General features: G+C 38.4%; 2 protein-coding genes and 2 long non-coding RNA genes across 4 annotated transcripts; all 4 read left to right on the top strand.

Moving 5' to 3' along the window:
- Positions 1-30,833: 30,833 nt before the first annotated feature.
- Positions 30,834-31,533, top strand: LOC141594247 (uncharacterized). The gene is made up of 3 exons (XR_012522077.1): positions 30,834-30,925; positions 31,067-31,128; positions 31,472-31,533. It is a non-coding gene; the product is annotated as an uncharacterized LOC141594247 (long non-coding RNA).
- Positions 31,534-37,226: 5,693 nt separating this feature from the next.
- Positions 37,227-38,986, top strand: LOC141594924 (uncharacterized). Its single transcript, XM_074414904.1, has 2 exons — positions 37,227-37,961; positions 38,093-38,986. The coding sequence occupies exons 1-2, from the start codon at positions 37,227-37,229 to the stop codon at positions 38,984-38,986; spliced, it is 1,629 nt and encodes a 542-aa protein (XP_074271005.1).
- Positions 38,987-39,007: 21 nt separating this feature from the next.
- Positions 39,008-41,227, top strand: LOC141594922 (ATP-dependent DNA helicase PIF1-like). Its single transcript, XM_074414902.1, has one exon. It carries the CDS (start codon positions 39,008-39,010, stop codon positions 41,225-41,227), a length of 2,220 nt encoding a protein of 739 aa, XP_074271003.1.
- A 19,882-nt stretch (positions 41,228-61,109) lies between these two features.
- LOC141594246 (uncharacterized) lies at positions 61,110-61,661 on the top strand. Its single transcript, XR_012522076.1, has 3 exons — positions 61,110-61,265; positions 61,358-61,478; positions 61,575-61,661. It is a non-coding gene; the product is annotated as an uncharacterized LOC141594246 (long non-coding RNA).
- The last annotated feature ends 10,428 nt before the right edge of the window (positions 61,662-72,089 follow it).

Below are 72,089 nucleotides of genomic sequence, written 5' to 3'. Positions count from 1 at the left end.
TTGATTATGAAAACACATTAGATTAAGCATGAATCAATCCCATGTTGGTTTCTCCTAATTACCCATTAATCCTAGCTAAAGAAACTACTCACTCATTATCATGGGAAACATGTCATTAATGGTGTCAATCATCACAACAAGTATAAACATGATAATAGAATGAAGAAATAAACAATAAAGAGAAAAAGGGTAAAAGAATTATACCAACTTGAGATGATCCAAATAATAAAGCAAAGAATAATAGAAGAAACTTGATTGATTGATGGAAGGTTGTCAATCTCCCAATAATAACCCAATAATCTTCAATTACCCAATAATAAACTTGAATGATAAACTTGAATAATAATTAAGGAGAGATTAATGTGTAATTTGTGGAAAGATTAAAGAGTAATCTATTCTAATCTACTCCTAATCTAATCTAAAGAAGGATTTTCTACCCAAAAACAACATGCTTGATTAATTACAAAGATGGGGTATTTATAGTGGAAATTAGGTGGGATGCATTAGGTTAACTAAGGGCTAAACTAGTAATTACACTTTTTAAGTTGAGCAAGGAGACTCCGGTATTTTCTGAGAGAAGGGCTTCTCTTTTCGTAGCTTGAAGAAGACAATCCGTGCTGTGAAGAAATCCGTGCGTATTGGGGTCGGGACGGCCGGAATCTGGCAATGGAATCCGAGCGGATTCAAGAGAATCCGGGCGGATTCGGGTGGAGGAATCCGAGCGGATTCAAGAGAATCCGGGCGGATTGGGGAAGGGGAATCCGGGCGGATTGTAGGGAATCCGGGCGGATTCTCCTCCAGAGAATTTTCTTGTTTTTCCCAGCCAGAAGACGGGCGGATTGGGGACAATCCGAGCGGATTGTAGGGGACGGGCGTCTTCTTCTCGGGACGCGCGGATTCCCGAACAGCTTCTTTGTTTGACCTCGGATTGTAAAACGGACGTTATTTTCTCATCCGGACTCTTATTGGAGTGATTCAAAAGCCTAGATCGCTTGATTTTTCGACGCCGTTCCATCTAACATATTTTCAGAGCCAAAGGATCAACTCTTGGTTTGGTTTTCGAGCGATTTCTTCTTGTAATGCCTTCCCTCTCGTCATTCTTACTTTTAACCCTTTGATTCTTCTATATACACTTTATTCCTACATCTTTGGTCATCATTCTTGCCTCCTCTTCATACTAGTCCATCTAATATCATCAATAAGCTTCCAAATATGCACAAAAGACGGGAATTTCCGCCTTATTATCTCCTTTTCTACAAAACATATGAAATGCGATAGAAAAGCAAATAGGAAGGTTTTGACGGATAAAATGACCATGAAATGCTATAATAGTATGCAAAATAGGCTCAATTAGGGGACTAAATGTGCGCTAATTATGGTCACATCACTCTTTCATCTCCCAAAACTGTCAAAACCATCACCCACAAAATGGCTCCCAAAAAATCAACTAGAAGAGAACTTCAAAACCTTAGAAATTCATTCAACCCCAAATATATTGCCCAACAAAAAATGGCCACACAATCCGCTGCAAGTATTGAAAAATCTGACAAACCCACCCCGTCTCCTTCCAAGCCGCCAACAGTCAAACCAAATGTTGCACGAAAGAAATCCATGGCTGTCAAAGGAAGAGGCCGTGGTAGAGAAGGCCGTGGTGGATTGAAACGAAGCCCACCAATCTCTTTGATGTTGGACTCAAATGTCGATGTTGATTCTGAGGAAGACGAGCCCACGCTCAAACAAATAGCAAGCAACATCCAAAAAGACAAAGAAATTGATGATGATGTGATTGTTGCTACTGTTGTTGAAGAAGAAAAGGAAAATGAGGTTGTTGATGATGTTGTTGAGGAGGAGAAAGAGAAGGAATCAGAAAAAGTGAGTGAAAAAGATGAGGAAAAAGAGAGTGAAAAAGATGAGGAAAAAGAAAGTGAGTTAGAAAAAGAAAAGGAAGCAGTGAATGAGAATGATGCCGAAAAATTTGATTCCCCAAATCCAAATTCAGAAAAAGAAGTCCCTCATGAGGAAGAGGTCATTCCCAACATTGACACCACAGATGAACCCACCAATGAAAACATTGTTGCTGATGAATTCGACCCCCTTTCAACCGAAAAACCCAAAACAAAATCCCACATCAAAATCACCGAACTGTTTGGTGATGATGATGATGATATTATCATTGAAACTCCCACCAAATCAAAGGGAAAATCCAAGGCTGGTCTCAAAAGAAAGAAGGAATCAAAGCCGCAAACGGCTAAAAAGCCGAGGTACCCACGGAAGAAGGAGGTGGTCCTTCCAAAGGAAGATGATGATGTTATTGAGGATAAAATTCCTCTCAATACATGTACGAAGTTGATGGTCACCATACACGATGAGGCATTCAAAAACGAGGTTCTTGCTCATCTCAACTCTCTCGACCTTCCGGATGACACTCTCAAGCTATGTCACGGCATGCTTGCATGTTGCTTCCACAGTGGGAGACGTTACAAGAAAACATGGTATGATTCTTCCCCGGCTTTTGCATTCTTCAAAACTGCTATTTTTGGTCAGGGCTGGTTCAATCTCCTCGACAAATACTCTCCGGTTTACTTGTCGGAGTTAGTTCAGTTCTATGCAACAGTCAAGGTTGATGTTGCATCAGGAACTCTCTCGGCCTTTATCAATCGAAAACCCTTTGTCTTGACCATTGACCAACTTGCCTCTTACTTTGAGGTTGAAGCCGTGGGCCTTACCACCTTCCCTAAGACCACCTGGGGTGATATTGATGAAGCTATGGCTAGTGAGGTTATGAGAACCCTTCGACCCGACAATGAAAATGGCACCACCAACATATATGCCCATGAACTTCAAGCCCCCCACCGTTTCACCTTTAACCTTGTTCACCGAGCCATCTTACCAAGCAATAACAGTAGGGGACGATGTTCTCTCCTCGAGATGCTCCTCATTCACCACATTCACAAACGCCGTCCCATCAACCTTCCCCACCTAATATTCCACCGTATCAATGAGATTGCCCCCGAACTCCAAAAGGGGAAATTTGATAAGAAAACCGTGATTCCATACGGTATGTGGTTGTCCATTGTCTTCATGAAACGAAAGATTGTCATGAAAGGTAGCCCCGGTATCGAAAAACTCAGTGATGACATGACCATGGGTTTGCTTTCTCAAATGACATTGGCTATCAACAATGGGAAGTTGACCCGCAAGTTCTTGGGTAGAGGTAAGACTGGTGCAACAGTTGGCTCAACTGTTGAAATGGGTGTTGTTCTCGGTAAGTTGGACAAGCTCATGAACATGGTGTCCAAATTGGTTATGGACAATGAGACCCTTAAGGAAGATGTGGCTGAGCTCAAAACCTTGAATGAAGATCTCATTGAGCGTGTACAAGCTCTTGGTGGTCATGTGTCAGATGATGAATAAGGCATCCGTACCTACCCTTGCCCTCCTATCCTTTTGGCTCTTTGTTTTTAATTCTTATGCAAACTATGGGCTGTTTCTTTTCTCTTATTTTGAACATTTGTCTTTGGTTTAATTATGTACTACTTGAACATATTTATGTCCTTCTCTTGATGATGTCAAGAGGGGGAAGTAGTTAAATTATGTGTTTATGTGTTAACTAACAACTCTTCGGCTAACGTTCACCGTGAATTTGTCTTAGCTATGATGATTAGATGTTCTACTTAGGCCAAGCATGTTGACCCCCACTCACCTTGATCATGTTTAATTGATATCCTTACTATTCGGTTCAAAGACCGACTCACCATGGGCTTAGGGGGAACTTCACACATATTTAAAACTTGCCATCATCAAAGGGGGAATTTGTTAGAACACACTTGGTTGATGATGCCAAGTTTCATTATGATTTAATTGTTTGCCTCTTAGTAAATGTTTAGCAAATTGAAGCATCCCATGATTGTTCAAAGAAAGTCAAGATGATCAAGATGAAGGACAAGTCAAGCATGCCCATTGTCTAGAACAAATGTTGTAAACGAGGTAGTTCAACATATTTCTTTTACGCATAAGTTATGGCAAAACCGTGCAACAGTTCCTGAGACTGTTACACCATGGTTTCTGGTACTAACGAATGGAGAATTTTCGGGAAAATTTACAAGTGTTTGAAATTATTTAAAAAGCTTTTATATGTTCAAGAGGAACATTATTTCAAAACTGAAGAACAAAAAGAACAAAAGAATATGCTTGCACAATAATTTAAAAGATGCCAATCCCATTTGTGCAAGTTGCCTTTCATGCTAAAAATGGGTCTTATGCTTTTTCCATTTGTGGCAAAATTGTGAGTTCCCATATTTTATGGGAAACACTCCTTCTCTTTGGAAAAACGCAGCCCCTTGAGCCTCTCAAACCTGATTGTTCTTTTATATTTTTTAAATGAAAATGCATGCTACAAACTTGTGGATATTAGATTAAAGTAGTGTTTAAGATCCTTCTCTTACACACTACCTTTCTCTATAAATAGCCACTTCATTTTTCATTTATTGCAAGACTTTGAAAGAGCATTCATTGTAAACACTTTGCAAATCTTTTCAAAGATTAAAAGCTTTGTTCTTCAATCATTTGCAAAACCGTTTTACTTTTTCAAAAGTCTTCAATTGTTTTTCAAAGTCAAAATCTCCAAGTATCAGTTCGCTTAATCAAGTTGCATAAACGAATATGTTCAATGATTCTCGTGTTTAGGTCTTAATTGTAATCTCCATGTTCTTAAGTGAACCACCGAGATTCGACTCAAAACCGTTGAGATAGAACCTTTAGTCTTGAAGCGGAGTAGCTTTGAGCAAGAGAAAGTCTTGAAGCGGAGTAGCTTTAAGCATTGCAACCGGAGTAGGTTGGCGAGTTGTTTCATTGTAATGGTTTAGTTAAGTTTGAGTAAATTTCTAAACAAGCAATAAAATAACGGTTGGACGTAGGCTCCGGAGTAGGAGCTGAACCAATTTTTAAACATCGTCTTGTTTGTTTATTTACTTTCACGTTCTCTTATCATTCTTCTTTTACACGTTAATCTCGCTCTCAGTGCTGTGCAACAGTCTCTCATACTGTTGCATAGACCTGCTGTACCGTTTGTGAACTTACAATCCATTAAGTTTCTCAAACTCGTATTAATAGATCTTACTTGTGTTAGTCATTAACCAAGTAAGGGAGAAAATTTTTAAAGGGTACACCTAATTCACCCCCTCCCCCTCTTAGGTGTTTATCGTTCTTAACTCTTCACTTTCCTAGACGGATTTTGAGTTTGACCCCAAAACAGGAGACGAGCCAAAACCGGGTTGTAGAACATCTCAGGAACTCAGTCGCATCTTTTAAGAGGCATATCTCTTAGCTCAGGATGAATATCAGGGCACATGATAGCTCATTTGAAAGCTAAGAGAGTTAAATTTCACCTCCAAAAGGAATCAACCTTATACGTTGAGTAAATCTTGAGTTATTGAACGTTTAGTGCACGTAGGTCATGGGCTGTCCAGTAATGCGCAGTCTGTTTGCATCCGCCATATCTCAAGCTATAGAGCCGATATAGTTGTGATTCAAATTCCATTGTTTAGCTAAGATCCCAATCTTTCCATTGACATAAGAATCAAAGGTTTTGCATGAGCATAACTTGAGATATAAGACAAAGAAAGTAGGCCTGTTGTAAGGACACTTCAAAAAGGCGATGAAATGCATTCAACTGTGATCCATCCCTTGGAATTTTTATTTTGGCTTAAAAATGAATCACAATGCAACAACTTTTGTTGCAGTAACGAGTAGTTACTATATGTGTATCATATATATGATTACTCGTTATCATATATATACCATTGGCAGAACTCGTAACGAGTAGTTACTATATATGAATCATATATATGATTACTCGTTATAATATACATACCACTGGCAGAACTCGTAACGAGTAGTTACTATATGTGTATCATATATATGATTACTCGTTATCATATACATACCACTGACATAACTCGAAATGAGTAGTTACTATATGTGTTGAGTTGGGTCATACAAGTTGAGTAGGTCATGTGTCGAGTCGGGTCATACGGCCGGTTCAGAATATGGTTTAGATCGAGTACGGATCTCGAGGTAAGTCATACGTGTTAAAAAAAGTTTATAGCATATTTTACCAATTTCAATTGAAAAACCCACTTTTTAAAATTAAATCATATCTAATATTAATAGTATAACTATATTAAGTGATTTATAAAAATAAAAAAAAAATTATTTTATTATCAAATGATTTAAAAGATATATAAAAGTAAAATTTTAATAATAGATTCTTGATTTATATTTGACCCATCGGGTCGAAAGGGTCGGGTCAGAATATGGTTTAGGTCGAGTACGATCTAGGGGCAGGTCATATGTGTAAAAAATGTTTATGACGTCTTTTATTTTACCATTTTCAACCGAAAAAAATACTTTTTAGAATTAAACCATATCTAATATAAATAATATAACTAACTAACTATATTCATTACCTATAATACTTATCTTAAGAGATTTATAAAAAAATTATTATCAAATAATTTAAAAGACATATAAATTAATATTTTAATAATATTCTTATTTTATCTTTGCCCCATGGATCGAAAGAGTCGTGTCATAGTTTAATGCTAAAATAACGGATTATTTTGAGTTCGAGTCGGGTCGAGATTTTATCCTCCTCGTATGATGTTTTGGATACTAATTTGTGTTCATACTATTCATAATTGATAAACTCTAAACATTTTGACACGTAAGTAGCAGAAGCAATCAATAATGATATTACTTGTAGTAGTGCATGAGATTTTTCGTGTTCATTAACTAATTTATGCAACTTATAAAGTCATAATCGTACATTAACGAGAAAATAATAGAATCATATGAATTTACTTATTTATCAAAATAAAGATCACTATATTCCGAATTTCATTACCAACGTAATATTATTCGAGTACATTTCCATTTAGAAGTACTTCAATCTTATTATTTTGATACATAACATACGAAATTTGTAAGTAGAATACATAAAATTATCCCTCAAATTCTTCCGTTGACACAAACTCAGATGATTTGACGAAGAAGATACCCATCCTTAGTTCCGTTCTCGGCGTTCTGCTTGCTCAACAAGTGTCCGTATCCTTTCATATTCTAGTTGATTATCTAGCATATGCTTACAATATGTAATGGTTTTTTTTTTGCCCTCTTGGAGGGCCGAGAAAATGTTGCTTGATTTTTGAATACGAGCCAACGGAATTACAATTGCAATGTTTGCATGTCCAGCGCTTCCCATCTCCTCTAATTACTTCGTTATAGAGTGGTTGTGTAGTAGCCATTTTTATACGAATAATAAATTTAAATTTTTTATAAGATGATATATGAAGATTTTATAGTAAATTAGACTAATGCTAGGCGTCGTTAAATAAAAATATGTTAAATATACCTTGTGAATTTATAGGATAAAAATCCATTTATTTTTCGAAACTATATGAATTCTATACATAAATTTTTTGTCATATCCATAATTTTTTGTTATAAAAACTCAAAAGTCAAATGTTTAACACCTCTCCCCCAATAAAACAAAAAATGAAAAAAACTTGTCTTCCCGATACAAGACTTCTTTAACCCCTCCTCTTCCCAATACAACACTTGAAAACATAAAAAAAAAATAGAAAATAGAAAATAAAATACTTCATCTTCTTCCTCCGGTAAAACAAATACCAACACATTATCAATTTTTTTTTTCTATCCCTCCTTCCATGGATCTTCCTAATACAGACTTAGAAACTTAAAAAAAAAATTAAAAAAAATGAAAATACTTCATCTTCTTCCAGTCAGTAAAAGAAATACCAAAACATTATCAATGTTTTTTTCTTCTATCGGTCTATCCCTTCTTCCATGGATAGAGCATAATCTTGCATGGTTCGCACCGAACTCCCCTTCTCCGACGATCTGAACTGCAGCAGTGAGCAGTGTACGTTTTTCAAACTGCCGACCGGACACGAATTCCGTGTCGATATCCGTGTCGGATCGGCAGGATCCGGGTACGGCCGGTAAACCGGCGAGTCCGAGCATCATAGCTTGTGGCATCAAAGGCTAGGTCACATATCCAAAGAAAGGTTAACGAGGTTGGTAAAAGATGAAATTCTACCTCAATTGGATTTTAGTGACTTAGATGTGTGTGTTGACTGCATTAAAGGTAAGCAGACTAAACATACAGTAAAGAAATCAGCTACAAGAAGCTCTCAGCTTTTAGAAATTATACACACCGATATTTGTGGACCTTTTGACACTCCATCTTGGAGTGGTGAAAAGTACTTTATCACTTTTATAGATGATTTCTCGCGGTATGGTTTCACTTATTTGTTGCATGAAAAGGCTCATTCTGTGAGATAATGAGGTGGAAAGGCAGCTGGAAAAGAAAGTGAAAATTGCGAGATCGGATAGGGGTGGTGAGTTTTATGGAAGGTTTACTTAAAATGGACAATGTCCTGGTCCATTTGCCAAGTTACTTGAAAGTAGGGATATTTGTGCACAATATACAATGCCCGGTACACCTCAGCAGAACGGTGTTGCTGAAAGGCGGAATCGTACTTTAATGGAAATGGTTAGGAGCATGCTAAGTAATTGTTCTTTACCTCTTTCACTATGGATTTATGCATTAAAGACAGCAACCTATGTTTTAAACCGCATTCCTAGTAAAGAAGTTCCTAAGACTCCTTACGAACTATGGACGGGAAGGAAACCGAGTTTATGACATGTTCGAGTTTGGGGTTGCCCAGCTGAAGTAAGGTTGTATAACCCAAATGAAAAGAAGCTAGATCCTAGGACAGTCAATGGTTAATTCATTGGCTATCCTGAAAAGTCAAAGGGGTATAGATTTTACTATCCTAATCACAGTACGAGAATAGTAGAGACTGAAAATGCTAGATTCATTGAGAACGGTCAAACTAGTGGGGGCATTGAACCACGAAAAGTGGACATTAAAGAAATTCAGGTTGAAGTTTCTTCTCCTGAAGTTGCACGTGAAATTGTTGTACCAATCGTGTCGTCATAGTCAAATGACATAATGGGACAACAACGAAACGAAGTGCAAGACCCACAAAATGACAATAACAATGATGATCAAGTCACAATTAAAGGGGAGAATAATATGTCACATGAACAGTCAAGGAAACCTGTAAGGCGAAGGAGGGTAGTCAATGTTCCAGAGGAACAATTAAGGCGATCTATAAGAGAAAGAAGATCAGCCATCCCAGATGACTACGAGACATATAACGTTGAATGTGACTTGAGCATTAGTGAGGATCCCGTCTCATTCCGTAAGGCCATAGAAAGTGATAATTCTGAAAAGTGGTTAATTGCCATGAAAGAGGAGATGAAATCTATGGATGACAACAAAGTATGGGACTTAGTAGTGTTACCTGAGGGTTCTAAGGCCGTTGGGTCGAAATGGGTCTATAATAAGACCAAAAGGGACTCTAAAGGTAACATTGAAAGATATAAGGCTCGACTTGTTGCCAAAGGTTTCACTCAGAAAGATGGCATTGACTATAAAGAAACTTTCTCTCCGGTGTCAAAGAAAGATTCTTTAAGAATTGTCTTGGCTTTGGTAGCTCATTATGATCTAGAGCTTCACCAAATGGATGTAAAGACCGCTTTTCTAAATGGTGAGCTTGAGGAAGAAGTATATATGGACCAACCTGAGGTATTTGCGTCCCCAGGTAATGAAGATAAGGTGTGTAGGCTGAGAAAGTCGATATATGGGCTAAAACAAGCTTCCAGACAATGGTATTTAAAGTTTAATGATACCATCACGTCATATGGGTTTGTAGAGATTACCGTCGATAGGTGTATCTACATTAAAATCAGTGGGAGTAGATTTGTTATTTTAGTCTTATATGTTGATGATATTTTACTTGCTGCGAATGATCTAGGCATGTTGCATGATATAAAGAAATATCTATCTAAGAACTTTGAAATGAAAGATATGGGTGAGGCATCCTATGTGATTGGAATTGAAATTTTCCGTGATAGATCACAAGGATTGTAAGGGTTGTCTCAGAAAGCTTACATTGACAAAGTTTTAGAGAGATATAAAATGAATGAATGCTCTGCAGGAATAGTTCCTATACAGAAAGGGGACAAATTTAGTAAAATGCAATGTCCCCGTAATGAGCTGGAACGAAAAGAAATGGAGAGAATTCCCTATGCATCTGTGGTTGGGAGTTTGAACTATGTTCAGACATGTACTCGACCATATATATTATCGTGACTTACATCGCTATTCCTCTTGCCGTTTATTGTCGAATCGACGTCCTCTTTTATAATAAAAAAGACTCTCTAAAACGTGATTTTATAAATGTTAATGGAAAAATCATGGCTCGGTATGCGAACTCCTATGGGAACTATAACTTAGAAGAGAGTATTCTTTTTCAAAAACAAGTGGATGAATATGAAAATGTAGAAATTGATCGAGTTAAAATGAATCTATCTAGATATTGGGTGAGTTTACCTGCATATTCGACCCTTGTTTTAGGAGTAGATTTGTCGGAATATGAAACGGGTCAGAAAATTGTTAGTAACATTGTAGAGTTTGAACCCCAACCCGGATTGATGTTTGGTGATTCACTCGTGTTGGATTATTTGTTTATCAACTTGCGTGTGTCGTGGTTTTCTCCATCACCACTAAGACCGCTCAAAGAAAGTGACATTTGGCGACCATCACCAAATCTTAAAGCAATACCCACAGAAACAATGGAAGAAATGGATACCGAGGGAGATGATGAGTTGCTTTTCCTTGTTCACTTGTACCGTATTTTTGTGTTGCCATTTATGTACTATTCTTTTGATCTTTTGTATCTATTTGAGCTAATAAATGTTTTTTTTTTCAGTATTCTTCCGATGATGATGAGTCAAACATTCCTTGGTATGTTTTTTTATATATTTATGATTGATGATTGATCCGTTTCCCACCACGAGTCAGTTGGTGGAGGGTGTTCACTCAACAATTGATGAATCATCAATCATATAAATTTATGATTGATGATTTGACTGGGTATGTTACGGTTTTTGATTTTCTATGTTGTTAAATACTAAATTTGGTATCTTTTTTCTTTTCTACTTAAAATCCATTTTAGGAGGGGTCTTCATCCTCATAAGAGCAAGCCTTCGCCTTGTCCAGCTCTGGAAATATTCTTCGTCTTCATTGGTAGAGATGAGTCAAATGAAATTCAAGTTTTTGGCTCAATTGATGTTTTATCTGGTGATAATAAAATATGCATTTTCAAAACGGATGAAAAAGATCCATTACATCTATCAAAAGATCTGAATTTCATCCCTATATCAGATGACTCTCGAGTTTATGTTTTATCTGGTGATACCGCTTTCAAGGTCTTCTATTGTCGTGCCATCGTACTCCTCCCTTGTCATCAATGTCGACCTATCATCGGGAATCTCAAGCCAAAGTTTGTCAGAAATTGTGGAGATGGAGATTGGCGAGGGTCGCAAGGTTATCGAGACGGATGATTATAATTTATATCCTTCGTATCGAGGTAGATTGGTGTGAGATTAAGTAGGCGGGAGTGTTTAGATGTTTGTTATAAAACTTGATTAGATTAGCTTATTGTGTTTTATTATGGGGGATAGTGTAATGAATATCAATTTATTTTATGTTTGAAATCAAAGAGATGGTTTCCTCCTGAAATCTTTTGCAAGTCCATGTTTGTTTAATGTCCCCTGTTTGTGTATTTGTCAAAAGGCATTAGCAGCTATTAATAAGGGAAAAGCAACAAAACGTCAGAAGACTAATAGTAATCGTAAGGGTAAGTGGTGTACTAATTTGGGTTTTGTTGATTAGACTCATGGGATTGCCTTTATGACTAAACAACTCCTTGAAACTGATAGGGATTTCAAAAGCACTAGGTGGTCACATAAGGATTCTTTGACTAAAATCGGGTATTTTTGAGCAACTCCAATTATTGTGTAATCGTATTGGTTTGTCTCGAATTTTCTCTGTAAGTTTGGTAAAATTATATTGAAATTGTGTTAATTACAATAGCTATAATACAATGTTTATATAGGAAATATATAACCATAAGATCCTAACTAAGATGAATTAGTTGTCTAAAGTTAGCCTAAGAATAAGGTAAGTAGAATAAAATCTTGACTAAATATTAACAGAATAATTGATGACAATTATTCTCCAATATCCCCCCGCAAGACGGACGGCCGGGACGAGAGACCGATCTTGGACATGAGCATATCAAAGCGGGGTCGAGGCAAAGCTTTGGTAAGAGCGTCAGCTAATTGATCATCATTGGCAACTGGAACGACACGCATAACACCTGATTGTACCCGTTCTCGAATAAAATGATAATCAAGGGCGACATGCTTCATTCGAGAGTGAAAAACCAGATTGCCACTAAGGTTTGTTGCACCGAGATTGTCACAGTAGATCACAGGAGTCGATGGGAGCACAATGTGAAGTTCCATAAGTAGGTGTCCAAGCCAGGTGAGCTCATCAATGGCATTGGCAACGGATCGATATTCGGCTTCCGTAGAGGAGCGAGACACAGTGCGTTGTTTCTTGGAGATCCACGAGATAGGCGTGTGGCCAAGATAAACGATGTAAGCAGCTGTGGAGGTAGCATCGTTGGGATTAGCACCCCAGGCAGAATCAGAGAAAGCATGTAAACTCAGAGTAGTGTCGCGTCTGATGATAATGCCGTGGGCAGGGGTGCCAGCGAGGTAGCGAAGAAGTCTTTTCAATGCAGTCCAGTGAGGTACAGTTGGTTGATGCATAAATTGGGATAGTTTACTCACAGCGAAACTGATGTCGGGTCGAGTGAGAGACAAGTACTGGAGACTACCCACAAGAGCACGAAATTCAGTGGGATTATCAAATAGGGGACCATCTCCAACACTTAATTTCACCGTGGAGGGGTTTGGGCAGCAGGAGTGCGTGGATAGGGAGGTACACGGATATCCGGGTATAGGGACTTGAATATGGGGCAGTAAGACAAGGTGTGGCCTTGAACATGACACCATTGACACTTACCACGAAACGGGTTTTTGGGGTTTTGGTTGGAGGTAGACGAGGTTTGGTTGAGGGCAGTGGTTTGGTTGGGGACAGAGGTACGAGGGGCAGAGGTGTGATAGGCAGCGGAATTGCGGGTGTAAGTTGGGTGGGCCATGGGAGTAAAGGTGGAGGTTTGAGCGGTTTCGGTTTGTTGGAGCACTAGTTCTTGACGGATTAAAGTTTCATGAAAGTCGGGAAAGGTAATTGGTGTGTCTCGGCATTGACGGCGTCAATGACCGATTGGTAGGTGGATGGTAATCCGTCAATTATGTGGTCAGTGATATCCTCTTGGGAGAGAACTTCACCGAGGAGGGCAAGGTCGTCAACAATGGTTTTGATTTTGTTCATGTATTCAGTGATGGAGATGGTGCCTTTGGTGGTGAGTTTAAGTTTGTGACGGAGTTGTTTTATGTGGCCTCGAGATGGACGCGCATAAGATGATGCGAGAGCATCCCAGGCTTATTGGGTGGTGTGGTCACGGTTGAGGAGAGGACTGACGGAGGCTGTGAGGGTGCTTGCCACGGCACCAAAAAGGAGCCTGTCTTGCCGGAACCATGTACTATAAGCCGGATTAGGAGCCGAGGGTTTGTCTTTCTCAGTGAGAATTTTGGGAGGGGGTGCACTGCCATCAATGAAGGATGATAGTCCATATCCTTGAAGGAGAGTCTCAAGTTGGAGACTCCATTGACAAAAATTGGAACCATCAAATTTGGCGACGGAGTGCACATTGAGGAGCACAAGCGGTTTGCTTGGCTCGGCTTCATTGGGAATCGTGGAGCCTGACATTGAGGCGATTGAAATTGGGAAGAAATTAGGGTTGGATCGGAGACCTTTCTCCTGATACCATGTAAGTTTGGTAAAATTATATTGAAATTGTGTTAATTACAATAGCTATAATACAATGTTTATATAGGAAATACATAACCATAAGATTCTAACTAAGAGGAATTAGTTGCCTAAAGTTAGCCTAAGAATAAGGTAAGTAGAATAAAATCTTGACTAAATATTAACAGAATAATTGATGACAATTATTCTCCAATATTCTCTGCTAAGGAATTTTCTTACAACTTTTGTGTTAGATACCAATGCTACCCCTCCCACTGTCGAATTTCAAATGCTCGGGACTTCATATCAATTGACCCTACTGTTGTTGATGGAGGCCACTGCAAACCTAGTCAAAAGAGCATAGACACACCTGTACGTAGCCATGTGTTAATAGCACAGAGACTGTTTCCAGAGTCGGTATATTTGGTAATCCAAATTATAAGTTCTAATTGCATAAACCTCTTTACATGCTCAAACAAGCTGCAATCCCCTCAAGAACACTGGTGACTTCATTTTTTTAGGTATTGTCGTTATGTATCCTATATTTTCTATTTCTGATTAAGCCGAATATCGCTAGTCTTTGGCTTTAGCAACTGATGTAAACTAAAATGTACCTACTTCTAGAATTCTAAGCAGAATTTGTTTGCTGCAATTCACGACGCGTTTTTCAATTTATGTCACTTGGAAACAACCTTTCAGAAGTAAGGTTGTGTACATCTTGATATCGACCTTCTTACCTCACCAGTCACAATTGATTGGACTTATTGGGGCGTAGTGGGGGTAATGTTGTTATTGATGTTATATTAGCTTCTAGTGGTATATCTAGAGAGTATACATGCCCTTAGATTGCCGGGTTTATCTCCAGTTTTTTCCCTACACAAATAGTAAGAGTCACAAAAGAGATCTACTAAAAAGCATTCTAATGAATGAAGGTGTAAAAGGAGTCACAAGGGAAGTTTTAATGATCACGGGTTTCAAAACCTAAGTTAGGACATTTAAAACTTTTCTCGCACCAACCAAGAAGTTGGCTTTGCCAACACAACATTAGGGGTGCCCTCTTCGTCGAGTGCTCTTCCCGGTTTACTAGGCTGTTAACCTACCAAGCACTTGCCTGTGCTCAAGCGAGCGCCTATTCTGGCTTACTTCCCAACACCGTCATTGGATTGGGCTCTCCAGATCCCTTTTGTTCAGACCCTCCTTTCAAGGGCCTCTTTCCATGCCTCATCGAGGTTGACACTCGTGCGTCTGGATGAGCACTCGTTACCACAACTTAGACCAACACACTCCCTTCATATTCACGCTCACAGTTAGTCGAGTTCATCCATGTCCTTAACATCTGACTATACAAGCTTACATTCTCTAAACAACTGTAATATTCTCTGGAATTTTAGTGTGAAACTTTGGTGGTCAATCCTACGCACTTTCAATGAGACCAAGAAAGACATTTGGCTGAACACACGAACACAGCCGCAAAGCCCCTTCTTGATACCTTGTCCAGTGATCTTTCATATAGTTTTGTGAAGCATTAGCACCAATTAGCATGAAACCTGACCCATGCTCAAATCCTACATTCCTACGCAGTGGCGGAGCCAGGAATTGACCTCAGCGGGGGCCAAAAATCTCAGCAGGGCGAACGTGTAATGGTTTAAGGCAAACTCGAAAAAAATTGAAAAATTTTAATTAAAAACTTTGAAATGTCCGATAGCCAGCGGGGGCGAGCGCCCCTACTAGCCCCTCCCTAGCTCCACCACTGTTCCTACGTCCCTTAACAAGCTACATACAAGTATACAACTGATCTCAAAATGCATTCGCATTAATTTTTGCCGTAAGTTATAGCCAATACCTCATAAAAATTCCACAAACTAACGCTTCTCTCAGAAAGTTCATAAATTTGGAACACATTAGACTTAGCTACAGCATGAAAACCATAAAAATCCTTGGCATATGCAATGAAATGGCTCACACTAAAGAGGCTGCGCTTCTTTCTAATGTGAAGTACCTAGTCTTGAATGCAGTTCTCGACGTAATTGATGTCCATTTAACGTAATTTTACGTTAAATTTGGAAGTAACATTGATGTCCATGGTGGTGTAGTGTGTGTTTATTATTTTGGAAGTAATTGATGTCCATTTAACGTAATTTTACCCCGACCCACTTGAAAGGAATACATGGTGGTGTAGTGTGTGTTTATTATTGTCTCTGTTATGCGCGGAAGCGTGTTGAGACGATATAATAACAATAGCAAATAAAGAACACAAGAATTTACGTGGTTCACTATCAATATGATAGCTACGTCCACAAGGGCCAGGGAAATATTTCACTATGTATGGAGAGAATTACAGATTACAAAAGACGAGCTCTCAAACTTGCCTCACCAAGTTTTCTACCTTTCTCTCTTAATTAACCTAGAATATAGTCGGGTCTTTATATAGTATTATTCCACCCAAAACTATATACCTAAACTAATTAGGAAACTAATTAAACAAACTTAGGAAACTAAACTAAGGAATCACAAAAGTGACGTCCAAAGTAAACATAAAATAAGAAATTGGTGGGCCTGCAAACTTCCTAATACCAATCAAAAAACACGTAGAGCATAGAATGGAAAAGTTAACGCCATATACCAGACATACGTGCGACCCGCGAATTAGGACTTTGCTCCCCCTTATTTTCTTCCTTAGTCTATTTTTGCTCCGTCTTCTAATTTCACTCTCACATACCCAAAACCGAATACGACTCGGACGAGTCATATTCTAACAATCTCCACCTTGACTCGGACAGTCGGATCTACGAACAACTTCCAGTCAACCGAGCCCTCCACCATAGTCACACTATGGTTGTCGATACCAGTCTCAAACCATGAGACACCGTGCTAGCTCCACCTTAGCCAAGATGAGCTACACTATAGCCAGAACCTGACCCACGCCGGAGTCTAATGCCTACGCCGAGGCATGGACGCCCCCGTCGGGGCTCCTTACCTGTGCTCGCGCCGGAGCACTCACACCCTCGCCAGGGTGATCCTGCGCCCTCACCGGGACGCGCTAGCTAACTGGTGACTCCCTATAAAATCACCTCTCGACCCAACATCTTCTGGCTTAGACTTGTTGCTTGAGACAAAATAGCTACCTTTTAGTATATAAGGCTCGAAATTTCCAAACCTTATCATACCACTCCGCAACTGAAATACTCTTTGTTGTTCTTCTTGACGATCTGTTTTATCAACCCGACCTTTAGGAGTATCCCCTAACTCCACCTTCCCGTTGACACAATCATCCTCAACGAAAGATAAACTCTTCAATACGGTTGTTGAACTTCTTCTTGTTGATCCTGATCCATCGACCACTAGAGCCTCGGCAAGCTCCACCTCACCTTCGACATCATCAACTATCAAACCAGAAGCAAGATTCAACCCCTCTAGACCAACATGCCTAGTATGACTCACCTCTACATTGCCACAATGTTTAGAAGGTGACATCCCCCTAGTCAATGCCTTACCTTGTAAAAGATACAAGTTACCTGCACTTGACTTCACACCACGAAGCAACTCCCATGGACCCTTGCACACACTCAATACTCCACCTTTTCCTTGAAATTGAAAACCCCTCCTGTCTAACATTCCAAGAGAAATAAGATTACTCTTAAGTTGTGGAACATGCCTTACACCCTTGAGATATCTAACCTTTCCATCATGCATTAAAAACTTCACAGAGCCTACTCCAACAGCCTCACAAACCGCTCCATCACCCATGATAACAAAGCTCTATGATGACTATATGTCGAAACATCCCCGTTTAGAACACATGTGAGATGTGCATCCACTATCAAGAACCCATCTATCACATAGATGCTTCTTTTCTTGGACCACCAATGCTAGATCATCCTCGAGTCGTAATCACTTTTTGATTGTTGTGCGGTACCGCAAAAGAAGCAAAATTTCCCTTCTTTGGCTTAGGACATTCTAACTTCCAATGACCCTTTTCCCCACAGTTATGGCAATAATCACTAGAACTTGGTCCCTTTGACTTAGGCCTATAAGACTTCTTCTTTTTCCCTCCATCAACCGTTTCCTTTTCAAAACTTTAGCAACCAATCCCAAAGCCTGATTATCTACCACAACATTAGTTGCCTTCTGGCGTAACTCCCTAGTGTGAAGCGACGACTTCACCTCCTCTAGGGTCAAAGTCTCCTTACCCACCACAAGTGACTCTACAAAGTTCTCATATGATAACGGTAAAGAAACTAACAAAATAAGTGCGGATCCTCATCTTCTATCTTAACATCTAAATTACGTAGATCTAGTAAAATAGAGTTAAGCTTATCTAGATGATCCCGAAGTGACATACCTTCTTGCATTCTGAGGCCAAACAAACGTTGTTTCAATAACAATTTATTGGTGAGTGTTTTAGTCATATAAAGACTCTCCAATTTTGCCCACAAGCCACCGCAGTTTCCTCACCCGCAACTTCGTAATAACATCGTCGCCGGACATAACAAGATTGTAGCATGAGCCCTTTCCTCCATTGTTACCAACTCAGGATCCTCGATCCACCGTGGACTCGACGACTCAAGACTGCCACCGCCCTGCGGTAGTCTTTGTCACCTTTGTGGAGAAACCCGGCGTCAACGGTCTCCAGATACACTGCTGCTTAAGCAAAGCTCTCATCTTTATCTGCCATAGTCCAAAATTATTCCTTCCCGTAAATCTGTCGATCTTTGTGGCTAACTGTTGTGCCATCATCTCTCCCAGATCAAATAACCTAGCTCTGATACCAATTGTTATGCGCGGAAGCGTGTTGAGACGATATAATAACAATAGCAAATAAAGAACACAAGAATTTACGTGGTTCACTATCAATATGATAGCTACGTCCACAAGGGCCAGGGAAATATTTCACTATGTATGGAGAGAATTACAGATTACAAAAGACGAGCTCTCAAACTTGCCTCACCAAGTTTTCTACCTTTCTCTCTTAATTAACCTAGAATATAGTCGGGTCTTTATATAGTATTATTCCACCCAAAACTATATACCTAAACTAATTAGGAAACTAATTAAACAAACTTAGGAAACTAAACTAAGGAATCACAAAAGTGACGTCCAAAGTAAACATAAAATAAGAAATTGGTGGGCCTGCAAACTTCCTAATACCAATCAAAAAACACGTAGAGCATAGAATGGAAAAGTTAACGCCATATACCAGACATACGTGCGACCCGCGAATTAGGACTTTGCTCCCCCTTATTTTCTTCCTTAGTCTATTTTTGCTCCGTCTTCTAATTTCACTCTCACATACCCAAAACCGAATACGACTCGGACGAGTCATATTCTAACAGTCTCTCCAAGATCATCACGGATTTTGAAGCCCATCCTATCATTCTGAAGCTCTAATTGGTACATCATCATCAATGTTGAACCTTCCTATTCCCTATTTTCACTTTCTTGTTCCTTGCCACCAGTTTTGTTTTGCTTACCTTTGTTTGATTTTATTTTCTTGGTTTTTTTTTTTTTTTGGGTTTTGAACAATTTATAACGTTCGAAATAAACTTTTGATTAAGTGAGAGTTTTGTGTTATTTTGTTGGGTAGGATAACGGAGACTTACTGTTAAAGAATCGTAAAGCAGCGCACGTAGGATGCGATTGAATTTTCGGATGTTATTTCTCATGATGAATTAATTATGTTCTTTGTTTGCTGATGTCAAGCTTATTTGTTATTGTGAAAGTATTCAATTTCATTGATTTTGATGATTGGAATTTGTTCTAGATGGCACAATCAATTTTTTTAGGTATTGTGAGGTATGAAAACTGTTTTTAGATCGTAAATTTTTGTGGCGAGTATTCAAGCATCTTGATTTTGACAATTTGAGTTTATTCTAGATGGTAGAATAAGTTAGTCATAAGATCACCTAGTGTGTAAATTATTTGAATTTAAAGGTTTAATTAGGCTCTGTTTGGTAAAAATAACTGAAAAGTTAGCTGAAATCTTAAAAGGTAGCTGAAAACTGAAAAGCTATTTGAAACCTGATAAGGTAACTGATAAGGTAACTGAAAATTAGAAATTGATAAGTTAACTGATTATATAAAAAAATGTTTGGCAAACTAAGGTAACTGATTTTGATGAAATGACACAAAAGGATATGATAATTATTTAATAGTATAGATTTAAAGGGTAAAAACGAAAAATCAAACCAAATCAGGTACCTGAAATCTCAAATGTTACTCTAGGTAGCATTTCATTTCAGGTAGCTTATTTGGTTAAATAAGCTACTTGCCAAACGCTTACAAAAAAATAAGGTACCTGAAATCTTGGTCAAATAAGCTACTTTGACCAAATCAGGTACCTGAAATGCCTTGGTGTTTACACTTAAAAATCATTTTGGTGAAGTTTGTTCTTCTTAAAACCCTGACAGCGACTCCCGGAGTATCATTTTGCATATTTTTCTTAAATCTGAAATGTACTCGTATTGTTGAGGTGCTGATGCTGAAGTACATTTAGTTTTGAAGCAAAATGATCATTTATGGCCTTGAAATTGTCTGTGTATTTTTGTTGGAGGTGTTTGCACAATGACTTGGATACTAATTATACTGATTTGTGGCTAGATTAATTGGTTTAGTGTCCTCAATTGGCAGGTAAAAAAAGATTTCTTCTTTTCTTCGGCGTCCTACTATCAGATGTTGGTAAACAGGTAAATAACTTCATTTCACCTTTTACTATCGCAATGGGAACGGGATACACGCCCTGTGTTGATGTCAATACGCAATATCCTACTTTAATTACAGCCACATAAACCTGAGCGAACTAAAACATACTCCTTCCGTCCCGGTCATTTGTTATCCTTTGGTTTTGGCATAAAGACCAAGGAAAGAGGAGATGGTCAATTACTAAATGATCAAATTACTGATCAAGTTCATTCTTAAAATAGAAAGGACAACAAATAACTGAGACACACTAAAATGGCAAATGACAACAAATGACCAGAGGGAGTAGGAAGTAGACACGAAGAACTAACGTTGCGAACTTGCTCTACAATCGCTTGATATGGCCTCTCGTTGTTTCTGGTACCTATCCACGTACTCAATTGTAGTATGCCATGTAAAATTATAGTATCCAGAAAATTCAGCAAGATATAGAGATAGAAAAGCTATGTTACTCCGACACTTCATTTAAATGTCGTATCGCGTGTCCGACACGTGTCAGTGTCCGATACGACACGACACTTCAATTTAAACCACAAAACAGAAAAATTCACCCTAAATAGCCGTGTCCGACACGCCAACACGTGTCTGACACGGACACTTGTCGGCGTGTCTGGGTAACACAAAAAAGTTGCTTGAATATAGAAACTTGGTCACAGTTATCGTCTTTCTTAAACCAAATTGATATTGATAGATGGTAATTTACTCTTTTTTAGGGGTATAATATTTTTTCCCTTTTGATAAATTGAAATTTTCTTGTCTCTTTATGCTGGGCTATTTCAGAACATCATACTTTCCATTGTAGGGTCTAAGGCCATGTTTGGTCATCCTGGACAGTAATCTCTCGGAGATTTTGGCTGATAAAAAACGGATTTTGGCTAAACAGCCTTGGCATTTTGAGAAGCATGCTCGCATATTAAGTGACATACATGGTGATGAAAATCTCTCAGAGGTACCGCTATATTTTGCTCCTTACTGGGTCAGCGTTTATGGATTGCCGATTAAAGGGCGAGTGAATGAAGATAACGTAAAAAATCTGGTAAATATGACCGGAACTTTTATAGGAGCAGACTCGATTCATCAGAAAATGCTAATATTCATAGATTTTTGGGAATTCGGGTTCTCCTTGATGTTCGTAAACCTCTTGTGGATTCGATTAATATAAAAGTTGAGAATCAAAAGGAAATTCGGAATATAGTAAGATATGAGTTTTTACCCTGTTTTTGCTATGTGTTCTCTTTTGTCTGGGTGAAAAGGACTGCAGAGAACGAAGCGTTAAGTTGGGGGAAGAGCTTAGATTTGGTGAGTGGATAAGAGTATCACCTTGGAAATCATTCAAAAAAGAATCAGAAGGATATTCTGAGTGCACAAGTGGTTGCTCTACGGCTTTATTTAATCCTGATCAAAAGGAGGATGAAGATGAAGTGGCTCGTATAGTAGAATGTTTCCGAAAAATATCTTTTGGTGCAACAGAATATAAAGGGGGTACCCTTGACATGCAATAGTAATGATAAAGTGAAGGATAATGTACTATATGAGGCTACAAATAGAAGTTAATCCTCCTACTCATCAAAAGCGTCCGTAATGAATGGGGTTTCTGCACCAAACAAGCAAGCTACCGTGGCAGGTACGCAGAAATACGTTGAGAGTGTAGTGGTAAAGTTGATGCCTATGGGGGAGGGTATTAGAATCGAGAAGGGAGAATTGTATAAGAGTAATTGTTGTATTATTGATGATAATCGTTCGTGTCTTCACAATTACAATTGTATCGTATTTATAGTACTCGTACGATCTCCTAATATAGGAAACCATAATAATATCTTATTTTATTCAGATTACGGTATATTACGATACGATACCGTAATCTCCTCTAACATCCCCTCAAACTCATGGTAATTTGAAAAATTTCCATGAGTTTGCACACAAATAAGAAAAAATATATGAAGAAACAAGATAAGGTAAACAAAGACCAACAAGCCTATTTTTCTTCAACTTTCAAATCGGCTTCTTCGGGGCGGGAACGTCGTCGCTTTTCGAATCCACCAAATCGTTGAAATTTCGTTGTCGAGAACGTCGCATTTTTTCGAACTTGACAAATTTCGGTGCGTAACTCGCCAATCAATGCGTATAGGACTCGCCAGACCGAGTTTCACGTAAATCGCCAATAATTATAACGTCCCACATCCCCAATCATCACATGATGAATGCAGTCCAATCGTCAGAATACCATCTCATCAGATGATGAAAAACGGCCATTGAAAAACACCATCTGATGTAATTCAGATCAAAGCAAATTGAAAGCCATCATTGGCCAATTCAATTTGTTAGCCAACAACCAATTATATTCAATCGTCCTTTTTTTTTTTTTTTTTTTTTTAAAAAAATGAAATATTATTGTATATATAAAATTTCACTGTAACAACAAATTTGTGTTAATCTGCAAATAACAAGAGAAAAACACAAACAATGCAACAAAATAATAATTTTATTAATTCAAAGGATTTAGGGTACAATCTACTAGTTGTTCTACTGATTCGATTTTCGCAATGAATGAATAGGAGGGTCTTGAATTTGAAGACTTGATTCTCCCTTGATGAATTTGACTTGCTTCTCTTCAATTGACTGCAATTGATGTTTGACGTTGGATTGAAGAATAGTTATTTCTTTTTCTCTAATTTTCTCTTAGGAGAGATTTTGTAGAGAGTTGAATCTTTTCTTTTTCTCTTACTTTCCTCTTAGGAGAGATTTTTAGAGAAGGTTTTGTAGAGAGTTTTGTTTGTAGAGTATTTTTCTATACTACCTATAAAAGAGGATACACTCCTGACACTTATTTGCATGCCTTATGTCCTTCTATGACGTCAGTATTTACGTTTTTGCCATTCCACATTTTTTAATATGCTTGTCAGTAGTACCAATAATTTGACTACTTTTTTTGGTTTTAGCCTTTCGATGTTCTTTGACTTTAAGTGTTCGTTCTCATCGTGACTGAAAAAGCAGCAAATTGGCTTTAATGCTCCTCCATGAATATATTGGCTACGTCCAAATTATTGTTGTCATTTTGTATATGGAATATACAATGCAAGTAGATCTGACAGTTATTTGCATGGTGTCACGGTCCGGGCCTTTGAGCCGGACCGTGGCGCGCACCCTTGTCTAACACACGACAAGAATGCAAGCGAGAGCGTTAAGCTCTAGTGAAGGATCATTAGTTTGTTTGTAATCGGTCTCGGGTCGGTGTGTGTCGGGAATCCTAGTCATGATTATCAAGTCTGGCACACGAAAGCAATAAAAGTAAGCAACAAGCTTTTGGATGAGAAGCGGTTTTTCATTGACTAGCACTTCTCAAAGAGGCAAATTTGATAGTTTGGTCCTGGTAGCAGGAAACATTGAAATTACAAGTTTAGTTCAGAATAGCGATATACCTATTTAAGGAAAGAAAAGCTATTCTAAACTATGCTAAACTAAGAAATTACTTACTACAAAAGTACAAGGGAAATGAAATTACATAAGCATAAATAAAACTAAGGGTTCAAGTGTGCGGATCGTCACACTCTCCCCCACCTAATCTGTTGCCGTCCTCGACAACACTTCAAAATCTTCATGGCTGGTTCAGTCGGTTGACGTCGCTGGAAGTTGATTGGAGCGAATGTTGGCGCGCTTGCTCTTGTTGCGGGTGGGATCTTCAGGATCTGGATGGTAAGGCTTTAGACAGCTCACATGAAAGACCGGGTGACACTTCATCCGAGCGGGCGGTCCAAACTTAGATGCTACTTCCCAATCCGTTTGATCACTTGGATTGGGCCTTCGTACTTCCGCACTAGACGCTTGTCTCGTCCTCGGAGGAATCTCATCTGCTCTTTGTTCAGCTTCACCATGACCATGTCGCCCACTTTAAACTCCCTTGGTCTCCGATTCTGATCCGCCCACTTCTTCATGCGGCGAGACGCTTTCTCCAAGTAAGCTCGAGCAATTTCGGCATTCACGTTCCATTCTTTCACATACTCGTGGGCTTTCTTTGTCCGGCCTCCATATGTATCTGCAACTGTGGGGGGCAATAGCGGTTGTTGACCTGTAACAAGCTCAAACGGGCTCTTGTTGGATGAAGAGCTCGTCTGCACATTAAAACAGAACTGGGCAACATCAAGGAGTCTTACCCACTCCATTTGAGTTGCCCCAACAAAGTGTCTCAAATACTCTTCCGGATGCTATTGAATCGTTCGATCGGCCATCCGTTTGAGGATGGTAACTTGAGGACATTCGCGAGCTTCGAACCCGGAGATTGAACAATTCTCCCCAAAATAGTCCCGTGAAGCGAGAATCGCGGTCACGACTATACTTTGAGGCAATCCCAATATTTCACAACATGTCCAAGAACATGGTGGCAGTTTCTTCAGCGCTACACGCCTTAGGAAGAGGAATGAAAGTCGCGTATTTTGAGAATCGATCCACAATGACAAGGATCACACTTAACGCCCCTACCTTCGGCAACCCAGATATAAAGTCCATAGAGATACTCTCCCATGGTCGTGTAGGTACGGGCAACGGATTTAACAGCCCTCCCGGCTTCTGTTTCTCTCCCTTATCTTGCTGGCAAATGAGGCATGTCTTCGTGTACTCCATCACATCATCCTTCATCTGGGGCCAATAATAACTTCTCTTCAATAGGCATAAGGTTCTCTGCCATCCCGGATGACCCGCCCACAAGGTATCATGGCACTCCTGTAGAAGCATCTTCCTCAATCCGGCCGCCTTTTGAACAAAAATGCGATGTCCTTTCGTGAATAAAAGCCCATCTTCCACCCAAAACTTGCGAGTCTTTCCTTCTAAGGCCAACTATTTCAGAGTCCTCGCCATTGGGTCTTGGTCGAGGTGTTCCTTTGCCTTAGCTCGAATATCTGTGACCACGGTGGTGGTGGACAAGTGAGCGATCATATGCAGTGTGGCCAAGTCGCATCTACGGCTTAGGGCATCAGCGACCCTATTTGCTGCTCCCGGTCGATAAGTGAACTCCACATCAAACTCGGCCAACAATTCTTGCCATCTTGCCTGTCGGCTGTTGAGCTTAGGTTGCGTCAGGAAGTGGGATGCCGCGGTGTTATCCGTCTTGACAATAAACTTCGATCCCAAGAGGTAGTGTCTCCATCCCCGCAGGCAATGAACAATAGCAAGGAGTTCTTTCTCTTGGGCAGCATACCGAGTCTCGGCCCCATTCAGCTTTCTACTCCCAAAGGCCACTGGGTGACCCTCTTGGAGGAGTACTCCCCCAAGGGCATAATCAGACGCATCTGTCTCTACTTCAAATGGTTTGGTGATGTCCGGCAGTGCCAATACGGGTTCCTGCATCACTTCTTCTTTGAGCCTCTCAAAGGCTCTTTTTCTGTCGATAGACCACTCCCACTTGATATCCTTTTTCAACAAATCAGTTAGGGGGGCGGCTATTTTAGAATACTCCCGGATGAATCTCCGATAGTAGTTTGCTAGCCCTAAGAAAGAGCGAAGCTCAGACACGTTTCTCGGGGTGCCCCAATCCTTGATGGCGGTAATCTTCTTCGGATCCATTCTAAGTCTCCCTTTCCCCACGATGTGGCCGAGAAAATTGACTTCGGGTTGGGCAAACTCGCACTTCTCCTTTTTGACAAATAAGTGATTGTTTCGCAGTTTCGCGAACACAAGCTTTAAGTGTTCGGCGTGTTCAGCCAAAGAGCGGCTATACACAACGATATCATCCAAGTACACCACCACGAATTTGTCCAAGTACTCATGGAATACATGGTTCATCAGAGTGCAAAATGTGACAGGCGCGTTTTTCAGCCCGAAAGGCATGACCAACCATTCGAAAGACCCATACCTCGTCACGCAAGGAGTTTTTGGCTCATCTCCTTCGGCAATCCGAACTTGATGATAACCCGATCTTAGATCCAACTTGCTGAAGTACACAGCGCCCTGTAACTGATCGAACAAGTCCGCTACTAAAGGAATGGGATAGCGATTGCTCACAGTCAACTTGTTTAAGGCCCGATAGTCGATACACAATCTCAGACTACCATCTTGTTTCTTCTGAAAGAGCACAGGGGCTCCATATGGGGCTTTAGAAGGTCGAATCGACCCTGAGCGAATTAAATCATTTAGCTGCTTTCGAAGTTCACTAATTCGGAGGTGCCATGCGGTATGGTCCTCGGCGGAGGTCTTGTCCCTGGAAGAAGCTCGATCTGGTGGTCTACCAAGCGTCGAGGTGGAAGACTCATAGGTAAAGAATCTGGCATCAAGTCCTTGTTGTCCTCCAACACCCGCATTATCGAGGGTTCCTCGATTCGACGAAGTGTCCTCTTTCATGGACACGGTACACAAATAAGTTGGCTCGCCCTTTTGAAGTCCTCTATTCAATTGCATCGCCGAAAGAAGGGGTCCCTTCATCTTACGATCTCCTCCCACGCCCTTCACCAAGCAAGGGTTTGACCCGACCATCATAAGGGAACCGTTATGGGGTGCCAGGAAGGTCGGTGTTCGCTTTAGGAAATCCATTCCGAGGACAATCTTGAAGTCATCTATCGGGACGCTGGTGAAGTCGAACTTCCCCCTTCATTCACCCATCTTGATCACTACATCTTTGGCCACGCCCTGAATCGGCTGGGCACTGGAGTTAACAGCTTTCATCCTTCCTCCTTCTCGGTTTATCTCCATCCCGAGCCGTTTCGCCTCATCCGGGGTAACAAAATTGTGGGAGGCCCCCGTGTCTATCATGGCACGAGTGCAAATTCCATTGATTTTTACTTCAACGTACATGAGCTCAGTGGACTTGGCTTCGGAAAGGTTGGCGCCTTTTCCCATTGAACACATCATGTGCACCGCCCCCATCCGTGCCACTTCTCCCTGTTCGTTGAACCCATCATCATCCCCCGGGTCGACTTCATGGTCCGTCCCTTCGGGGTTTGGCTCAACCGACATCTTAGATAAATTCTTCTTGAAGGTGTTGAACTCCCCCTGGTGCGGACACTCAGACATTCGGTGTGGTCCTCTACATAAGAAGCAAGCAAACGGTTTCCTAGAGGTAGACGCTTCCGAAGTGCTCCCCTTTGAGGAAGTTGGGGTGGAATTAGCTTGCCCCCACTTCCTATAATCTCCTCCTGGACGGAATCGACTATTTCCCGTAGAAGGATTTTTGGCTTGCGACGTGTTTCCTCCAAATCTGGGGCTACTCTCGCTCGCTGCTGGAAATACCTTTTTTTGTGCCGCTTCGCGCTCAGAATAATAGTCGACTAGCCTCTCGGCCGCGGTCATTGCAGCGGAGAGGGACTCGGGCCTTTGTCGCATGATCTCTCGTTGAGCCCACTCTTTCAAACCATCGACAAACTGGAACACGCGATCCTTCTCGATCATATCAGATATCTCTAGCATACACGTCGAGTAAGCTTTCACGTACTCCCGGATAGAACCCGTATGCTTCAAGCTCTTGAGTTTTCTTCGAGCTAGGAAGTCGGTATTCTCCGAATAGAATTTCTCCTTGAAGAGTCGTTTGAAATCGTCCCATGACTCCAGCATTATGCTCCCTGCCTCAATCTCGGCGTATTTGGAGCGCCACCATTGTTTGGCATCATCAATTAGATACATGCTTGCGGTAATGACCTTCAGTGTTTCGTCGAGCGCACTAGCTCGAAAGAATTGCTCCATGTCGAAGAGGAAGTTGTCGACTTCTTTCGAGTCTCTCGCCCCACAATACTTGTGGGGTGTAGGCGGCTTCACTTTGGGAGTTCCCCCAAAACTCCCGTCTGCGGCCATTCTCATCAGTGTATTACACATGTTCTCGAGTTGTCCGACTCTCTCATGGAGATAGCCCATCTCCTCCGCATACTCACGCGGAATCATTGCCTCTATGGCGTCAAAGTGAGCCTCATGCCCCTTTATCGTCTCATTCACGGCTTCTAGACGAGCCTCATGCCCCTTTACCGTCTCGTCTACGGCTTGGTGAGTTCCCCCAAGGCTCACCACGAGTCCTTCCAGATAAGGAAGTTTTTCCTCAAGTAGTTTCTCTAAGGCCGTCACCCGGGCCCTAGTTTCTCCTTTGTTCCCACTCGGTTCTGTGTTCTTTCCCGTCATCGTAAGAAACTTGTCGTGAAGACCGAGCTCTGATACCAAATGTCACGGTCCGGGCCTTTGAGCCGGACCGTGGCGCGCACCCTTGTCTAACACACGACAAGAATGCAAGCGAGAGCGTTAAGCTCTAGTGAAGGATCATTAGTTTGTTTGTAATCGGTCTCGGGTCGGTGTGTGTCGGGAATCCTAGTCACGATTATCAAGTCCGGCACACGAAAGCAATAAAAGTAAGCAACAAGCAACAACAAGCTTTTGGATGAGAAGCGGTTTTTCATTGACTAGCACCTCTCAAAGAGGCAAATTTGATAGTTTGGTCCTGGTAGCAGGAAACATTGAAATTACAAGTTTAGTTCAGAATAGCGATATACCTATTTAAGGAAAGAAAAGCTATTCTAAACTATGCTAAACTAAGAAATTACTTACTACAAAAGTACAAGGGAAATGAAATTACATAAGCATAAATAAAACTAAGGGTTCAAGTGTGCGGATCGTCACACATGGCATATGTCTTTATATTACATCATTATTTACTTTTTTGCCACTATTAATTTTTTAGTATGCTTTTCTGAGATTAATTTGAGTTGTCAAATAAAAACAGATAAAGTTGAAGATAGGAGATGTGAATAGCCACGTGGTGAGGAGAATGATATCATGCATGCTCTTTGGAATTTCCGACAGCTGTGAAGTGGATCCTTTAGTTTTGACACAAATTCTCATTATAGACGGACACTATCCGTCTATACGTATAGACGGATACCATTTTCCCTCACAAAATACCCATTTACCGTAAAGTGGGAAGCACATAGGGGGTGTCCCACCTTGCCCCCCATATCCATTTTATTAGAGGTCTTTATCCGTCTGTTCGCCTCACCCGTCTATACCAAGACCTATTGTAGTTTTGAAGCTACGTGGAATATTTAGATTATTTTTATTACTTAACCCGTCACAAACTTGTGACTGATATATCTGTCACAATAGAGACTTATTGAAGAAATAAATAACACTACATCTATCAACTAAAATGTCTGTGCTTCGTTTAAATTATTATTTGTACTTACTTTCAGTATACAGATTTATGGACCCTAAAAATTATCTCAGTTCATTAGTAATTACGGTACAGAAATGATGAACCCATAAAGAAAAGGTAAAGAAATACGCAAATTGTAATTTAATACGGACTGTTTTCACGCCTGAAATAAGACGGATACAAATATTGTTCTTTTTTTAAAAAAAAATTTAACCATTAAATTTGTAGAACGTTTTAACTTTAGATGTCAATTTGTATACTGAAAATGAAGTGAGGAAGACTATAAGCATGTTGCCATAGAATATTTTTTTTGTATTCTATAATGATTACATGTTATCCATCGTATTTAACACGAAAAACAAACGTCTAAAGCAAGACGCACTGAATGAACTTATCAAAACGGAGTACACAAACACAAATTCAATAGTTGACACACTTAAAAAGAAACTACTACTATGAATTTCATCTAGCATAGAAAAAACGAAAAATCTTTTTCAAACGGGCACTTTTCCCGTTTGAAATAAGACCGGTAAAATTTTGCCATTTTTAAATTAAATGTAAGGAATTACTCTACAAAATGTTATCACTAAAGGTGTCACCCTTTACCCTGAAAATAGTGTAAAAAATAATGGTAACATGTTATCAGAAAAATACGAACATTTTAATTTACTGTCAAATGATAACATGTTGTCCGTCTTATTTTAGACCAGAAACAATGGTCTGAAGCAAGATGCACTGTAGAAAAAAAAAGCTTACTACCAACACTCCATTTATTATTCAGAGATTTTTTTTTTTTTACTTTATGAATTGTGAATGTCTTCCAACTAATGTATTAATTGTGAGTGGCCTACATCAATTGTCTTTTTCTGCATTCTTTGTTTCTTGCATTGATAAGGTGATAAGTTTCCATTCAATTTTTCTGATTTTTAAGCTACATATAGATATCTTCCGGACAGATGTGTAGTACCATGCATGTTTTCCTTTCTTACACTCTTCATGCATATCAGTTATCACTCAGAAAGTTGTGTGTACGCAATTATTTTTAAGATAGTCACAAAATAGATATTTTTGTTTGAAGAATGCAATGTTTTCTATAAATACATGAGTAACCACATTTCATTTTCATTTATCACGAAATCACATAAAAAGGAAAAAATTTCTGCTTATACATTCTCTTTCTACGACTTAAATCAAGCTTAAATTGTTAATACGTTTACCTAATTTTCAAGTGCAGTTTGCAGGTAATTGCATTTAATCATTTAATATGTATGTAATTTAAGATTAAGATATTAACTGTTGAGAATTGAATACTTCTATTTTAACGTGTTTATCTGTTTGTATTGTAAAATATTAACAAATACATATTACTTTTAAAATTGCAGCTGGAATTTGCAAATCAAAAGCGGAGCATAGTTTAGTTTGAAATCCGTAGAGACTTTTTAAGGTTAGTATGTGTTAAGAAATGTTATTTAATGTTATTTACTTATAGTTTTAACACTGTATTAAAATCATATTGGTTAGATTTTATATTTTTTTTATGTAAAAAAAAAAAAAATTGTTCGTTACGGTGCAACTATTAAGCTTCTCAAAATTAGTATCTATCATTTGTTAAGTACATATTTTAAAAAAAAGGACAAAAAAAATAAGAATATTCGATTGTTCTACTTTTTTTTTTAGTAATTTTTTAAAACTTTCTAAGATTTAGTTAAATTTTTACAAATTGAAGTCAAGTAAATCTGTTTGTATTGTAAGATATTAACAAATAGATATTACTTTTAAAATTGCAGCTGGAATTTGCAAATCAGAAGCGGAGCATAGTTTAGTTTGAAATCCGTAGAGACTTTTTAAGGTTAGTATGTGCTAAGAAATGTTATTTAATGTTATTTACTTATAGTTTTAACACTGTATTAAAATCATATTGGTTAGATTTTATATTTTTTTTATGTAAAAAAAAAGAAATTGTTCGTTACAGTGCAACTATTAAGCTTCTCAAAATTAGTATCTATCATTTGTTAAATACATATTTAAAAAAAAGGACAAAAAAAATAAGAATATTCGATTGCTCTACTTTTTTTTTTTAGTAATTTTTTAAAACTTTTTAAGATTTAGTTAAATTTTTACAAATTTAAGTCAAGTAAAATATTAGTTAGATAAAACAATAAAAAAAAATAGTCGTGAAACCATCTAAATGAATTGTAGAAGTACACTTCTTATAACGTTTACCGCTGACTAAAAGCAACTTCAGATCCACAAATAATGTTGTTTGCATCGAAATATAGTTATTTTGAGACGAAAAGTATTATTGTTGTATTATTTCAGCAAAAGTTTATAACTAATTTTACGTACTAGCATAAGTCAGTTTAGAGTGTCGATTTAAAACGGGAAAAAATACGCATTTCATTTTTATTTTTTGAGAATAATCAAACAGTTAATAAATATAATTGTGTAAAGTAAATTTATTATACAGAGATTTACTTATTAAGTTTAAGAAAATCTTAAAAATATCAAATTTAAAACATCATATTCGTCGTTGTAAATTGACTATGCCAAACAAAAAAAAAAATTATCCAAGAGATGCTGAAATTACAAAAATATACAACTGTTGTCTGTAGGGTAAAAGTTATTGCCGGCACAAAAAGGTCTGTACGATATAAAATATAAAATTACATTGTAAGTTAACTTCCATAAACGCTTACATACACTCAAGAAGAGGTATAGTACTCAATTTCTTAAGTTTAAAACTACCAGTAATCATAATCTATTTCGTTAGTTTAACATAAAATTTAATAATTTTTTATCAGTTTTCGTTTTTCTTTTAGCTAATTACTAATTATTTTATGAATGAATATCATATCGCCTATACTTTTATTTTGCAAAAAAATTGTATAAACAAAAATTTATATATATTATACCGACAAAATGTATAACTTAGAGAATATATATGATATAAAAACACGAAACGAGGAATGATGATGATTAGCATTTTTTAAATAAAAAAAAATTACAAAAAGAAAATCCTAAACATACTAAACTACTAATGATTATATCAAACAATAAACAGATAATGAAATTAACAAAAAAATTACTTTCTAAACTCAAAACTAATCAATCCAAATCTTCGAGAAACAGAAAGCATCAACTATTGAATCATTCCTTTTGAAATAAAAATCTAAATCTAACAATTAATCTCATGAAGTATTAAATTATATTAAAACTACCAAAGACGTTTGCCCCTGTAGGTCTTTATTATTGTTTCTTTCAGCCTAAACATATGCTTTTGCAAGCCAATTTGTAAATATATTTTAACCCAGCAACTGAAACATTAATAGAAAATACTTCATGAAAAATACATTCTCGATCAACAGATCAAGTACCTTGTTTAGCAGTGAAAACGAACTTCGAACAGGATAGTGGTCATCCATAAATCCCAATGCACAAAGATCTCTTCTATTGTAAGCATGAACTTTGTATTCGGGAAAACAAAAAACAGCAAACCCAACATGTTAAAGCACACAAACTGAGAATACAGACCGAAAAGTCATTATGTGTTTCGACTTTTCAGTTAGCAATGTTTATAAATTATACTCCCTCTGGCCTGGTCATTTGTTATCCTTTTACATTTTTGGGTGTCTCATATATTTTAGAAATTAATTTGATTAGTAATTTAATCATTCTCATTCAATTTGTTCCACTTGTCATTTAGTTATTGATCCTCTCCTCTTTCCTTAGTTGTTATGCCAAAACCAAAGGATAACAATTGCCCGGGACGGAGGGACTAACTAGAAATACACGGATTAATTCTAAGAAAATCTACTTCTCATCATTTCACGTACCTATTCACTAATCAAGGGCACATCATATTCACATACTTATCCTTTCCTTATACAAGTATAACAACTGACTAAAGTGAGCTAAAGAGCTACAATATGCAATTACAGATTTATATAGCTAGGTAGTAAGTTTAACCAACTCAACACTATTTCACATACCTATTCGCCTATAAACAATGCCATCACATGCACTTACTAATCTTTTCCATCTACAAATAGGAAAAATGGTGAAAATAAGCTAAGAGCAACATTATGCAACCACAGAATTATATAGCTAAGTAGTAAGTTTAAACAGCTCATCACCATTTCAGGTATGACTTACCTAATCACCAATCAAGAAATCATTGCATTTACATACAAATCCATTCCTTTTACGAGTATACAAGATATGCAACTACAGCTAAATAGCAAGTGCAATGTCTTCCAAAAACACAAAACCGCCGAAAAGAAACAATGAGTAGCTCAATGGAATATAGCATCCTTCGACATAATCAATCATAACATAAACGATCTCCAAGTGTACAAATTATCATCAGCAATTGTACAATTTCTCATAATTTCACGAAAGTGATCGCCGAATGTACAATTTCGCAAAATCAAAAGTACAAACAAACATTTCATATGTGATCTCCGAGTATACTATTTCAAATAAATTCCACATAATATCTCAGAATTTTGAATAATTCTAAATCCTAATTATAAGAACCTAAATAATCAAATTAAACAATCAGCGACATAATCACAACATAAAACAACGCAATCCAATGCAAAGCCAATAAAACTATCAGATTACATCAAATAATTCTCGCATAATTCAATCGCTAAACAAAATCAACAGTAAATCATACCAAAATCAAAACCTAATCCACGAACAATAACAGAATCATCAAAAATCAATAAAATCATCAAATTACATTAAACAATCGTCACATAAATCAACCGCTAAACAAAACCAACATCAAATCAGACCAAAATAAAAACCTAATCGACGAAAAATAACAGAATTATCAAAAATTAACTTAAAAAAAATACGAAAAATAACATTTATTACCTGTTATTTCCATTCAAGTTTGACTTAGGGTCCACTTTTCTAATTTAAACATCTTTCTTCTCCAATCCTTTATTCTCAATGGTTAACCTTCAACCTTCCTCCTTTCTTTCCTCTCTTTTCACTATCAATCAGACAATCACCCATAATCCTCCATTATTTTTTCCCTGGAATTTTCCATTTTGAAGATAGATTTTCCATTATGAAGAGTCAAGTCAATTCAACGAAATCGCCCGCATTTGCATAAAAACACATAATAGTTTTTCAATTAAATTCAATGTTGAAGGTGATTAGCGATGACGAAGAAGATTCGGTATTCAGTAACATAAGAACAGTTATTTTTTTTGTTGGATCGACCTATTAATCCTCTTTATAATCACATAGTTAATCATTTTATTTTATTTCAAAGGTATGGCATCATTGTTCTTTCTAATAATTAAAATAATTAAAACCAAAGGAGACAAAAAAAATTGTTTAATAATTTAAATTTGCCTTATAAGTGATTGTGCATATCTCATTCATTGATTTGCCAAGAAATGATTTTCAGTAGCTTGATTATTGAAAGTATTGTCTAATGCTCAAGAATGGCGTTAATCAATGCTCAACAATAGTGTGACAAAGATCAAATTTTGAGGATCTCAAAATTTAGGGAGTATTAATAGGGAATTAGTAAAACGTTAATAACATTTTTACCAGATGGGAAGTAGCCCTTCCACTGAGTTTAGTATAAGACGAAGAAAGGTTATGTTAGGTTTATTGTTGGTTATTGCAAAGTTTGGATTAATATGGGAAGACCGCCTATAGTTTGGATTATACTTATGTTTAAACTTATTAGTAAATATTATTTATTTTAAAGCAATTTCTTTATATTTTTATTACAGCTAAACATATTTTTTTTAAAGAAAAAAATTACTATTGGAAGCATTTACCTACAGTATGTTTATTTTAGAAATTTTTTTTTTATTTTTTAAAATTATTTTAAATAAAATGTTTCATTAATTGTTTTACCAAATAGGAATAAATATTGTAAGCCCTTTTTTTTTATTCTTTTTTATATACCGAAAATCAAATAAGTGTTTACTATTATATTTTTTTAAAACAATTTTATCATGTTTTGATTACAGCTACAATTAATTTATTTTATTTTAAAATTTAATGTTTTGGAAACATTTAACTATATTATGTTATATCTCGAATATTTTCTTATTATTTTTTAGAATTATTTTAAATAAAAGGTTTATTTAATTGTTTTATAAAATAGGAACAAATATTTTAAAACTTTTTATTAATTTTTTTTATATAACGAGAATTATATAAGTGTTTAATATTATATTTTTTTTTTTAGATTTTTATTTCTGAATTTTTTTCCTTTTCATAGTTCATAAATGAAAATCGTTTACTCTAAACAATTTCTTTATATTTTTATTACAGCTATACATAATTTTTTTTTTTTTTAAAAAAAAATCACTATAGGAAGCATTTACCTACATTATGTTTATCTTATAAAATTTCTTATTATTTTTTAGAATTATTTTAAATACAATATTTCATTAATTGTTTTATCAAATAGGAAAAAAATATTATAAACTCTTTTTTATATTTTTTTTATATACGGAAAATCAAATAAGTGTTTAATATTATTATTTTTTTAAGATTTTTATTTTTGAATTTTTTTCCTTTCCATAGTTCATAAATGAAAATCGTTTACTCTATCTTAATATCTACCACATTTTATTTATAAGGGAAATTAAACTTTTTTTTTGTATTCTGTACGTAAAATTCGCAACAAAATACTAGAGAAAACCAATTATGCATAGCTAATTTATTTAAATTAATTTACACGTTAATGTTGTTTGGAGAATTATTTGTTTATTTTCGTATTTTTTTTTGCATTTTTTTGTATTATTTTATGTACATTTTTTTTATTTAGATATTTTATACTCTCTCCCATCCATCCTTTTTTCCCCTTTGAAGTGGGCACGGAGAATAAGGGTGGAGAGTATAATATTGATAAATATATGAGTGAGGTTTGGTAATTGGAGAGAGGTATGAATAATTATGATTAAATATTAATAAAGGAGATGGGTGGGGTTTGGTTATTGGAGAGAAGTAGAAATAATTAGAATTAAATATTAATAAAGTATATAGTGGGGTTTGATGAGTGGAAAGAGGTAAGAGTATAATATTAATAAAAACTTTCTCAAAAAGGAAAGGGGAAGAAAACCTGAATAATCCGTTTTAGGAAATAGGGAAGAAAAGAGTGGATAGGAGGGAGTATGTGTTTTTTAGCAAAGATGCTTTCATATTCATAAAAGCTATAGAATATGAATCTACTGAAAACCATTGCATCGTGCTCCCATACAAATAAACCACAAAAGAAAAGTCGTTCAACTTCAGCACCTACTGTAAAGGGTAACGACTTCTCTCTGCAAACATATATAGCTTTTTCCTTTCCATTTAAGTGGTTTATAGCCAATTTCCAAATTTCACAACTCATTTTAGTAAATCTCTGTTAATAACTTTAAAGGTTTTAGAATTCCTCCGGAACATCCAGCCGTTCTTCCTTTGCCGTCATTGTGTTTACATTGTGGCGCAAAACTTTTCAAAAATGAATCGAAAAAATTCTGCTGCTGCCAAGGAGATATATGTCTAGCACAGAACGCAATGCCGAGTGACCTCCGATTGTTGTTCATGTCAAATGACGTTATCTCTATAAATTTCAGAAAGTATGTTCTGTTGTATAATAGTTCTTTTACTTTTACTTCCTTTGGAGTTAAGAAAGATCGTGAACTGGCGCAAAGAAATCGTGGCGTTTATACATTTAGAGTTCAAGGCCATGTTTATCATTTCATTAACGACATTCTGCCGACTGAAGAAGAACCTAGATATATACAACTGTATTTTTTCGATACAGATCGAGAATTGTGGCATAGACTTCAGATTTCTGACAAAATTGAGCAGAATGTGATTCGTATTCTGATGCGTGTTATGGAAATTAACCCATACACTCAATTCTTCAGATCTCTAAGAGAAGTTGGTATAGACGAGGAAAGTCGTATTTTAATAAAATCAGATCCAATCCAGGATCAAAGAACGCACAACGCTCCAACGGCGTCGCAGGTTGCGGCGATTTGGGTCGATGATGAAAACTCATCAAATCCTCCTCGGCATGATATCGTCATATATGCTATTTCTGGAACAAGTCACCGAATATTACATTATTACGGTTGCTATATCCTTTGCAGTATCCTCTTTTGTTTCCTTTTGGCGAAAGTGGATGGCATAGACATATTTATCGAGTCAGTAGCCATCCTAGACGTCGTCCGGAACCCCACACTTTTCCGATTAATGAAGTTCTTATACAAACAGCTGACGATTTACTTGAAAGCGAAGAACAAGGTTTGTGCTTTCAGATTTTTCTTTTTTTTTTAAACAACACAAAGAGCTAAAGTCTTGTTTATGTCTGATTCTGCGTACTTCGCATCCGAGAAAAAGTATCTTGTAGAGAGTACTACTGCTACCGATTGCAGATTCGTCCAACCGATTCATCAATTTCACTAAGAAGTGGTCGTCTTCTCCAACAATATACAGTAGATATGTATATTAAAATTGAGACGACGAGACTTGATTACATAAGAAATAATCAAAATATAATTCGCGCAGACCTGTATCAAGGAATCATTGACAGCTACAACTCTGGATACACACGAGGCGCAAATATTGGCCGCATTTTTATACTACCTGCTAGCTTTATTGGGTGTGATCGTGACTTCCGACGCCGCTATCTCTGTTCTATGGCGGTCGTGAAACGTTATGGAAAACCAGATATATTTCTGACTATGACGTGCAACCCTCGATGGCCAGAAATAGAACGAGAATTATTGCCTTGTGAAGAAGCGCAGAATAGACCTGATCTTGTTTCCCGTGTTTTTCGATCGAAACTTTTTGAGTTAAAAAAGGACATCTGTGTTCGAAAAATATTTGGTAATGTTGCGGGTTATGTTTACGTCGTTGAGTTCCAAAAGCGAGGGCTACCACATGCACATTTTCTAATCATTCTTGATTCTGAAAGCAAAATCAGAACGCCTGACCAATATGATGAATTTGTTTCTGCAGAATTACCTGATGCTACCGATAACCCTCACCTTTTCTCTGCAGTTGTTCGTCATATGATGCATGGTCCATGCGGTACACAAAACCCTGATAATCCTTGTATGGTAAATGGTACGTGTAAGAACCATTACCCTCGTGAATTTGCAGATACAACAACAAACGGCCGTGATTCGTATCCAATTTATCGTAGAAGGCGTACGGGTGTTCAGGTTACTGTACGTAAATCGAGACTTAACAATCGATGGGTTGTTCCTTACAACCCATTTTTATTGGCCAAATATGACTGTCACCTAAACGTTGAGATATGTTGAACAATTAAAGCAGTCAAGTATATGTACAAGTATGTATATAAGGGCCATGACCGTATTTCTTTTGCTGTTACTGATCCAAGTGGCAACGGTCAAGAATCATTTGATGAGATTACCGCATATCAATCAGCTAGATGGATTTCCCTACCAGAGGCAGCGTGGAGAATTTTTGGATTTCATTTGAACGAAATACATCCCAATGTTGTTCCTTTACAAGTACACTTACCAAACATGCAGACAGTTAGTTTTCAACCGTGGGAAAACCTTGGATATGTTTTGGATGACGAATCTCGCAACAGAACAATGTTAACGGCTTTTTTCAAGCAAAACGAAACTGATACTTTCTCTCAGACCTTATTATACAGTCAACTTCCCGAATATTATGTATGGCATAATAAAAGAAGTCACAGATTTTGGACTCCTAGGGAGAAAGGATTTGCCTTAGGACGTTTGGTTTATGCAAACCCCTCAGAAGGAGAACGGTATTATTTACGCCTTTTGCACTCAAACATTAGGGGTCCGAAGTCTTTTGATGATCTAAAATCAATAAATGGCATAACATGTAGTTCTTTCAGAGAGTCGGCTTACATGCATGGATTGCTTGAAACAGATAATTCAATTGAACAGTGCTTGGCAGAAGCAGTTCAATATCAAATGCCAGCAGCGCTACGCAGATTATTTGCAACTTTGCTCATTTACTGTCAGCCAAATAATCCAAGATTGTTGTGGGATAAATTCTATACTTCATTGTCTGAAGACTATGCATATGATTTTCCTGCACAAGGCCATAAAGTGTTACAAATGACTGTTACAAATATTTGTTGCATACTTGAATCAATGGGCAAGAGTTTTAGTAATTTCAACTTTGGCGATCTGAATTTTGAGGCTGCTTATTTCAGTCATTCAATAACCAAAGAAATTGAAGAAGAGCTTAATATTCCAATAAGTTCTGAAGACATAAATGCTGTGAACATGTTAAATGAAGAACAACGTCTTGCCTATGATAAAATTTACAGAAGGGTTACAGAGAATGGTACTGGTTCTTTTTTCTTAGATGGCCCCGGAGGTACAGGAAAAACCTTTTTGTACACAACATTGCTTGCAAATCTAAGAGCAAAAGGACATATTTATCTTACAGTTGCAAGTTCAGGTATTGCAGCAGCAAATCTTCCGGGTGGTAGAACTTCAAATTCTCGATTCAAGATCCCTCTTGATATAGAAAATAACCAAAGTTCTCAAATCTCAAAGCAAAGTCCTTTGGCGGAACTTATTCGATCATGTAAGTTAATCGTTTGGGATGAAGCTCCAATGGCAAAAAGACAGTCAATTGAATATTTTGAAAAAACATTGCGTGACGTATGCTCAAGTACAAAAATGTTTGGTGGAAAAATTGTCGTTTTTGGAGGAGATTTTAGACAGGTATTGCCTGTTATACCTAAAAGTACATTACAAGAGGCAATCAATTCCAGTTTTGTTATGTCTCCTTTGTGGCATGAACTTGAAAGACTTCATTTAACTGTTAATATGAGGGCTATGGGTGATCCTGCTTTTTGCGACTTCGTTCTAAGTGTTGGTAATGGTTCCCATCCTTATGAAAATGGGAAGGATGTCAAATTACCAAGGTCGATTGTCATATCTGGAACAGAAGAACCTACACTAATTGAGGAACTCATTGATACAATTTATCCAGATATACAACAACTTAATATAAACCCGTCTCTTACAACCAAAAGAGCAATACTAACTCCTAAAAACGATGATACGCAAATGATAAATTCTATATTAGTTTATCGACAAGAAGGTGAACCATTTACCTACAGAAGTTTTGACGAAGCAACAGATGTAGCAACAGAACAATATCCAGTGGAGTTTCTTAATACACTTCAGCCAAGTGGTCTTCCGCCGCATGAATTGGTCTTGAAAATAAATAGTCCTATTATTTTGCTGAGAAACTTAGATCCAACTTCGGGTCTTTGTAACGGTACACGACTCATTTGCAAAGCCTTTGATAGAAATGTTATTGACGCGGAAATTGTTGTGGGACATCACAAGGGAAAAAGAGTCTTCATACCAAGAATTCCACTTCAGCCATCTCCTTCCGACAAATTTCCTTTTCAATTCAGGAGAAAACAATTTCCGATTCGATTGAGTTTCGCAATGACTATTAACAAAGCGCAAGGACAGACGCTTAGTAGAGTTGGAATATATTTGCCTAGACCAGTCTTCTCACATGGTCAATTGTAAGTAGCCTTGTCAAGAGCAAGACAAAGCTCTGACATAACGGTTGCAATCCTTCCGCACTGTACGTTATTAGACAGTTGGAGACGTACTAGAAATATTGTATGTTATGAAGTATTAAATAAAGCGAAATAGAGGTTAATATGTATGTAAGGAAAAAAATGTTTTCAGTGTACATTAATGTTACTATACATATTTTTTAAAAGCTATCATCTTACTGTTTTATTTTTTAAGTTTGAATGCATGTTCTCTGTTTTTTTTTTCTGTTTTCCATTCTAGACCAATTAATAACGACATACAAAATACACCTTTATAAGCTATTGTTCGTTGTCTTTTACATGTTGTTTTCTGTTGCCTTCCTTGAATAACTACATAATTTTTTTTTTCTAAAACAAAGACAATTTAATACGTTACATTAGCCTTGTTCTCCAACACCAAATTTATAGAGTAATTTAGATATCAGGTTTCCGTATACTACTTATGTTTAAAGTTGAAACAATTATTGTGGACAATGGGCCACGGGGGCGCTTGGTGAACAAGCGTTTGCATTTTTGTATGGAGTCGCCACCAATTTTTATGGGAAATTGGAACCGTTCGAATACCTCGTGTCATGTCAAGACACAAAGTAGTGACATGAACACTAAGTAATCGTTACCCTTAGCATTCTATGTCTAGAATGACTCTCGTGGATGCCAATGAACACGGGTGTTCACAGATATCTGGAGTAAGGGGTGAGGGTACGTATTAGGAAGCTCTTTTGATCGAACACCTAATCCCGCCCGCCTCGATAGCGGCCTCTACTAATGATTAGGGAAGTTATTCGTACTTGATATATCGTCGGCTATATGCATGCAATGCAACATCCAAGTTTTAATCCTAGCATGTGAGAATTAATACTAAGTCGGTTAACAATTAATTAGCAAACAATTGGGTCGAAGTAGGATTTAATGTTGATTACATGTGAAAACATACAAATGATAAAAGAAATACAATAATTATAAATTACAATAATGAAAATTACATTGATTACATTGGATTAGGCAATTTATGTCGAAAATACCTTTAAAACGGATAATTTGAGAAAAAGAATAAAGAAAGAAAGAAAGAATTACATAACGAACAGGAATTTAGCGTGATATTACGGATAATAGTCCATTAATACGTAAGCTAATTAAACTAGGTCAAGGCAGAAACGGAGTTTAGGGACAGAACTCAGCCAGGAACAGGCGCAGCAGAGCTGCGTCCTTTGGAATAGGCGCCGTAGACGATGCATCTGTTCCTTGGCTCAGTTCTGGCTGTGAAGCCGTGATTGCAAGCCGTTAATGTTAAATGGTGAATTTAATGATCGATTGATGATATTTACTTGGATGAAAGTGATTAACATGTTATTTAACATATGAAGGGGTCATGAAAACAGTAAAACATGGATGAGACGGATGCAAACGAATTAATTACAAGATGGAATAATGACAGAAGTGAAAAATATTAATGAGTCAAACAAATTAAATCAATTAACTAAGTTAAATACGATGGATTAATGACGAATATGCGATGAATACAACGAATGACAGGTGAAAACTATATCAAAGACGAATCCCAGAAACCCAATATGGATGAATTGAATCTCTACAACCCGGAATTGAATTTAATGACGAAAACCCGCAAACATTGGATTATTTGGGATTTAAGTTGGATTTATGATGACTAAAACATATTAATGATGATGATTATAATATACATATGAATTATATGCTATGATGAAGAATTAACACACAAACGAAACAAAAGAAAGGATTGACGAATAACAGAGGACGAACGAAGAAGAAAGGAAGCAGGAACTGCGGCAGCCTCACGAAGAGGCACAGCAGGAACTGCGCTCCTTCGAAGAGGCGCAACAGTTGCTGCGTCCTTTCTCGACGGTTATCTACTGGAAATCCGTAAAAAAGAGGTTTTAAAGCATGGTTTTAGAAATCGGTTTTAATGGTATTTTCGACGTAAACCTTACAATTGATGATGACAAAAGGTAAATACAATAAATAAAAGGAGAGATTACACCCTCAGACTTACATGTTGACGAAACGAGAAGGACTAAGATATCGATTAGTGATGCTCGACGCGAATGCAAAGAAAGTGCCCTCGTAAGAGGAAAACGATTAATTAATTAAGTTGATTATTGGTGTAGTTCGTCAAATTGGTCGGTCATGCAAACGGGGAGGCTGGTACTCAGAAGGATCCGAGCTTACGTGGTCGAAAGTTCAAGCACGTAGACGCCAAAAGTAAGAACAAAGTCTAGAATGCAAAGGGAGAAGAGAAGGGCGGACACTCGCGTGAGAAATATGAGGAGCGAAGGCTCCTATTTATACTAATCACGTGAAGGAATTAGGGTTTCGGAGACTCTTTGGAAGTGAATCTCGGAAAGATATGAAAAAGATAAGAGAAACATGCGAAAAAGGACCTGGAAGAGGCGCAGCAGCCACCGCGTCTCTTGGAAGAGGCGCAAAGACTGCCGCGTCCGTACCCAAGGGTTTCCTCCTGCAGAAGAAAGATTTCCGTGTTTGAGTTATGGTAGGACGGAAATAATTCGGTTTTCCTTAATATCTTATGTGAATATTACAGGAAATTGTTTACTAAAAGATAAAATTTATGAAATAAGGAATAAAAATATCCGGAACATTCCAAACATTCTCGACTCGGATTTAACGGTTGTAAAAATGGAGACGGTTTTAGGCCTGACTCCGAATGTACTCTAATTACTTGTCAAAAACGACCGTATCGGGACGTAGATGACAATTAAGAGGTAGACATTAAAATTTGAGCAATCACTTGACGATAATCTTACGAACTGTCACAAATCGTTCCGCGCACCAAACATGCGGCCCAATCATCACCGGGTGGTTTGCGAGAGGTGCAGAAATGAGGTATGTACAGAGCCCCCACTTTGACTGAGGCTTGGACAAGGCGAAAGTCAAAGTATAGCCATCAGGTCAATCGAAGATTACAACCTGACGACTATGGCGACGCGAGGCGGCTCAAGGGGTCTGAGCCAAGGACCTGTCGTCGGGAACATTTTAGAGTCTGTCGACTATCGGGGAGGGTCGTTTAAAGTCCATTAGACTACGTAAGGAGGCTCGCCAGCAATAAGAAGAGACCATACCTGAGACTTCTTTCTCGAGATGCTTCCGGAGTTGCGTAGGAGCTAAGGGTAAGACCTAAAGGATATATAAGGATTGTGCTAGGGTATGGGACCCTAAAGGAAAGCATTGACGGGAAGGAAGCCAAATATAAGTTCAACTTAAGGGTAACTAAAGCTTGGGTATAGGAACTCTATTGGTTTGGGAACTTGAAGGCTTATGAACCTAAAAGGGATTGGGATTCTATAGTTAAAAAATCCTAATTTCGAGTTTACGAACCTAAGAAAGAAGGCTTTGGGTTTGGGAACTTCTGGAGAACGACGCCTTTGTCGCACTCCGCGGGGAAACAAGAAATATTGCGAGTAGTAGGACACAGGCGGGAGCTGCTGAGAGAAAACTGCTTGGGTAGTCTTCGGGAAATAATTGCGAGTAGCAGGACATAGGCGGGAACTGCTGAGGGGAAACTGCTTGGGTAGATGTTAATCCTCATGTCTTGAGAGGGACAGTACGTCCGCTTACTCTCGCTGGAGACATGATTGGGAATTATTCTTCTTGTCATGAGAGGGAAAGTATATCCGCTTACTCTCGCTTGGAGATATAACGAAGGTGTGTCGAATTTTGTGAAGGAATAAATGATCGTGCGACAATCTGTTGCGGGCTTGGAAATGCGGGCCGGAACGAAAGAAAATCGTCAAACGGACCAAAAGGGTAAAATAACATCGGGGAAGAGGCGCACCAAAGATGGGCCCACAAATAACGAACTCATAACGAATTTTTGAAAATCCGTATGGAGGGAACAAAAGGAAGAGGCGCAGCAAGAGCTGCGTCTCTTGGAAGAGGCGCAGCGCCTGCTGCGTCTGTTCCCCAAATTGGCTTTTCTGCGTAAAAACGCGATGAATCAGAGGGATTGTTTCATTTGCTCGAAACACTATTCACTCATTTCTCTCTCGAATCTTCACCATTTCCGCCAAGGTTTGATCCAAAAGCTTGCATTAAACATGACTAATCGAGGTATGTGTCTCAATCTTGCATTAATCTTCTACATTTGTCCAATTTTGAGTCGAAAAATCTAGGGTTTATGACCCATTTGATCGAAATTTTGGGGCTTTTCCCCCAAACGCATTTGCCTTGTCAAATTGACATTAGAAATGGATAGTAGGTGATATTAGGAACATAACCATGTATTCGTCTTGAATTTTCATCAAGTCTTGAGCCTTTGAGTGAAATTTGAGACGGTTTTACAGCTAAACCGTAAATTGCTTCGAAAATAGCCTTAGGAATGCCCATTTGTAATGAAACTTGATATTTGGGATCCTAGAATGATGGTTAAACTTTCTACCATCTCGGAATTTTGGTTTGTGACGGCTTTTTCAGGACACTTTTCTAGGGCATAATCGCCGTTATAACGAAATGCTGCCGAAATTTCGACTCGCACCCGAAACTAGGCTTCGAATTAGACTTGACTTGACCCAAATTACCACAGGAGTGATCGGGTTGGTGGGAATATGGCCAAGAATGGCAAGAAAAGATCGGTTTCAGGGCTTCGAAGGCTCGAAAATCCTTTAACCAAGGCTTGTCGTCACGTGACGCGGCCTAAATTTGCTTTAATGTTGCAGGTGATGAGGCTTCTACTTCTGGGAGAGCTCCCATGGAGATCGACGCTGCTACCGTTGAGGAGGCTTTAGAGCAGGCCTTCACCGCTGCGGTGATGGCTGCTGGGGACGAGTTGCACGAGGAGGAGGCCGTCGAGGAGGAGGAGGCCCCGAGACGGGCCAACGTCGGACGAGGAGGTCGTCACCGAGAGGAGCTCTGCGTGGGCGAGACTTGGGAGAGCAGGCACCTGGTGTGGGCTGCAGAGGGTCACCTATCCTATAGGACGGTGAAGAGTTTGGTAAATAGGAATTCACTACTCATTACTCATCCCTTTTCATTCTTTTGTTCAAATTTCTTTCAAATTTCATTCAAAACTAAAGATAGCCTTGTTTCAAATCATAATAGGAGGCCGGGAACATCCGGTCGTTCTCGGGTTACACGACAGCGATGGAGCACTACGAGCGGCTGTCGGCGGAGGAGAGGGCCATGATCGAGCGTGGAGCGTTTGGTCCTTTGGTTCAGGTCTGGAGGGACATCGCGAAGAGGAAGATGCGGGCTAAGCTTAGCCTGGTCCGCGCTTTCTTGGACCGATTCTGGGATACGACTTCCACGTTCCACATGCCTTTTGGTGAGGTGGGAGTCACTCTGAAGGACTACGGCATGATTTCTGGTCTGCCGTGTGGGACCGAGGAGGTGGTGTGGCCAGAGACTGCCATGAGGGCGGACTCGGCCGAGGCGAGGAGATTGATCGGGCTGGAACTTGTCGCCGAAGGTCTGTTCGATCTTGGGGTTTGATACCCAGTTCTTACGTTCGAGACTATTTTGCGGGGAAGACCCCGACGCTGGTGACGATTGACGGGAGGGAGACGGCTCCTCCTCCCTGTACAGCCGAGCAGAGGGATCGTCTGTGGCTCTGGTGGTTTCTGTCTTCGATTTACCTCGGAGACAAGGGCGAGAGGCTGTCGACGAAGCTTCTTCCCTTCCTTTCGACCCGAGTTCCCTAGGGCTCGGGACTGGTCATCTTTGGGTTTTGCGGTCCTCATCCGCTTTATGAGGGCCATGGTTCGTCCGGAGCTGATGGAGAAGGGGACTTCTCCTGGTGCTGTCGGGCCTGGACTACTGTTGGAGGTATGAACCTTCCTTTAGACCAAAGTTAATTCTTTTCTTTATCCAATCATGAAAGATCGTCATTGATTATTTTACTTTGCAGGCGTGGGTGTACTCCTACTTCCCGAGCCTCGCGCCCAGGAGGACGGGCCGCACTGGAGAGGGCCTATCCCGTGGTGAGGGATTGGGTGATGTGCCGGACGAAGAGCAAGCGTTCTTCTCACAACGTCTACCGGCGGGATGTGAACAGTCTTCAGCTGAGCAGCGTGAGTATCTTACTTATATTCACTCGTGCTTCTTATATTTAATTGATCGTAGGAATGATCTTTGCTTTATCTTGTCACAGTGGGTGCCCAGACCTTGGGCGGAGTACGCTGGGGTGCCTCCTTTCGTGGCTGAGGTCCTTCGACCTAGGAGCCCGAGCCGACTGCTGTTGAGGACGTCGATGGGTCCTGTGTGGTACTTGGGCGAGCGCTTGGCTCGTCAGTGCTCGCGGGGCGTGCTGACGGTTCCCGTCGATCCTCCCAGGACGATGTTTAGGGAGCCTTCTGAGGCTAAGAGGGAGGCGGACTTGGCTGGTGCCAGTGGTGACGCCCTTCTCCTTCCTGGCGAGGACTACTCGGCGTTTCTTTACGGGAGGTTGGCGTACTGGCCAGTAGTGGTGAGCATCTTTTATTTTTCCTCTTGATTCGATTTTGAGAATTATGATGAAAGATCATCGATTAATGAGAACTGTTTGTCTTTGCAGGAGGTCGAGGCGGCGGGCATCGAGCCCTCAGAGTACCCCGAGACCCTCGAGTACACGGACGCGACCGGGAGGACGACGATCTCCGAGCTGCGTGACTTTGACGTAGCTGTGACGGATGCTGGCCTGGACGATTGGCAGCATCTGATTCGGAGGGTGAGCCTCTAACTTGTATATTCTCTGTGTAAGAACACATTTGGTTGAGTTTGTTCAATTGTTAAGAATTTCTTTTTGAAAATGCAGGTTGCGCCGTCTCGGTTTGTGGCGTTGTGGAGGGTGGCCAACCGGCTGCAAGCTACGGCCGTCGAGGCACTCGTCGGCGGTCGAGGTCGTCAGGTATGAACCTTACACCTATTTTCATTTTTGATTTTTTGATTTTCTAATTTTGCTTGAATCGATTGACATGAGCCAATTTATCGTTTACAGGGTGACCGCGGGCTGGAGCAAGAGTTGACCCAGTCGCGGGAGGAGACAGCTCGCGTGTTGAGGGAGCTCGAGGTTTGGGATGCCGAGATCGTCGTTCTCTTGGCGAGGGTTGCGGAGTTGGAGGGCGCCCAGCAGTAGTTTTGTGTAGCTTTTGTCGTATTTTGCACATTTGTACATTTGGACTATCATTTTGAACATTTTTTGGACTTTGTTTGAGGCTCGAGCCCCCAGTTTGTACATTTCCTCCGTTTGGTATATATATGACGGCCTGAGTGCCTTTGTTTGCTTTGGGTTGCGTTGCTTGTATCTGCAGTTAGTTTCGAACAGTTTGGTAGATAACGGTTTACGCCATCTTTGCCGCCGAAATTTACATAGAAAACACGCAAAGCATACATTTTTATATACATATGGCCTTAATTAGCGCAAAATGAGAGACTCAAAAGAACGCGAAAAATGCAAAAATTTTGCCGAAAATGACCGGACGGATGGTAGGGAGGGTTACCCCCTAAAAAAAGAAAAAAAAAAAAGAAATCTATAAGTTAGAAATGTAGAAATGAAATTAAGAAATTAAAATGAATATGTACATGTTGGGATTTGGTAAAATAAATGACTTAAATATTATTTCCCTAAAAAAGAAGAATTAAAATGAAAATCATTTCCTAAAAAAAGAAAAGTGTGATATAATGGCAGAAATGTCGATGTCGCCTCGAAATGCGTGCCCGCGAAATTAGGAAACCTGAAACATGGTAATCTTCCCGTATTTACTGAAATAATAACCTGTAGGAATAGGAAATTATTCGTTAAAGAATTAGGAAAGATCCAACGCGGAAAATCACAGAAGTGAAGCTGAGGAAGAGGCGCAGCATGAGCTGCGTCCCTTTGAAGAGGCGCAGCAGGTGCTGCGCCTGCTCCCAAGATGGTCCGTTCTGACGGATTTTTGGAAACAGCAATTAGTATAAATAGAAGCGTCGATGGAGGTTTTATTCACACAAATCTTCCGTCTCTTCTTCGTCTAATTACACAAAATTCTTCAAAATAAATTTTCTCATCATGAATACTTTGGAGATCCGCTTGAAGGAATGGACCAACGAATTTTCAAATATGGAGAAGCACGATATGGGCTCTTATAACTTTGGATCGTTGTTGAGTTTGAAACTCATCAAGGTTGTTAAACCGTTCTTGGATGCTTGCCTAGATTATTGGGACCCGAACTACCATGTCTTTGCGTTCCCTGAAGGTGATATTTGTCCTTTTCCTGAAGAAATTGCTGCTATTGGTGGGTGGGACCCCGAACACTTGCCCGCCATTCCTTCTACTTCTCAAGGATACAAGAGCAAATTTAGAGACTTGCTTGGGTTGACTAGGCTTGAGGTGGACCGTCTAGTTACCTCAAAAGGCGTGAGAATGTTGGACTTCATAGATCGGTTCATCAATCGGGCCGACCACACCGTTTCTCATGTTGCTAGGCGGAGGGCATTCGGCTTTTGCTTGTTGCATGTGTATGTCTTCCAAGGGCACGTTGATGAAGACTTGAGAGGTGATCCCCGTCTTCTTGGCCTCGTTGAGCAGATGGAGCTGCGCATGAGCCCAGCTTGCTTATGCTTGGGAGAGATTATATTGGGTTTGGATAATAGGAAATCCAATCGTGATCTGCCGTTCTTGGGGAGTCCCGTCATTTTGCAGGTAAAAGACACCTTTTTTTTTTTCGTTTTTAGTTTTTTTTTTTTTTTTTTTTTTTTGATGTCTAATACCCGCTTTTTGGTAGGTTTGGCTTATGGAACGGCTCCGCTTGATCGAGCCCCCAGTTCATGCGCTTTCCTATCATGCCCGCTCGATCGCGATGAGGACAAAGTTGTATATGGTGGACTTCACGCGGGTTTGAGATTACTGGAAGAACAAGCTGAAGAGTGATGATGGCCCGTTGATCAGGTGGGTCGTTCCGTGGTGGCACCTCAAGTCCGTCACTGGAGTGTCTTCTTTGGATCCCACTAGGTCCGTGCGCATTCCCAGATTGGAGTTCATGGTATGCATCTTCCCGGAAAGGCTGATGAGACAAGTTGGGCTGAAACAGACGATCCCTAGGCTTGATACCGTCCCGCAGACTGCTATGGCGCTTACTACAGAGAGCCAAAGAGAGTGGGCTATTAAATGGGCCCAAAGAAACATGTGGTTCTTGAATTTCTCCACCAATGCTTTATGGGTGTCGGATTCTTATCTGAGGTGGAGAAAGGCTACAACTCCGGAAGAGCGCGAGAAGTTGAGGAAGCGCGAGCCCATCGACTACAAGGTGCGCGAGGGAGAGAAAGAGAAAGAGAAGCATCTCGACGGAGGAGAAGAAGAAGCCGGGTTTCAAGTTGTTCATCCTTCAAGAAACCAAAGACTACTCCCTTCGCAGAGATGGTGATTGGCAAGAATGGAAAAGCTAGGCCTCGAGAAAGACCGTTGGTGATTAGGTCTGAAGTGGCGCAAGAGCGTCCGGCTCGAGGTCGTGACAAAAAATATGACAAGAATGACAAGGGCAAGGGGAAGATGGAGGAATAGCCCGAGTCTTTATTATTTGATTATTATTATTATTGTTGTAATAAAAAAGGTGGGGTTTTTAGAATCCTAGCCTATTCTATTTTTATTATGTAGCGTACTATTATTATTAGAAAAATGAATGAAATAAAAAAGGTTAAATGGTTATGAAACCGTCGTGATTTTCTACTTATTATTCTTGTCGAATTTCACATGCAATGCAAATGTCCTTTTATTTACATTTTAGATATAATGGGTTGAATCCCGTGAAGGATTGCCTACGTATTCACTTAAAAAGCGAAATCAAACCCTTGCACGTAGTTCGAGTAAATGTAAAAGAATAATTGTTCGAAGCAAGAGCTTGTAATGAACTTTAGAAAAGAAGCATGAGCTTTTGCTTACTCTGAAGGTGCGAATTTAGTTTATTTGATGATATGAGGATGACGAACTTGTCAAAATGCAAGAGCACAGTGACATTAGCTTGTTTCAGCTTGGCCAGGGGCCGTTTATTTAGTGCCACAAGAGCGACACGTGAGGTTACGCGAGGCGCGTTTTCACTCTTATTCTAGGCATAGTACCGTTTCAGTTGGTCAAGGTTTGTGGGGTTTGAAAACTCATTCCCGTCTAGGTCTGTGATTCTAACCGCACCCCCTGGGAGTATGGATTTGACTAGAAATGGTCCGGCCCAATTAGGTTTGAATTTTCCCAGTGGGTCCACAGGTAAGAGAGCTCTAACCGATTTAAGCACTAAGTCCCCTTCTTTGATGTTTCTTGGCCTAACCCTTTTGTTGAAAGCTCGTTTGATACGTGCTTGATATGTTTGGACATTATGCAAGGCGCGTAGCCTATGTTCATCCAGGAGGATGAGTTCTTCATATCTATCCTTCTTCCAATCGGCTTCCGGTATTTGACTTTCGAGTAAAATACGCAAGGATGGTATTTCTAGCTCGACTGGTTGTACGGCTTCCATGCCGTAGGTCAAATAGAAAGGAGTAGCCCCAGTGGGCGTCCTAACAGATGTACAATACCCCCATAAAGCAAAAGGTATCTTGCTTGGCCAATCTCTATAGTTGTCAATCATTTTCTTGAGAATCGTGACAACATTCTTGTTTGCTGCCTCTACCGCGCCGTTAGTCTGTGGTCTATAGGGCGAAGAGTGGTGATGCTTAGTCTTGTATTTGGCTAGCAATTGCTCGGTCTCAGCTTGGAAATGTGATCCGTTATCGCTGATGATCTCATGTGGGCAACCATACCGACAGATGATGTTGTTTTGTATGAACTTTGCCACATTTTTAGCTGTAAGACCAGTGTAGGAAGCCGCTTCTACCCATTTGGTGAAATAGTCAATTTCTACTAGGATGAAACAGTGACCTCTGTTCGGTTTGGGGTTATCTTCCGATTATGTCAATTCCCCATGCGAGAAAAGGCCAAGGGATGTCATTGTGTAGAGCAATGAAGGAGGGACATGTTGCACGTTCCCGAAGATTTGGCAATTGTGGCAATGTCTTACGTATTTGATGCAATCGGATTCCATTGTGGTCCAATAGTATCCCAAACGCGTGATTTTCTTTGCCATCATGGGCCCACTCATGTGAGGACCACATTCTCCGTCATGGACTTCTTCCATCACCTTTCGTGCCTGCGAATGATCAAGGCAACGTAGGACTACACCAAGAGGTGTTCTTTTGTATAATTCTCCTTGCATCAGAATGTATTGGGAAGCTAGTAGGCGTATAGCACGTTGTCCCCTCTTGTCCATATCCGGTGGATATGTACCATTAAGCTTAAAATTCAGGATTGCTTGGAACCAGGGTTCCTGTGCGATTTCCTCTTCGTATGTGATTTGGTGGACATAAGCCGGCTCTGACCGTCGTTCGATGCACGAAGGCATTTCCATCATGTGATCTGGCATGTTGATCAAAGATGCAAGTTTCGCAAGAGCGTCTGCAAATTGATTTTCTTCCCGAGGTAGGTGTAGGTAGGTTACGTGATCGAAGAATTGAGCGACTTGGTCTATTCTAGCCTGATGAGGTGCGAGGCTTTCGCTTCGGATTTTCCAAGATCCTGTAACTTGATTGATGATCAGTGATGAATCTCCATGCACTCGGAGGTTTTTGATGCCTAAGCTCACTGCCGCTTGTAGTCCAATTAGACAAGCTTCGTATTCTGCAGCATTGTTTGTCACCTCGAAGTCGAGTTTGACAGCAATTGGTGTATGCTCGCCTTCAGGAGAAATGAGCAACACTCCTATTCCGAATCCTCTTAAGTTCGATGCTCTATCAAAGTATAGGTCCCAGGAGTCTACATCAGTTTGGAGTATGTCCTCGTCTGGAAATGACCAAGTATCTATTGTTTGTGCGTCATTGATAGGATTTTCTGCGAAAAATTCGGCGACGGCGCGACCTTTTATAACTTATAACTTTCAGTGACACGTATTTGAGGTCGAATTCGGAGAGCATCAGGGTCCATCTTGATAGACGTCCATTGAGGACGGGTTTCTCGAAGAGATATTTGACTGGATCCATTTTGGAGTATATTTTGACGGAGTAGCTAAGCATGTAATGGCGTAGCTTCTTCGTTGCCCACACAAGAGCGAGGCATGTCTTTTCGAGTTGTGAGTATTTGCACTCGTACTCCAAGAACTTCTTACCGAGATAGTAGATAGCTCTTTCTTCACTTCCTACGCTTTGAGCCAAAGATGGCACCCATGGCCGTTTGGTTTGTGAGATATAAACCAAGAGGTTGATCTCGTTGTGGTGGCATGAGCACTGGTGGTTTAGCCAATATCTCTTTGATTCGGTCAAATGCCTTTTGACAATCATCATCCCACATGGTGTGGTCTGTTTTCTTGAGTTTCTTGAAGATAGGCTCACAGATCATCGTAAGTTTCGATATGAATCGACTTATATACTGCACCTTTCCTAGGAATCCTCTGACTTCTTTTTCTGTTTGAGGTTGTGGCATTTCGATCGGAGCTTTGATTTTGGAAGGATCTATTTCTATACCTCGTTGGCTAACGACGTATCCCAGAAGTTTGCCAGATATTACCCCGAATGTGCATTTCTGAGGATTTAGCCTCATGTTGTACTTTCGTAGCCTTGCGAAGAACTTGTGAAGGTTCGCAATATGTCCCTCTCTTTCCTTGGATTTGACAATCATGTCATCTATGTATACCTCAACTTCTTTGTGCATCATGTCATGTAGGAGCGTAGTTGCGGTGCGTTGATATGTAGCTCCGGCGTTGATTAATCCAAACGGCATTACCGTATAACAATAGGTTCCCCATTGGGTGACGAATGCGGTCTTATGCATATCTTCCATGGCCATCTTGATTTGATTATAACCCGCATACCCATCCATGAAGGATAGTAACGCGTGGTCTGCAGTGTTGTCCACTAATATGTCGATGTGAGGTAGAGGAAAGTCATCTTTTGGACTTGCTTTGTTTAAGTCCCTAAAGTGGATACAAACGCGGATTCTCCCATCCTTTTTGGGTACGGGTACTATGTTAGCTACCCAGTCAGAATACTCGGAAACTTTGATGAACCCGGCTTTGAATTGCTTGTCAACTTCTTCCTTAATCTTCAGAGCCCATTCTGTTCTCATTCGTCGAAGCTTCTGTTTTATAGGTTTGAAACCTGGCTTAATCGGAATCCTATGTTCAGCGATATCCCTGTCGATCCCTGGCATGTCTTTGTAGGACCAAGCGAAAACGTCTTTGAATTCATTTAGGAGGTCTATGAAATCGGCCCTTTCGGTAGAGCTCAAGGTAGTCCCTATCCTAAGTTCTTGGGGTTCTAGTTCGGTTCCTACATTGATGGGTTCGGTGTCCTCTATTACTGGGCCCCCTTCCCCTTCCTGTAGTATTTATTTGGCTACGTAGGAAGGTATTTCGATCGAGTCTGGGTCTTGGTCATCCTCAGTATCATCGTAAACAGAATTGCACTCAAGATAACACAAAGAGTAAGCAGAACCTAATTTATTCATATTAAAATTTGAGTAGAGTTGAAACAGAGAAGCCAACTGATCCATGGTCAGTGGCGGCAAAGGGACAGCGGTTGGGGCATTTCCCGAACTACTGTGACTACTTGAGACTAAGCTAGGAGAAACAAAGGGAGTGGGGATAACGACAGGAGTAGACTCTCTAATGACTTCTCTAGACTCCGACTCTGACTCCGACTCCGACTCCGACTCGAACTCATCGTCTTCTGGTTCTCCTTTGAACATCTCTCCTTCTCCAGTAGTGAGCTTGAAGAGTCTTCCTTGATTGTTGGTCCACTTGATTGATTTTCTCCATCCTTTCTGCTGTCTTGCGTCGGTTTCTGCAGTCCCAAGCGTGGCAATGATCTCATCTATGATGCTTTTGGCGCTTTTGATTAAGGGAAGATCTTGGAGATAGACGTCCTCCTCACTATCCGTCCATATCCCATTAATGACCTCTTCTTTCGGGGAGATGAGATGCGAGCAATCTAAGGTAGATTCGTCACTTGTAATCACTAGAACTCCAAGAGGATTCTCAGTGTTGTTGGGTTTACCTCCCGGTGGTATTGGTAGTCGACCATCTTCAATCATGTCTTGAAGCACGTTTTTCAACTTGTAGCATTTTTCTGTGTCGTGCCCCTTACCCCTATGGTATTCACAGTACGAATTCTCGTCCCAGAACTTGGACTTCCTTTCGGGTTCGGGAGTAGGTCCAATGGGTTGGAGTTTACCTTGCTTCATTAACCTTTTTAGAGCGTTGGAGTAAGTGTCCCCAAGGTTTGTGAATTTCCTTGGTGGGGTAGTTTTCTTGGATGGCTCGAGAAGGTTAACTTCATCGGTCTTGCTAGTGGAGCCGTATGAACGACTTGTGGAACCTTGGTATCCTCGACCTACCGTTTTGGACAAGAGTCCTTTACGGATGTCATCTTCAATCCTTGTCCCTAGTACGGTCAAGTCCTTGAAAGTTTTAATGTTTTGGTATCTCAAATGATTGGCATAGATGGGTTTGAGATTATCCACAAACTTCTCCACAAGAGTAGCCTCATCCGGGCGTTTAACTAGTTGAGTGCTAATCTTCCTCCACCTACTTAGGAAGTCGGTAAATCCTTCTTTGTCGTTTTGGGTAAGAACCTCTAGAGTACGCATGTTGACTTGGATTTCGGCATTATCCGCATATTGTTTAGAGAACTCGATTGCGGCATCTTCCCAAGTAGCGACCTTTTTGTGGTCTAAAGAGTAGAACCATTGCCTCGGGATGGTATCAAGAGATGAAGGAAAGATCCTTAAGAACATCTCAGGTTTGATGCCTTTGATAGACATGTAATCCTTGAAGGCACGGATGTGGTTCAAAGGGTTCTCGTGTCCCTTGAACTTAGGGATATCCGTCATACTAAAGTTAGTTGGCAATTTTGAATTGACGGCCTCATACTTGCGATTGTTCTCCCTATAAATGTCATCCCTCTTAAGGTACATCAATTGGTCCTCTAAGTATTGGAGTCTTTTCTCAGCTACAGTCATCCCCATGAGAGGATTTTCATCCTTGAATTCGTTGTCAGAGTCACGTAGTACTTCACTTTCATGAGGAGGCAACCTTCCCTCTACGGCATAGATACGGCCCTCGATGAGCTCAAGGCGGTCATAGGTTTGTTCTTGAGTAGCTTGCATTTGGGCTATCGCGGCTAGGATTCGATCATTACCATCTTGAAGTTGGTGGAGATTTGTTTCATCACTTGATCCGGGCATCTTGGAAACTGGGTAAGAGATCGGCGGCGAATCAAAACACGATCAACCATTCTAACACACTTGCAAAAAGAAGAAATGTTTTGACTCGTGAAGTGGGTGTGTGCCACTTGTGTTGAGTGAACTTTGAAGAAAGACAAGGTTTTTTTTTTGAAAATGTGTGTCCTAGTCAACTATAGTGTAGTTGTAGGAGTGGACTCGAAGTGAGGTTTTGAAATGGGCTTGCGGCCCGAATTTTGACACGACAAACGGACAGCGTTTTGACCGGATTTTGCGCTAATTAGAAGCCTATTTCGAAATTTTTGTTTGAAAATGGGTTTTGATTTTTTAAAAATTGCCATGGTTATGTTTAGAAGTGGTGATCACGTAAGGTATACACATTTATACAAGCATTATAACGGGATGCTTAGTGCATTTAAAAAAGTTTTGGTTTAAAGGGTGGGTTGTCATACCGAACCATCAAACCCGAAGTCTGTGGAGAGGCTCGTACCAAACAAGATTAAGGCCGATTCCTAGTCCATTTCCTCAAATAGTGAAGGCCATTGATACAAACAAGAGTAAGCATCATGGTATGGATGACGTCAATCGCTATCCATCCTTAGGCCCAAATAAGAATTAGGACCGTTTAGACGGGACGATTGGTCGAATGGGTTGGGTTGGGCCTAGGAAGGCCGAGTGAAACGATCTAGGAAGACCGAGTTATGAGAACCGACAATTGTCTTGTACAAACTATTCCCTAACCTTGTTCAAGTTTCACCCTTTTGGCTACACGTAAGTGTATTACCCCCAGCGGAGTCGCCAAACTGTGGACAATGGGCCACGGGGGCGCTTGGTGAACAAGCGTTTGCATTTTTGTATGGAGTCGCCACCAATTTTTATGGGAAATTGGAACCGTTCGAATACCTCGTGTCATGTCAAGACACAAAGTAGTTACAAGAACACTAAGCAATCGTTACCCTTAGCATTCTATGTCTAGAATGACTCTCGTGGATGCCAATGAACACGGGTGTTCACAGATATCTGGAGTAAGGGGTGAGGGTACGTATTAGGAAGCTCTTTTGATCGAACACCTAATCCCGCCCGCCTCGATAGCGGCCTCTACTAATGATTAGGGAAGTTATTCGTACTTGATATATCGTCGGCTATATGCATGCAATGCAACATCCAAGTTTTAATCCTAGCATGTGAGAATTAATACTAAGTCGGTTAACAATTAATTAGCAAACAATTGGGTCGAAGTAGGATTTAATGTTGATTACATGTGAAAACATACAAATGATAAAAGAAATACAATAATTATAAATTACAATAATGAAAATTACATTGATTACATTGGATTAGGCGATTTATGTCGAAAATACCTTTAAAACGGATAATTTGAGAAAAAGAATAAAGAAAGAAAGAAAGAATTACATAACGAACAGGAATTTAGCGTGATATTACGGATAATAGTCCATTAATACGTAAGCTAATTAAACTAGGTCAAGGCAGAAACGGAGTTCAGGGACAGAACTCAGCCAGGAACAGGCGCAATACAGCAGTGCTGCGTCCTTTGGAATAGGCGCCGCAGACGCTGCGTCTGTTCCTTGGCTCAGTTCTGGCTGTGAAGCCGTGATTGCAAGCCGTTAATGTTAATTGGTGAATTTAATGATCGATTGATGATATTTACTCGGATGAAAGTGATTAACATGTTATTTAACATATGAAGGGGTCATGAAAACAGTAAAACATGGATGAGACGGATGCAAACGAATTAATTACAAGATGGAATAATGACAGAAGTGAAAAATATTAATGAGTCAAACAAATTAAATCAATTAACTAAGTTAAATACGATGGATTAATGACGAATATGCGATGAATACAACGAATGACAGGTGAAAACTATATCAAAGACGAATCCCAGAAACCCAATATGGATGAATTGAATCTCTACAACCTGGAATTGAATTTAATGACGAAAACCCGCAAACACTGGATTATTTGGGATTTAAGTCGGATTTATGATGATTAAAACATATTAATGATGATGATTATAATATACATATGAATTATATGCTATGATGAAGAATTAACACACAAACGAAACAAAAGAAAGGATTGACGAATAACAGAGGACGAATGAAGAAGAAAGGTAAGCAGAATCTGCTGCGGCCTCACGAAGAGGCGCAGCAGAATGCGCTCCTTCAAGAGGCGCAGCGATTCTTGCGTCCTTTCTCGACGGTTATCTACTGGAAATCCGTAAAAAAGAGGTTTTAAAGCATGGTTTTAGAAATCGGTTTTAATGGTATTTTCGACGTAAACCTTACAATTGATGATGACAAAAGGTAAATACAATAAATAAAAGGAGAGATTACACCCTCAGACTTACATGTTGACGAAACGAGAAGGACTAAGATATCGATTAGTGATGCTCGACGCGAATGCAAAGAAAGTGCCCTCGTAAGAGGAAAACGATTAATTAATTAAGTTGATTATTGGTGTAGTTGGTCAAATTGGTCGGTCATGCAAACGGGAGGTCGGTACTCGGAAGGATCCGAGCTTACGTGGTCGAAAGTTCAAGCACGTAGACGCCAAAAGTAAGAACAAAGTCTAGAATGCAAAGGGAGAAGAGAAGGGCGGACACTCGCGTGAGAAATATGAGGAGCGAAGGCTCCTATTTATACTAATCACGTGAAGGAATTAGGGTTTCGGAGACTCTTTGGAAGTTAATCTCGGAAAGATATGAAAAAGATACGAGAAACATGCGAAAAAGGACACTGGGAAGAGGCGCGGCGAAAGAACACGTCTCTTGGAAGAGACGCATCACCCGCCGCGTCTGTTCCCAAGGGGTTTCCTCCCGGAAGAAAGATTTCCGTGTTTCGATTATGGTAGGACGGAAATAATTCGGTTTTCCTTAATATCTTATGTGAATATTACGGGAAATTGTTTACTAAAAGATAAAATTTATGAAATAAGGAATAGAAATATCCGGAACATTCCAAAACATTCTGACTCGGGATTTAACGGTTGACAGAAAATGGAAACGGTTTTAGGCCCGGACACCGAATGTACTCTAATTACTGTCAAAAAGACCGTATCGGGACGTAGATGACAATTAAGAGGTAGACATTAATATTTGAGCAATCACTTGACGATAATCTTACGAACTGTCACAAATCGTTCCGCGCACCAAACATGCGGCCCAATCATCACCGGGTGGTTTGCGAGAGGTGCAGAAATGAGGTATCTACAATTATTTAGTTTTTCTTTAAGACAAAATTGCTAATGTCCATCTCTAACATTTTTGATATAAAATTGCAGGTTGGAATGGCTTCTCCAACAATACCGCTTTCATCTGTAACGGAACGTAGTATAAACTTTACTGTTGTTTTGACGCTTGAATCCATAAAGGCATCAAAAAAATCGACCCGAGGAGATCAAACTCTTCAAAATTTACTGTTTACTGATACAGAGGTATGACAATATTTAATAATTATAATTACTTACATGTTTTTATTTACTAATTTATTTTTTAAACTTTACTTGTGTAATAGGGAAATGAAATAATTGCGACAATCTTTCAAACGGATATTTCTTCTTTTAGAGATATTTTACATGAAGGCCATCAATATGAAATTCATAATCCAATTGTAAACAAAATTCCTGAATATTCAGATGCGGAAATCAGATGTACCAAATGGTTTTTGAGAAAGGTTTGCATATAATTGACCTTGGTCAGATTGAGAATACAAAGACCTTTTGGGTGCCAGTAAATTCTGTTGACGAGAATCTTCAACGCAGAGATAGAATAGGTACGGAAATTTGTTGTTATATTGACCTACTATTTTGTAAACTTTATTGACAAGTGTTTTTTTTTTTTTACGTCAATACATATTTAGTTGTTGTAGCTATTTTTGTTAGGCCTCTAAGAAGAACTAGAAATAGAGCTACAGGTGATGAAAACGAAGCGAGAGATATAATAATTGTCGATCATCAGTAAGTGGTTTAACACGTACATTTTTCCCTACAACAATATTTTTTAAAACAGTTGCATATATTTTTGAAGTCTGTTATCTATGCAGAATGAGGCTCGTCGTTTTAACAGCTTGGCGTGCGCTTGCTCTAGAGCCTACTGAAAAAATTGCAAGAGCAATAGACTCCTTACCTGTTATTCAGATAACCCGTGTTAAGGCATCTGATTATAGAGGTATATATACATACTATAAATTAGTTTTGTTTATAAACAAACCTATAATAACCATCTGCAAGCATTACTAGGAGGCTGCTGGGGGACAACCCGTTTTTCAACTCTAAGATTAGATAGTACCGAGCCAGCCGCGGAAGAACTACGCATTTGGTATGTTATATTATTTTTCTTTATTGTACATATTATTATTATTCAGCAAAATCTAAATATTGTCTAATTATAGGGCGACAGACAAGAAAGAATTTCTGAAACATCTTAGTAATAATTATCGTCCAGACGTTTCTGGAGAAAGCTCAAGTCGAGAAACTGAAAGCTTACAAACGCCAGTACCGATTAGCGATCTGCCAAACCAAGAGGTCTTCAGTTGCATAAATATAAATATTTTACATTTGTAGAACTATGTGATTCACATATATTGACAATAATTTTCTTTACAACAATTTTTCAGGTGGACAAAATTATATTAATAGAAGGGAAAATAACATCTATCACAAATCCTGATACTTTTGTATTTAATTCCTGCAATAAGTGTAAGAAATTTACGACAACTGAAACCGGCGCAAGCTTCAAGTGTGTAGCAGGTCAAACAAGTCATTATGGCATTTCTGAATCTACGTAAGTGAGCCAGATAATATATTTCCGTAACAGTTAATCTATTTTTATCTATAAAACCTGCTTGACATTGTTCTTAATAACATTTGCAATAGATGTTCTCTAAAAATAATATTTACTGACAAGACCGGAGAAACTCGAATCTCGCTGTTCGATTCTTTAGCAGAAAAAGTTCTAAGAAGAACTATCACTGAGCTTGTAGCTTTAACACCAGAGGTATTGTGTATCCTTTTTTTAAAATTAGGTTTTACTATTTACTAATTACTATTTGTTACAACCTAACTTTTTACATTTCTTTTGTACGCATTTTAGGAACGAAGATCAGTCGTAGACGAAGTTCTTACTACAGTCAGGGACCACTACTTTATTATAGAGTTGCTTTCATACATAAAAAATGATCCAATTCCGCAACTGCGTTTCAGTCCTCAACAGATTAAGGAAAAAAAATCCCTAGATCCAAAAAAAATATAAAGTAAATGTCCACTGCTTGTGTCGTTATTTATTTCGCAATGAAGATTTTATTTTAGTTTTTTAATAATAAAAAATAAGAGATGCTTGTAATATCATATCCGTAGTTGTTTGTATTGTATTTATAGAATAATGTTTTTTCCATAATACCTTAAAAAAAAATATGTAAATAAATAAACTGTGTTTAATATATTTTTTTTTTTACTCATAAGTACTATATGCATGCAACATTGTCAATAATATATAATTGTAGTTTAGAGTTTTTAAAAAATAGCAAAAGGCAGTTTATTTTTAAAGTCTATTTTTAATACTCCTTCAAGTTTCAAATTGTGATATTTTTTGAAACATTATAATTCTTTAAATACGTATTTTTTTTTACTATAGTAGCGATACCAAAATAAAACGAAAAAATAACATTTGTAAATTACAATTTCAATAGCATATTTTAGTATCGTGTTTTTTTTTTCCAAATTCTTATTTTATCATAGACATCACCTTTAAAAAAAAATTCGGTCTTAAGAAAAACATATATTTAGCTTTAGTACTTATTGTTTTATTTTAAATTTGCTATCATGGCCAAGGCATTAGATGCGATGCAAACTGGTTATTAATTGCAGGGTATATATCAACAGTTTTGTGTTAAAAAAATGCATATTTTATATGTAATAAACTATTAACATTTTTTTAGTATATATAGAAAATTTCTTGCATTAATCTATATCGCTAATTCGTGCGTCTTCATGTCATTTAACATGGAGCATATATAATGGTAATTTCATTGGTTTTAGGTTATACAATTTTTTTTTCAGTTAAAATAAGATTGTATCTTTAAGGAAAAATAAATTTGTGACGCACTTAATACAATTGAATAGCTATACAGGCCACCCTTGATGCTTATCTTGTTTGTAAAAAATACAAACAGATACTTACTCATGTAATTACATTCCCTTCATTTTATATACAACATATGTGATTTTAATTTCATTTTATCTAAATCATAATAATCCATTTGCCGATAAGATGACTGTATATCATTCAAAAAAGTTACAATAGTGAGACACGTAATTTAATTTTAAATCTATACAACAACACGTTGCGTATAGATGTCAAATAGAGCTGAACATAAGTTCATGTTGCATGCACATATATTTCTCTATAAATACGCGAGATAGGATTGTCATTTTACTACAACTGTTCGCGGTAACCGTCTTACAATGGGTATCAATTCTTCTCTATATTTTTTTTTTATTTTGTTGTAAAACGTGGTTCTTTAAATTAAACATTTTTACATACATGTTAAACTGACTTTGTTATGTTATTTGTTTCAGAGTCCTCAGAAGTACAACGACGTCCTCTTGAAGTAAATTTAAAGATTATTTTAAATGATTTCTTAAACAACTTGAATTACCGACTGCTGAATTTGGTATTCATTCAGTTACCGAAGATGAATTTAGGGGATACGTTCGAATATGCGTTAACCGTTCCTCTTCCGATAGAATAAAAATTATCGGAAAATCTACAAAGCTCGTAGAAGAATCTCATCAAAATTGTGCAAGAAAAGCTGTAAAATTTCTAAGAAAGTTATATGGTTTCGATGTCCTTGATTTCAACTACTACGAGTTACAACTGATACAACACAAATACACCAGCCTAAAAGCTGAGTACTACATGGTCACAAGGCATGAACCGTTTCCTGAAATTGAACATATGTCCATTTCGGATGCAGACTGAAGAAGTTTAATAAAGAAATCGGCATTATCAAAACAATCATGTAAATAGAAAATAAGGGATACAATAATTGTATAATATATTCCCTTTTTGTTTTTTTTTAATGTTTATTTGTACGTAAATAAAATATGGTTTTATTTGTTACATTTTTTTACATAGAATTTTAATAGTTGTTTATATAATTTAGCGAATTAAACGATTTAACCAATTGGTATGTTAATATTTTTTTTTTCGTTTTACTTGTTCTTTTATTCAAACAAAATGGGATTATTGTCTAAATGTAAGGCTACGGACAAGAAAGAAATTCTGCAAAATCTGAATAGTAATTTTCATATGAATGTTTTGGAGAAAGCTCAAGTCAACAAACTGAAATCTTAAAAACACAAATACCTATTAGCTCTCTAACAAACCAAGAGGTCGTTATTTTAATATATGAACTTTGTTGTTTAGTTCAAATAGTTAATTCAAACGTGTTTAGATATCAACGTATACAGTTGTTAGAAGAATGTCTGCCTAAACGACACCTACGAATCAAATATATTTAATTTTTTACTATAGAACTTTGAAGTTTACGTCACATATTTAATTTCAGGACACATAGTTAACTGAGACGTGTTTAGATATCCGTTTATATAGTGCTTAGAAGGATGCCCGCCTAAATTACACCTGTAAATAAGATATATTTGATGATTGACTACAGAAATTTGAGATTTACTTCACATAGCTATCTGACACGTGTTTAGATTTCAACGTATACAGTGCTTAGAAGGACGCATGCATAAACAACACCTGTAAATTACAGATACTGTTGTCACCCCATTACAACCTTAAAAGCAATTTTCACAACTATAAATACATAGATTGGCATAGATGTTGAAACATAAGTTGAACCTATTTCTTAGAAAAACGAAGTATAATGGGTACTTCTTCTTCACTTGTTATTTTTTTTAGTATTAAATTTTCATACTATACTACCTCTTGAATTTAAACTCAATGCTTAGTCGTTTTTTTTTCAGACGTAGTTCATGAAGGCAGAGAATATAAAATCACCAATAGGACAATCTTACCAGTCGCTGCGCACAGTTTACAAAAGGTACTACCAATTTTAATAGTTTGGTATTACTAATTATGTTGCATTTCTTTTGTCATATATTAATTTTAAAATTATTTTCTAAAAAAAAATGTAAAAAATATTTCAGGATGGTGTAACAGTGTGGATCAAGGGTCAAATAACACGCGTTATGAATCCGGACAGGTATGTATACTCTTTGTGCAATATATGCAAGAATGAAACAAAAGTTCCAGTTGGCAAGAAATTCTCGTGTTTTCAGACGGAAACTCCGCATATAGGAACATCCGTCTGCAAGTTAGTTATTACTAGAATTTAATTTATCATGTCTCCACTATTCTATTTTACAGATAGATTTATTTCATAATTTGTTGACTATGTTGTCGTTCTACTTACAATTTGTATACAGGTGTAACCTGGAAATCCGCTTTGATGATGAAAGTTCCGCTATCAAACTCACTCTTTTTCATGAACTTGCCGAAAAGGTCTTAAAACGAACAGCAATCCAGATTTCCTGTCTTTCACAAGAGGTTTATTTTTTTCTTTCTTTTTGGAAAAATAAATAAATAAAGTCTTCACCATTTTTTTTAATTATAAACTCTGTATTTTCTATTTTTTATGCAGGAACAACTTTCGTTTATAAGGAATTTTGCTGATAGTATATGTGCTCGCCTGTTTATCATTAAGTTATTGACAATACAGTTTGGAGATTCGAAGAAACAAATCAAATTTAGTGTCCAACATGTAGAAGAAATAGCAGAATAGAAGATATTACTACTAAATGTTATGTTGGAGTAATGTACATATTTGTATATAGTCATCGATAGAATAAAGGCTTGATTAGCAAGTCATCCATTGTATGTACCGTGTGTGTTGTGTTTTATTTTGTCTTCAGCTTTGTGTTGTGTTTTGGTTTGTATTTCGCTTGATTGCCCTAGCTACGTGTTACATATACCAATAAAAAAATTGCGGTTCAAATTCGCTTTTCATAAATCTTTTATGCACAACTTTCTATATTAATTACGTTAACAAAAAAAAAACTTTAATATAAATGAATATACAATTAAATGCCACTATCAATATAATTTAATGGTAAGTGAATTACAAACAGTTAACTAAATAAGAAGATATTTTGTATATACATCTACCTATTAACAAATAATATTCAGTAAATAGATGAAAGTCCTTTCATAGTCTAATACGATGGCTACGTTTGTCGTATTGACGTCATTTAATGTATACTTTATATAAAGTTAATTTCTTCTATACAAAGTTATAAAAATTCGTAAGATAATACAAAAAATTAATGTCTTTCAATGTAATTTAATTGAAACGATGTATAGTTTGCGTATCTAATTATTTATTTTATTTTTTTAAAAAGGAACATATTAATTCATAAAATCATTTTTAAGTAATTTTATATTGAATATGTGTATTTTAAATTTAATCTCTGCTAACTCATACAAATCTTCTTGCTGCTAAAAGAAACTCAATCTTTCCCGGTAGTTGAATTTGGGCACCACGTATTTTAAATGCATTCCTCCTAAGCTACACGTATCTTACAGATGGCAAAAAATTAAAAACGAAATGTCATGTTGCATACACGTAAAAATATGTATAAATATGATACATGGGGTGATAACTTGAAAACAACTAATCGTTATAAATATTTTGCGATGGGTATTATTTTTCATCTTTACTTTTCACATTTATTTGCACAACGTTATTCTTTCGATTATACATTTTCTTATACATACTAAACTGACTTTGTTATCTAATTTTGTGCAGACACTTCAAGAATACAATGATGTCCTGTTGAAGTAAACTTACAGGTTATTTTAAATGAAATACTTAAACAACTTCAGTTACCGAATGCAGAATTCGGTATTCATGCAGTTACTGAAGATGAACTTAGAGGTTACGTTCGCATTCGCACTGATTGTTCGTCTTCCGAAACGTTAAAAATTATCGGGATATCGTCCAAGCTTGTCGGACCGTCCCATCAAAATTGCGCAAGAAAGGCTATAAAATTTCTGAAAAACTTATATGGATTCGATGTCCTTGACTTCAACTACTACGAAATGCAACTGGTACAACACAACTACAACACTTTAAAAGCTGCCTACTACACGGCTACAGGACATGAAATACTTCCTGAAATTGAACTTCTATCGCTTTCAGATGAGGATTAAACAAGTTAAACACTGAACTCGGCTTTATCAAAACTGTAATGTTAATAGTAATGTAAATATAAAAATAAGGGATACAATAATTGTATAATATATCCCCTGTTGTTTTTTTTAAAATGTTTATTTGTATTAATAAATAAAATAATGTTTTTCTACACTTTTTATATCGAATTTTAATAGTAGTCTTTATCATTTACAATATTAAACAACTTAAAAATGGTTGTATAATCATATACAAACACAACTGCTGCAATTGAAAAACGTTGGATGCCGCGTGCGTAGCACGCGGCTTTCCAACTAGTTTATGAAAAAATGTAATTGTGGGTGATTAGTCCTCAATAGGAGTGTTTTACTGCAACTTGTCTGCAAGATCTGAAATGTTGAAAATTTGCCAGTTGGCACCTTTGGGCCACGATTGTTCCTCGTAAAACTCATTCTTGAAACATATTCAGATTGCAAAAGTATGCAAAAGATACAGCCATTAAAAGCATTGCAGCGAGTACCAAAATGGTAGAAGAAATCATTGAAAAACGCTTGACTGGCTTTGTTTATACAAGTAAGCACAAGCCACAGACCAGTTGAACTTGGCAATACATCGGTTCAACATGTTAATTAACCATAACATGTGTTCAGAAACATAGAAGTATATGCCATTATACTCTCGTTCATCATGACATTTTCATTGCTATATATTTGTACCTTGGCTACACAAAAGAACTTGATTATGAGCTGTAAACCATGTAGCTGGTTTAAGTTGACAGTTAACTTAAACCACCCCTGCACCGGTCTCCCTTCAATCTTATTGTGTTAGCTCTGATGACTTCTTTACTATTAGCTGTCCGGTCTTACTTTAGCAGGGACTACTAAGTAATTCCTGTGATCGTGCGTTTTTAAATGTTCACACTAAGATTTGTGCTAGATTATACGAGTAAGTATATGCAGTAGCTTATATATCCCACTGATAATTACTCCCTCCGTTCCCATCATTTGTTTATTCTTCATGACGGGGATTTTAATCAAATGTAAACAATGATTGAGACGGAAAAGTACAATGCAATTAACTAAAAACTATGATCATTCTTACATTGGAATCATCTTGAGAGCCAAAACCCCGAGGATTAGAAGACTGAGAATCCGAACATCGAACCCGAAACCCAAACCCAGAAGAATAATGGTGGTGCTGACAATGTTTAATGATGAAATTGCCAGATAAATTCAATGGGGTAAACCACTGTCGAATACTCGAATTATAAATGACATCACAGTGAAAAGAGTGACTTGATGTACATTGGGAACTAGGAAGGCAAATACGACAGTTAGCTGTAAACCACTGTCGAATTTGAGTAAATAATAATATAATAATAATAAGGGTTTTTTGATAACTGCTACCACTTATAATTCAGATTTTACCAACTGCTACCAAAGTAAAATTTGTTTAAAAACTGCTACCAATATTGTTGGTTCGGTTTAAAACTAACTACCAAATCAGGTTAGGAAGCAAGTGGATATGATCTCAGCCGTCCATCTCAAAATCTCATCTTAAGTTCTATTTTTTCTTCCTTTAATGGCCTTACACCTCTCTTATATGTTTCTAATTCATCACACATCTCATTCATTCATCAGACTCTCATTCATAGAGACCATTTGATCTCCTCTACAAAATCACACCTCTCATTGATGAAGATCATTCACACCTCTCATTCATTCATCATGTTTTAGACCTCATCTTATACGACTCAATACAAGGGCATACCTCTTTCGTTTTTGCTCTATCTACCAATCATGGAGATCATTCACATCTTCTCTACAAAATCACATCTTTTTACCTCTTTCTCTCCCTCCTCATAACTCTAATTATCGCAAACTATCCCTTTTTCCAACCCTAATTTACATCATCTCTCCATAAGATAATCAACAACAAAGGGTATGGTCGTATGGCTTGCAAAAGTAGCTGAAATTGGGGGGAAAAGGTGGGATATTTTGAACCCGTTAGCAATGGAGAAGCTTTATTTTTCATCTAGGCTTTTCAAAAACCGAGTTAATTTACTCGGTTTTCGAAATCTTGAGGCGGGTCGATCTTATCGTCTTCAATTGATTGATAATTTTTTCTGAAGATAGTAGATTTCGAAGATTTTTGTTCATCAATTTTTGTGAAAAAAGTTGTTAATGTTGTTGAGGATCAAGTTTCTGTATTAGGGTTGAATACATATGGTGAAACTGCTATTTGAAATAAGGGTGATGAGAATCGGAAGACAATCGAAATCGGGGAGAGAAAGGAGAATCAATTTGATGATGTTATATGCTCTGATGGACGGTTTTTCGCAGTTGATCGAAGTTGACAACGTACCTGGGATTGGAACAAATTGGGTTCTTTAGATATGATGTAACCCTAATCTGGGATTTAGTAGATTTGGGGAAGAACTTTAGACGATTTAACTGATTTGCAGAATCCCCAATTTAATTGGGAGTAAAATGAGAAGTTTAAAGGGGGATTAGTTAACGAATGTGATGATCTAAGCTGACAAAAAATATACTCAAATTGAAGAGGAGATAACTGGAAATCCAAAGATGGGTTTAATAAAACTGAAGAAACCCACTTGAGAAAATCATCGTTAACCTTGATTAAGAGGAGGATAAGTTTGGGTAGTTGGATGATATGAGTGAGGGGGTGTAATATAGGGGTATAATTGTCTTTACATGCACAAATAGGAGGTTCGTGTTAATGTGGTAGTTAGTTTTAAACCGAACCAACAATATTGGTAGCAGTTTTTAAACAAATTTTACTTTGGTAGCAGTTGGTAAAATCTGAATTATATGTGGTAGTAGTTATCAAAAAACCCTAATAATAATAATAATAATAATAATAATAATAATAATAATAATAATAATAATAATAATAATGGTGGCGGTGGTAGCCGGTGGTGGGCTGGGGAAGGAGGGTTGTGCGGTGGTAGCCGGACTCGGAATCGCAGGGGATGGGAGGAGTGCGACAATCGCGGGGAAGGGAGACCGGTGCGGGGTGGTGGCCGAGGTCCGAGGAGGATCGTGTCGGCGGAGTGGCGGGGAGTGGGGAGTGCGGCCGGCGAGATGGTGGTTAATGGAGGTGTGTGGTGGTTAATGGGGATGGGTGAAGGGGATTAGGGAAGGGAGAGAAATTATTGATTGGGGGAAAAGGATGAAAAAATGACAAGGGTAACCTTGTAAATTACGTATGTGAAAGAGTAAAAGGCGTATGTGAAAAAACAATACCCTAACCAAAAGATAGAATTCCATCCTTCTTAATCTTCTAATTCAAAGAGGATACTTTGAATAACCTGTCAAGCAGTATAAAAGGCATCTATGGCTCCATAAATTTATACAATCACCATCGCATCCCCCGAAAATTTTTTCAACGGAACCACCTCATCTCAGTAATCACATGTACAGGAGTTGTTGAAAGTACTCCAGTTCACAAGCCAAAGAACCCGAGTCACGAATTTGCAGTCCGAGTTTATTTTTTATTTTTTCTCCTGGAACGGCCCGAAACAGGTTTGTAGATGAGTAATTTTTTTTTTTGAGATTTTATTTACTAACCCTTTGTCTTTATGCAGCAGCGTACGTATCACCCCCGACGCCGTAAACGAACCTCCTTGTCGTCACACCCGGACTGAAAACGCACTGGTGACGATAACACTCACTAATTTCAGCGACCCTTTACTGAACCACTTCGTTCTCGACGGACGCCCGGTGCTCATCGTTAACTCAGTGCGGCCCGCGATGTTCCGTCTTAAATGACGCTATGCCTCTGAAATCCGTCTTACCTGATTTAAAGTCGAACCTGACGACTATATTGAACCCCATTGCTCTACTCATGCGTCCGAATACCGACTGACAGACATACCTTGACGACGACTAAAAGTAACTCGACTAGTGGATTGAAGGACATCAATGAATTATTTTGGATGTGAATTTAATTTGATCGGAGGAAAACCGATTAGATTTGCTTTTGATTTGAGAAACAAGATGAGAACGGATTTGGGGAGATAAATTGATTTGGTTTTTTTTTTTGTTTTTCTTGTTTTCTGATCTCCGTATTTCGGTGCTCTGTACTTCAATTTTTTTTTTTTTTTTTTTTTTTTTTTTGTTTTTTTGGTTCTATTTGGAATTTTGTGGGGGTATGAAACCATAATACTTTATGTGGTCCCTTTTGCAGAGAATCACGTGGACTTCACCATATTACCCTTTTTTTTTTTTAAAAAAAAAGAAAATAATTTGTTTGCCTTTTTGTCTTAGGAGACGATATGCTGCCTTTCAAAGCGAGCAAGTCCACGACGACTGGCAAAGAGTACCTAGTGACGGTTGATGATCTCAGCGACATGAATAAGGGAGTCAAACACGCCATCTTTCCTTCTGCGACGGGTCCCTTTGCTGAATCATGGTTACCGCTGATATACCCACCGAACCTGAAATCCTGGTGGCAAGAAGTCGAAAACTCGTGTCCGGTGCTACTTTCTTCACACCATAATAACACTGATGCCATGCCGACTTTCTCTAAGTTGCTACACTCTCGAATCTCCAGAGGTGAAGTTCCACGCAATGCAAGTTTTCACTTTGGATCCGAATTTTACTACATTCTGCGTTACTGGGAATGGCTAGAAGACGTTCTTCGCGAGTGTCGCAGCAGTCTGAAATCCGTCTACATTTATGAAGCAGTCTGTGCTTCACTTTTCCTTTATCGTCGCAGCACTTCATTAGTTGAGTCCTTGTGCGACTTTTGGTGCCCGGAGACAAATACATTGCTAACAGCAGAAGGAGAAATTTCGATCAGTCTTTGGGATATTCGGTCCATCACCGGTCTTCCTCTAACAGGCTTAATTTATGACGAAGTAGTGCCTTCGGTTTTAGAACTCCAAGGTTCCGATGACAGTGGCAAAACACATTTGCCCCCAAGTCCGCAAAGCATTTATTTTCAAAGATTTCATCTGGATTGCTCTTTTCGAAAGAAAGAAAAAGGCAAAGTCTCATTTTCAGACTGGTGTCACTTTTGGTTTAAAGGCGCGCACAAGTATTTTCCCTCGTCAACGAATGAAAATTTCCCGATACTACGACAAAATTTCGGAGAGCCTTCTGAATGGGATGAGACTACTCATGACTTCTTTGCAATTTTAGGTGTTCCCGAGGCAGAAAGACGAGAAACATATCTTGCAGCTTTTATCTCTTGCTGGCTTTGCGCGTTCGTTCTCCCTATTCGCGACCTTGGCCACATCCGAGCAAGCGTCTTTAAGGTTTCTTTCCTATTAGCGAACAATCAGATGGTCTCTCTAGCAATACCTGTGCTAGCAAGCATTTATCGCGGTCTGAATGACATTTCTACTTCCGCAACACCAGGAAAAG

This window comes from Silene latifolia, chromosome 8, assembly GCF_048544455.1.
Source record: "Silene latifolia isolate original U9 population chromosome 8, ASM4854445v1, whole genome shotgun sequence".
Classification (NCBI taxonomy): domain Eukaryota; kingdom Viridiplantae; phylum Streptophyta; class Magnoliopsida; order Caryophyllales; family Caryophyllaceae; genus Silene; species Silene latifolia.
This window is presented reverse-complemented; position numbering and strand designations above follow the sequence as displayed.

Coding starts and splice junctions, on each gene's coding strand:
- LOC141594922 (XM_074414902.1), top strand. CDS start 39,008: ATGTACAAGTATGTATATAAGGGCCATGACCGTATTTCTTTTGCTGTT.
- LOC141594924 (XM_074414904.1), top strand. CDS start 37,227: ATGCCGAGTGACCTCCGATTGTTGTTCATGTCAAATGACGTTATCTCT. Junction 37,962..38,092: donor ACTTGAAAGCGAAGAACAAG/GTTTGTGCTTTC, acceptor TACCGATTGCAG/ATTCGTCCAACCGATTCATC.